This window comes from Tricharina praecox (genome assembly GCF_024521635.1).
Source record: "Tricharina praecox strain CBS 144465 chromosome Unknown BZA05scaffold_1, whole genome shotgun sequence".
NCBI lineage: Eukaryota > Fungi > Ascomycota > Pezizomycetes > Pezizales > Pyronemataceae > Tricharina > Tricharina praecox.
In genome coordinates, this window is record NW_026250403.1 from 1 (window position 1) to 56,356 (window position 56,356).

General features: G+C 55.7%; 17 protein-coding genes across 17 annotated transcripts; 9 read left to right on the forward strand and 8 right to left on the reverse strand.

Moving 5' to 3' along the window:
- Nucleotides 1-900: 900 nt before the first annotated feature.
- Nucleotides 901-2,823, reverse strand: BZA05DRAFT_345363 (exoglucanase-6A). Its single transcript, XM_051481172.1, has 4 exons — nt 2,471-2,823; nt 2,105-2,402; nt 1,512-2,042; nt 901-1,445 (listed from the first exon to the last, which is right to left on the reverse strand). Exons 1-4 carry the CDS (start codon nt 2,607-2,609, stop codon nt 1,046-1,048), a joined length of 1,368 nt encoding a protein of 455 aa, XP_051343909.1. The 5' UTR covers nt 2,610-2,823; the 3' UTR covers nt 901-1,045.
- A 1,826-nt stretch (nt 2,824-4,649) lies between these two features.
- On the reverse strand, nt 4,650-6,106 carry BZA05DRAFT_380791 (uncharacterized protein). Its single transcript, XM_051481923.1, has 4 exons — nt 5,833-6,106; nt 5,429-5,758; nt 5,011-5,367; nt 4,650-4,950 (listed from the first exon to the last, which is right to left on the reverse strand). The coding sequence occupies exons 1-4, from the start codon at nt 6,004-6,006 to the stop codon at nt 4,894-4,896; spliced, it is 918 nt and encodes a 305-aa protein (XP_051343910.1). The 5' UTR covers nt 6,007-6,106; the 3' UTR covers nt 4,650-4,893.
- Nucleotides 6,107-6,534: 428 nt separating this feature from the next.
- BZA05DRAFT_17 (uncharacterized protein) lies at nt 6,535-8,878 on the forward strand. The gene is made up of 3 exons (XM_051479195.1): nt 6,535-6,824; nt 6,960-7,295; nt 7,345-8,878. The coding sequence occupies exons 1-3, from the start codon at nt 6,759-6,761 to the stop codon at nt 8,716-8,718; spliced, it is 1,776 nt and encodes a 591-aa protein (XP_051343911.1). The 5' UTR covers nt 6,535-6,758; the 3' UTR covers nt 8,719-8,878.
- A 1-nt stretch (nt 8,879) lies between these two features.
- On the reverse strand, nt 8,880-11,389 carry BZA05DRAFT_33 (amidase signature domain-containing protein). The gene is made up of 3 exons (XM_051480514.1): nt 10,641-11,389; nt 9,319-10,588; nt 8,880-9,252 (listed from the first exon to the last, which is right to left on the reverse strand). Exons 1-3 carry the CDS (start codon nt 11,215-11,217, stop codon nt 8,901-8,903), a joined length of 2,199 nt encoding a protein of 732 aa, XP_051343912.1. The 5' UTR covers nt 11,218-11,389; the 3' UTR covers nt 8,880-8,900.
- Nucleotides 11,390-11,847: 458 nt separating this feature from the next.
- BZA05DRAFT_37 (permease for cytosine/purines, uracil, thiamine, allantoin-domain-containing protein) lies at nt 11,848-14,121 on the forward strand. Its single transcript, XM_051481641.1, has 7 exons — nt 11,848-12,135; nt 12,197-12,302; nt 12,353-12,446; nt 12,500-12,587; nt 12,644-12,920; nt 12,974-13,370; nt 13,432-14,121. The coding sequence occupies exons 1-7, from the start codon at nt 12,021-12,023 to the stop codon at nt 14,011-14,013; spliced, it is 1,659 nt and encodes a 552-aa protein (XP_051343913.1). The 5' UTR covers nt 11,848-12,020; the 3' UTR covers nt 14,014-14,121.
- Nucleotides 14,122-15,242: 1,121 nt separating this feature from the next.
- BZA05DRAFT_380813 (S-adenosyl-L-methionine-dependent methyltransferase) lies at nt 15,243-17,130 on the reverse strand. Its single transcript, XM_051481924.1, has 8 exons — nt 16,844-17,130; nt 16,719-16,768; nt 16,548-16,656; nt 16,463-16,476; nt 16,280-16,408; nt 16,008-16,205; nt 15,528-15,947; nt 15,243-15,446 (listed from the first exon to the last, which is right to left on the reverse strand). The coding sequence occupies exons 1-8, from the start codon at nt 16,874-16,876 to the stop codon at nt 15,365-15,367; spliced, it is 1,035 nt and encodes a 344-aa protein (XP_051343914.1). The 5' UTR covers nt 16,877-17,130; the 3' UTR covers nt 15,243-15,364.
- A 1,837-nt stretch (nt 17,131-18,967) lies between these two features.
- Nucleotides 18,968-20,204, reverse strand: BZA05DRAFT_380821 (uncharacterized protein). The gene has a single exon (XM_051481925.1). It carries the CDS (start codon nt 20,058-20,060, stop codon nt 19,422-19,424), a length of 639 nt encoding a protein of 212 aa, XP_051343915.1. The 5' UTR covers nt 20,061-20,204; the 3' UTR covers nt 18,968-19,421.
- A 2,402-nt stretch (nt 20,205-22,606) lies between these two features.
- On the reverse strand, nt 22,607-25,096 carry BZA05DRAFT_439982 (uncharacterized protein; the record flags this gene model as incomplete). The annotated part of the gene is made up of 4 exons (XM_051486565.1): nt 22,607-22,726; nt 22,792-23,013; nt 23,102-23,961; nt 24,949-25,096. The coding sequence occupies 4 exons, from the start codon at nt 25,094-25,096 to the stop codon at nt 22,607-22,609; spliced, it is 1,350 nt and encodes a 449-aa protein (XP_051343916.1).
- A 1,111-nt stretch (nt 25,097-26,207) lies between these two features.
- On the reverse strand, nt 26,208-26,673 carry BZA05DRAFT_380823 (uncharacterized protein). The gene has a single exon (XM_051481926.1). The coding sequence runs from the start codon at nt 26,611-26,613 to the stop codon at nt 26,386-26,388; it is 228 nt and encodes a 75-aa protein (XP_051343917.1). The 5' UTR covers nt 26,614-26,673; the 3' UTR covers nt 26,208-26,385.
- A 1,751-nt stretch (nt 26,674-28,424) lies between these two features.
- BZA05DRAFT_317179 (phosphatidic acid phosphatase type 2/haloperoxidase) lies at nt 28,425-29,469 on the forward strand (the record flags this gene model as incomplete). Its single annotated transcript, XM_051480398.1, has 4 exons — nt 28,425-28,450; nt 28,526-28,900; nt 28,973-29,100; nt 29,171-29,469. Coding segments are annotated over 4 exons (828 nt in total), but the record flags the coding sequence as incomplete, so codon positions are not given.
- Nucleotides 29,470-29,754: 285 nt separating this feature from the next.
- Nucleotides 29,755-30,469, forward strand: BZA05DRAFT_380830 (uncharacterized protein). Its single transcript, XM_051481927.1, has one exon. The coding sequence runs from the start codon at nt 30,059-30,061 to the stop codon at nt 30,362-30,364; it is 306 nt and encodes a 101-aa protein (XP_051343919.1). The 5' UTR covers nt 29,755-30,058; the 3' UTR covers nt 30,365-30,469.
- Nucleotides 30,470-30,885: 416 nt separating this feature from the next.
- On the forward strand, nt 30,886-36,876 carry BZA05DRAFT_380832 (uncharacterized protein). The gene is made up of 3 exons (XM_051481928.1): nt 30,886-31,870; nt 31,930-35,327; nt 35,383-36,876. The coding sequence occupies exons 1-3, from the start codon at nt 31,220-31,222 to the stop codon at nt 36,764-36,766; spliced, it is 5,433 nt and encodes a 1,810-aa protein (XP_051343920.1). The 5' UTR covers nt 30,886-31,219; the 3' UTR covers nt 36,767-36,876.
- A 1,177-nt stretch (nt 36,877-38,053) lies between these two features.
- BZA05DRAFT_215 (cytochrome P450 oxidoreductase) lies at nt 38,054-40,529 on the forward strand. Its single transcript, XM_051479644.1, has 5 exons — nt 38,054-38,213; nt 38,296-38,616; nt 38,688-39,637; nt 39,710-39,844; nt 39,894-40,529. Exons 2-5 carry the CDS (start codon nt 38,391-38,393, stop codon nt 40,095-40,097), a joined length of 1,515 nt encoding a protein of 504 aa, XP_051343921.1. The 5' UTR covers nt 38,054-38,213; nt 38,296-38,390; the 3' UTR covers nt 40,098-40,529.
- Nucleotides 40,530-41,787: 1,258 nt separating this feature from the next.
- On the forward strand, nt 41,788-42,726 carry BZA05DRAFT_380838 (uncharacterized protein). Its single transcript, XM_051481929.1, has 2 exons — nt 41,788-42,056; nt 42,123-42,726. Exons 1-2 carry the CDS (start codon nt 41,912-41,914, stop codon nt 42,488-42,490), a joined length of 513 nt encoding a protein of 170 aa, XP_051343922.1. The 5' UTR covers nt 41,788-41,911; the 3' UTR covers nt 42,491-42,726.
- Nucleotides 42,727-45,460: 2,734 nt separating this feature from the next.
- BZA05DRAFT_380842 (quinate permease) lies at nt 45,461-48,048 on the reverse strand. The gene is made up of 4 exons (XM_051481930.1): nt 47,102-48,048; nt 46,666-47,039; nt 45,770-46,583; nt 45,461-45,701 (listed from the first exon to the last, which is right to left on the reverse strand). Exons 1-3 carry the CDS (start codon nt 47,640-47,642, stop codon nt 45,873-45,875), a joined length of 1,626 nt encoding a protein of 541 aa, XP_051343923.1. The 5' UTR covers nt 47,643-48,048; the 3' UTR covers nt 45,461-45,701; nt 45,770-45,872.
- Nucleotides 48,049-49,588: 1,540 nt separating this feature from the next.
- BZA05DRAFT_423138 (uncharacterized protein) lies at nt 49,589-50,764 on the forward strand (the record flags this gene model as incomplete). Its single annotated transcript, XM_051485861.1, has 2 exons — nt 49,589-49,615; nt 49,682-50,764. 2 exons carry the CDS (start codon nt 49,589-49,591, stop codon nt 50,762-50,764), a joined length of 1,110 nt encoding a protein of 369 aa, XP_051343924.1.
- A 1,989-nt stretch (nt 50,765-52,753) lies between these two features.
- On the forward strand, nt 52,754-54,600 carry BZA05DRAFT_330493 (uncharacterized protein; the record flags this gene model as incomplete). Its single annotated transcript, XM_051480539.1, has 3 exons — nt 52,754-52,792; nt 52,951-53,253; nt 53,374-54,600. The coding sequence occupies 3 exons, from the start codon at nt 52,754-52,756 to the stop codon at nt 54,598-54,600; spliced, it is 1,569 nt and encodes a 522-aa protein (XP_051343925.1).
- Nucleotides 54,601-56,356: the final 1,756 nt, after the last annotated feature.

Consider the following 56,356-nt stretch of genomic DNA (forward strand, 5'->3'; position numbering starts at 1 on the left):
GGAGGGGCAGCAACTCGTGGCGTCATCTCCGCTGTAGAAATCCGATCCTGTAGTCCGTCTGAAGCTGGCGAAAGTTGACTCGGGGCGGGTTTCGAGGGTGGTGGCAGATGTGATACCTTCGGCTGTTTGGGCATGACCGTTTGCTGCTGCGGCTGGGACGCTATAGAGGCGGGAGGAAGAGAAGTCCCGGTGGCGCGGGCGTTGAGGTAGTCGTATGATACGCGGCTCAAACACAGTGTCTGGTGCGCAGTGAGAGCTGGCTTTGTCTGGAAGGCTTCGTCGCAGATGAGGCAAACATGGACCTTGGAAGTAGTGGGTCGGCGTGACATGTCGGATGTCTGTCAGTGCGAGGTGTTGAGGCTGGTAGGAAGAGATGGGAAAAGTGGTGGGTGAAGTAGGGAAGGAGGAGAGCGAGTGGGGGGAGAGAGCGAGAGGGAGGTGTGAGTTGAGCTGAAGAGGGAGTTGTGAGTTAAGCTGAAAGTGAGAGAGTTGAAATGAAGCTAGTGAGCTGTTACGGAGTGTTAACTCTGGTCAGCCGAGTGAGCTGTGGTGTTGGGGGAAGTTTAGTGTGCGTTGAGAAGGAACAACCACCGGGAATCATTCCAATGCGCATCACAGATAGCACTCGCAATCAAACGTGACGGTCTGGTCTTGGCACTCTGATCACACTCTATTCACATGCAGGCACCGTATGATTAAATAAGAAAAGAAAAATCTATCATAATCAGAGTTTGACAAGTTGACCCGGAGAGGTCGAATCCCATTTTAATTGGAGCTTAGGTGAATGCATCCAACTGGTTGCTATCGCCGATGTTGGGAACCACCACGGGCCCAACCTCACGTGGGTAGTTTCGAGGGTGAGTATTCGGCAGGAATCACACCGTCCAGATGGAGCACAATTCCAGTAGAAACAATAATACATTCCATTTTCATCCTCCATTTCTCCAAAAATACATCTAATAATACATGGGGCAATTTTCATAAACGAGTGTTATCCTATATCCATCTCCTCCTCCTCATCTTCCCCACATCAATCCGCACGCACTTAGAAGGCAGGGCTAGCGTTGGTCAACAGCTGCTCGAAGTAAGCCTGGAACCAAGTTCCAGCCTCAGGAGCGGGCTTCAGGGCGTCGCTGAGGCCACAGTGGGAGTCGTAACGGGTAGCGCTGGTGTCTGAAGTACCGTCGGACTCACCTCCGGGCTTGACCCAGACGAAGGCATCGACGGAAGCGTGTCCGGTGTCGCTGGTGGGCCTCATGCCGAAGCCGGTGCCGATGGCATTGCACCAGTCACCCTGCAGGAGCTGGCCGGTGGGCTGCTTTCCACTGCGGCCCTGGTCGACGATGTGGTGGGTGTCGGTCCAGCCCTGTCCGGCGAGCGCGGCGGTGACGGCCTCGACGTAGCGCTTCTCGTCGCAGTTGGGGTTGGGGGTGGTGTATGAGGGGCTGTGAGGACGACAAGATCAGTATAAATCTCTCGAGAGAAGCGCAGAGGGAGGAAGTGAAACATACCAGGTAGCGAGCGACCATCCGTTGTAGTTAGCGACGTTGGTAGCGAGACCACGGAGGTTTGCGGGGGAACCGGCATCCTTCCAGATCTGCGCGTACAGGGTCGCGGCACCGGGAAGGTTGGCGGGCCAACCTAGCCATCCTCCGTGACCACCGTCAATGTACATGGACACGTTGGGCAGGGCGAGCTGCTTGATGGCGTAAACTGTGAGAGTCTTGTACGTCTCGGCGGCGTTGGCACACTTGGTGACACCCATGTTGGTGACCATGTTGGCCAGGGAATCGGGCTCGATGACGAGGACGATGGGGATGTCGGAGAAGTCGAGGAGCGTCGCGCGGATCACATCGATGTACTCGGTCTTGTAGAGCGCGGCACCGCCGTTGGCGATCGAGAGTTCACCGTTGGATGCGGCGGCAGCGCAATCACGGTCGGGAAGATCGTAGACGACGAAGGGGACGATCACGTTCTTGGCGCCGGAGGCACGGACAGTCGTGAGGTAGGTGCGCATGCTCGGGACCTTGGCGCGGGTATCGCTGTACGAGTGAAGCGTTAGTTATTGCTACCATAGCTGGCGAGGGCTTTAATTTGAACTTACAGCCAAGTGAACGAGGGGACATTGGCAACCTTTGCGGCAGCCGTGGCGAGGGCAGTCTTTCCAGCGGCGACCAGCGACGGGACGGCGATGCTGGAGACTTCCGAGGCGTAGTAGGGGTTTGCCCACTGGGTCTTTCCGGCGAAGGGGTTTCCAGTGGCCGTGACCACGGGGGCAGAGGTAACTCCAGATGTGACAACCGTAGTCGAGGGTCCGGCAGAAGTCGGGGTGGTCGAAGAAGGAACGGCGGTGGTGGCTGGGGCGGTGGTGGCCGCAGTGCCGGGAATACACTGGTGGTAGTCTATTTCCATATATCAGAATACGGCCTATGGTCTCGGTGATCCGAAGGATTTTTGATCAGGTACTCACAGGAATTGATGACCGAACAGGTGTATCCAGTGACACAGGTCGTGACACCGGTGTAGTTGATACCTCCACACTGCTGGTACGCACCCTGCTGGGCAGAGGCGGCAGCGATCATGGCGGCGGCGAGGAGAATGCTCTTCATTTTGGAAAAAGTGACTGGACTGTTTGGTGGTCTGCGGTAGCCGGAGAGAATGAATGTATGGCTCAGTGAATGTAGTGGCTGCTGCGGATGAGGATTCAAAGTGGAACGGACGGTCCAATGATCTTATATACCGTGAAGCCTACGATATAGACAAAATCAAGCCATCGCGCTCGGAGTCCATCCTCATCCGCAGGCCTCGCGCAATTCCGGGGCGAAGATGGAGTTGATCCGTCTAAGTGACGTGAGTGAGAAGTCAATGGGACGAGGGTAGGAGTGCACGTCAATTTGGGGAGACAGGGAGCGTTGAGGTAGCAGATATATTGGACCGCTAGTGGAGTACTATGCCGGTGGGCTAAATCTGCAGGAAGAATGGGCAACACCATGCGCATCAATCTTCCGCACCTAGCATATGCGAGATTTCGGAAGAAGGAGGCTGTAGGGTAGGCGGGGTAGCGAGGCGTGAATCCGGGGACACCCTCACGTGGAGACAGGAACGCGGTGGGGGCTGAGGGCGGCGAGGGCGGGCGATTTTTCCGATTATGCCGTTCCTAGAAAGTATGTAGGTAGGAGAACACCGGGAAAGCTCCCAGAAAGCCTGGCTACTAGGTAGCACCGCTGGCCGCACGTTTGCCATTTCGACTGAGATTCGGACGAGAACTCGAAAACTTCCATGCGGCGATGATAGAGAAGCCCCTCCTACTAGTCGACCAAAACCATCAGATACTGTATGCCCGACTCCCGATCATTCAAGCCACCATTCCCCCCAAGTCTATGAGACGAAATAGTTAGCATGGTGTGGAATGCATCGCCATGGGTATACCTGGGAATATTTCCGAACACGACGGATAAACACATCGGGTGCCAGGGGCGACGGTATTACCGGGCCGTAGGATTTCCAAAAATGTGCAGCCAGAGTCGCCGCAAAGTTGCTCCGCAAAGATCCTGCAATGATCAATAGAGGCGTTTCGTCCGGGTGATGAACGTCGAATAGCATTCTCCGCCAAGTTTAACGAAGGAAACGAATGCAGTCGTCGGCAAGGACGGGATTGCGGGATCGCGAGATTGCGGGATTGCACAGTTAATCTGGCCGGGAAAAGAAAAGTAGTGGATTATCAACGTGAGTAGTGTTCGAAAGTCTTCCGAACGGAGGCAACGGCGTGTGAGGCCGCTAGGTATGGGATAATACGTAGGTGGCCCCACCGGAGGTGAAGAAAAGGTTTCCGTGCAAGGTTAAGCAGCCAGGCACCATGCAGGAACTTCGGGTTCACGCGAGAGCCCACCCCCGCAGTTTCCCTACACCTCTATGGCAAGACGTTCCGGTCACAAGTTCGAGGTTCTGCACCGCCCGTCTTACTTAAATCGCGTCCTATTCTTCAGAGTAAGTAAGCACAAAACTTAAACGAGGTTCTTCAGCGCCCGTCGTAACGCATCGTTCTTGGCATTGATTGCATAACCTGTCCAAAACCAAAAAAAGTCGGTCCGGTGGCGGGGCGAGGCGACCCATAACCAGCCAAAGCCACAACCAACAATCCAACGTGATGCCATGACACCTTCAATTTTATGGACTGCAGTCCGGACTGGACTGCGACGCCGCGACGCGCAACTCAACCGTTCACAAGAGAAAAAACCCCCATTTATAGCGACCGTAGGAAATTTGATTTGATGCGAACGAAATAGAGTCCATATTGAACTGAAGTCTTATAGTGATGGTTGTGGGAGTTCTCTCTCTGTACCTCCGCGCGCGCACCACAGGAGCCTCTGACATGAGTTGTGGCTGAATTCTCAATCAGGTAGTTTGTTTACGTCTTGGGAGCATAGGACGGACAGGAGTTACGCCCAAGTTTTCCTGTGCATACTTTGCCCGGCGTCGTCAGCCTCGTCCATAGCCTCGACGATGTGCTTGATTTTGATCCCTGCACCCACCCCTGCACCCACCCCTGCAACCCTCCGTTGCTGTGACGACCTATGTAAGACGGGCGGTGCAGAACCTCGATAGTGACATGTCAGTCTGTACCTTGCATGACATGCCAACAGCCTTGCCTTGCCTTGTTCCTTCTGAGGCTTTCCGGCGGAACGACGTCGGAGAGAGGGCTATATGTCAACCGTCACTTATATGATGTGCTCACGCGTAAAACGAAATCAAGCGCGCGCGCACGTTCCATTGACAAGTCTCTCGTTCTCGTTCAACCCCAGCTAACCAACATCAAGACGCTCCGCGTTTCGGGCCGTCCTTCCATAGTCCACCCGCTCATCGCCGTCCGTCGATCCACATAACATCTGACATCTACCACTGCTCACTCTCAAAGTACTCCTTCAGCGAACGTGGTGCCTCCTCCAGCAACTATCGACAGTCAGCGTTTATTCCTCATATTTTCACACAAAAAAAAACACGCTCTCTTACCTCGATCGCGCTCGTCAAATTCTGCTCAGCATTGGCCCCGAAATATTTATAATCACGAACCAACAAGAAATTCTCGAGCATCTCCTGCGCGATCTTCTCGTTTGGCAGGAAGCCCTTCCACACGTCCGCCGGCGGCTCAGCGTACTGCGCCTTCTTGCCCGTCACCTCCTTGAAGGTGTCGACGATCTCCTGTCCGCTCCACCAGCCACTGGCGGCGAGAACATTGGCGTTGAGGAGTTGCTCGCGGTGGAGCAGGATCGACGCCACGAATTTGCCCGTATCCGTGCCGGCCGAGAAGAGTGGGAACTTTGTGGACGCTGGAACCGGCCAGGCGAGTGTGTACGAACCATCCTCACCCTACGCATCATTGTCAGTACCTATATGCCCGAGTTGGTTTTGTTGAGATGGGGAGATTGACCTTCTGCATTGCGCTCTTGAGGTTGCTCATGTAGAAGCCGGGGACAAAACTGGTCATGGGGACGCCCAACTCGCGGATGTAGGCATCGATCTCGGCCTTGCCGTCGAAATGCTCGACATTCGGAAGTGCGCCGTTGCTGAGGGTAGTGACGTTTGGCAGTGAACTCCAGACCAAGTGTTCAACGTTGAGCTCGGCGGAAACTTCGGCGATGTTGCGTCCTTGTTTCACCTCGGTCTCCTTCGACATGGTTTCCCAGAAGTTGGTGACCGCAAAGACGGCATTCGAGCCCTTGATGGCGGTGGCCAGCGATGACTTGTCCATCAAGTCCGCCTAAAGTCAACTTGTTAGCAGTGCGCGGGATAACCGGTATGTAGGAACATAGTAGTTTTTGGGTGGGGATATACCTTGACGACCTCGACGCCCTGGTCTGCCAGAGCCTTACCGGAGGGTTTGGACGGGTCCCTAGTGATGGCGCGGATGCGGAATTGCTTCGAGAGCTGGGGGTGCCCGAGAACGGTCCTGATGACGGAACCACCCTGGTTTCCAGTCGCACCGAAGACAGTAAGAAGTTTGCTCATGGCTGCTGCTGTTATTGGTTTTGCTTGTTTGTTTGTTTCGTTGTTTGTTTGGTGTAGAGCGATCGGAATGGTATGGTATGGTATGGTATGGTATGGTATGTTACTGAAGCTATTCGGACGTTTACGGGGGTGACGAGCTCTTGTTCTTATGCGAAGTCGAGTCCACCGAGATTCCCACCGCTCGAGATCGACCGACGCCGCAGCAACGTAAGTGTCATCATGATATCGCCATTCAACATTTCTAAGCAGAACTTTCCGCATGTGCAGACGTGAGGAGAATCCAAACCGGCGCACGCGAAGCCACCCAACGCACGGTGGAGAAGAGTTTCACCGGCCAACCCATGCTGCCGCCTTTCCCCGCAAAGCCCCACCGCACGAGAGTTGCCGTAAACGGCCTAGCTAGCCGTACAAGGCCGACCCTTGCTCACCCATTTAAGGCCGGCTGTCGCTCACTAAGCGTCCGTGACACGTGCAGTGCGGTCGCCAGAATTGCCCGCCGTGGGCTCGGGAGCGACCACTGACCAGTGGCGACTCACGAGTCAGTTTCGACCCAGTCCTCAATCCTGAGTAACTGCTATAGACAGCCACGGCCTGCAGGCTTCCTACCTATCTTCGGCGTATATAGGAGTCCAGACGTCGTGGATCGTGTTCCGTAGCACTCGCCGCCTCGCCCCCTCGCACGCTCGAGAATGACTACATAAGGAAGCAGCCGTCAAACAGTCCCGTCCAGCTGCCAGCATCCAGTTGCCTCGATGTCTTCTTCCGCCTCTCCTCGCCCGAGGCCTACCACAAGCTGCCTAGTCTGCCGGAAGCGAAAGGCAAGTGCCGTCACACAGACTCATCCCCCACCTCGCCCGCCCACGCGCTCCTTCAACCTTCATACTTCCTGTATAGCACTGTAGTTACTATAGACTATCTATCTTCCGTTCCTAACACTCGCTTGCCGTGTCCAGGTGAAGTGCGATCGCGTCCATCCTACCTGCGGAAAATGTCTGCAGAACGGCCTGCGCTGCAAATATGCGGCCCCGGGCACCAAGATCCGCTTCGTCGACGGCGATCCGAGCAGGCTCGCTCACCGTCCGCTGTCGAACGGCCTCGAAGATGAGCGCGAAGAGTTACAGCTTTTTCCTCCTTCACCTCTTCCTCCCCCTCCTCCGCCTCCACCTCCGCCTCAACGCTCGGGGCCGGACCCGCAATCTCTCGACGCTACGCAACGGACAGATGCCATCTTCAGCGGTGGCCGCTACCTCGGCGGTGTCTTTTGGGGGCTTGCGAATGATGGCAATCCCGTTCGTCATGGACTCCTGCTGTCCCCACTCACGCACTGACGGTACGTAGGATGATGTGCAGCGTCTGATATACGCCACTTGTGACCCATCCTCCAGCTACCTCGCCATTGACCTTGTCTTTTCCTCGTTACCGCCGCGTCACGAATGCGACGCGTATTTTGACGCCTTTCTCACCAGCATCAATCCAATCTTTCCGCTTGTCGACAGCACATGGGTAACGCACTGCTACGCTTCGTTGTGGACGTGCACTACTGCCATCGAGTCTTCCGAGCTACTCCTCATCGTCGCAGTTCTCCACGCTGGCCACATATGCACCACACCGGTTTCCACTAGCCCTCTAGATAACCTGTTCAAAGGTCTTCTGTCGGGCAGCACGTTTGAAAGTGCGCCAAATCTACAGCTGCTACAGGCATTCACGCTCTACCACTCCTCGAACGTATGCGAAGCACTGCCTCTGAGTTCCTACACCTTCCTTCCGGTTGCTGTAAGGACGGCCCAGCAGCTGGGTTTACACACCGCCACCGCCTGCGACCTTCGCCGGCGTCTGTGGTACCACCTCTTGTACCTCGACGTCGAAGCCTCCATTGCCAATGGCCTTCCCCGGATAGTGCACGAGGGGGACTACGACTGTCCGCCGCCGGTCCTCCCCGACCTCCAACCCGCCATGGCCCTCGCGCTCCAAGCACGCTGGGAGTGGACCACCAACATGCAGCGCTGGCTCCGGCAATCGAACTACGACGCCGAGCTCGAAGCCTTCACCCTCCACTGCCGCGACCTTTCCCAGAAAGCGGCGGCGATCACCGGCGATACTTGGGCGCGCGACTTCATCCTTCTACACCCACCGCGCGCGCGCTGCGTCCTCTCCCACCGCCAGCTGCGAAAAGGCCCCTGGCGGCCGATGGCAAGCCACGAATCGCCCGTGCACGCAGCCTCGCGCGAGTTCCTGCGCACATACATCTCCCTCGCTACGGTCGATGGCTCGCCCTACCAATGGTACCTTCCGGGACTAGTGCATCCACTACACGCCGTCATCATCCTTCTCCTACGTATGGAGCAAGCGTCTCACATACTGCTTCCGGAGTGTCCGGACAAGGCCCTACTAGAGGAAGCGTTTGCGCTAGTCGGCAACCGTGTGCTGCGCGGGCGGCTGACGCCGCAGACGGCGGGGCGCCCAAACACCGACGGAACCGTCTGGATCTACTGTCTACTCGGGAAACTGAAGCGGCGCGTGTGGAAGAAATGTGGGTGGAAAGGTGGCTGCGAGAATAGTAGGTTCTGTCTGCTGGGGATGGACGAGGACGAGAATTTTATGGGGCATGCAGAGGATAAGATGAAAACGACAGAGGTCGTCGGTGATAGTGCTGATGGATTAGAGTTTAGCTGGGAGGAGTGGGATCAGATGGTTGAGAAGTTTTTTGTTTGATTGTGGTGGCTTTACGGACAAGAGTATCGATGATATACCAATGTATCCAGCGAAGATTTTTTGCGAAGTTGTTTCAGCTCTCCTTGAGTTCTCATTCGCACTCACACACACCTTGTGGAAAAATGAATGTAGTCACAAGGATACCATTCACGAGTTCATTTGAACTAGGTACATGATTCCCATCACAGCTTAGCCCTCACCTCCCCCTCCTTCTCCACCTCCACCCGCTTCCCCACCTCAGCCTCAAACCTCGCAGCCAAGCCCAAGACGACATCGTCCATCCTCTCACCCCCCACTATAGTGACCGAGAACGGCAGTTTTACGCCGGTGGCAGCGTCCACATAAGTTCCGGCAGGAACCGCAATCGCACAGAGATCCAGGACGTTTCCGAAGTGCGTAAACGTGCCCAGCAGGGAATTCTCGCCGATGGGATCGTTCGCTACCTCCCGCATCGTGGGGTGTGCCGGCGCCGTCGGGACGAGAAGCACGTCTATTCCCTGCGGGGAGAAGATGGCTTGTGATTTCCGCCGCAAACTATTATGTGTCGGGCGGGGTTACTCAACTATACCTATTGGTAGTGGGAGGGAGGAGGGGGCTCACCTCATCATGGAGTGTAAATCGCGGTAAACATCCTCCGCCGTTGACCCGCGTTTCTTGACCGCGGCAAAGATCTCGCGGATGACGGGGTGCAGCTCGTCCTGATGCTGGTCCGCCCATCCCCTCGGCAGCCCGGCCAACCGCTCTGTCACAAAAGTGCCATCGTACAGTAACTTCCCCGCGGCCTCGAACACGGGCCATATACTCTGATCGCTCACGAGTTCTCCGCCCATATCCCGCATGCACTGCACCGCGGCGGAAAACAGCTGGCGGTACACGCCCGAACACACGCTTAAGCTCTGCTCACTGGGCACAGCAAACCTAAACCCGCCCTCGATTTCAGGGAAGGCATTAACCCACCTCTTTACCGCGGGCGCATGCTTCGCCATCCTATCCCTTTTGTCAAACCCTTTTGTCAGGCGCCACAGCTTTCTCGTGCACGCCACAGTGCGCGCAGTGTACGCGATGCAGTCGAGCGACTCGCACGCCGTCACCACGCCGCGGAAGCTAATCGTGCCCTTTGTTGGCTTGAAGCCCACGACGCCGTTGAAGCCCGCCGGGACACGGCCGGAGCCTGCAGTGTCCGTTGAGACGGCGAAGGAGGCCAGGCCCGAGCTCACGGATACGGCAGAGCCGGATGAGGAGCCGCCCGGGATGTGCGTGGCTGAGAAGGGGTTCGGTGGGATGCCGTGGGGGGACCGACAGCCGGTTAGGCCGGTTGCTAGTTGGTCGAGGTTGGATTTGCCGAGGGGGATGGCGCCGAGGGAGAGCAGGGTTGAGACTACGGTGGAGGAGACGGTGGGGGTGTAGGCTAGTGGGGGGCATGCGGTGGTGGTGGGTACACCGGCGAGGTCGATCGAGTCTTTGATCGAGAATGGGATGCCGTAGAGAGGAGGACGGGCTGTAGGATCTGGGAACGTTTTTTCTAGGGTTCGACAGGTTTCCGTGAGCTGGGCGAGCGGGATCAGGTGGATGAAGATGGCCGAACGCTGGGGGTGGGCGGTGATCCGCGCGTAGATGGCCCTGACCATTGCGTCCGGCGTGGTTATCCCAGATCTGTACGCTGCTGCGAGGGTGTTTATATCGAGCGAGTTTGGCGAATCGATTGACCAGTTTTGTGCCGTGGGAAGTGGTAAAAACGATGTGAGAGCCGACTTGATGGAGGAGAGAGTGCAGACGTAGCCAAACAGGCCGTCAGACCAATGGAGCATATCAAGGCTGGGCTGCTTGAATGCGGCATCGTTGTATCCGGCAGTGCACTCCTCCACCACGCCTGCACCCCCGGTTAGTTTCCATCGGCGTTGCAAGAACGGAGAGTAACTGACAGCACTGGAATCCGCGGTCATTCGCTTCCCGTACAGTGGTGCTGACACAGCATTCCGTCGTCACGCCCATCACCACCAGATGGGTCACGCCCATAGCCTGCAGCTCCTCGAGGAGGCAAGTGTTCCAAAACGCGCCCTTGCCGGGTTTATCGATGACAAGCTCATCCGGGAATGGCGCAACGAGCTCGTGAAGATCGTGGCCATGTTCGCCTCTGATCAGCAGACGGCTTCCAGGTAAACCCTCTTCTCCAATGACCTTCACTTTCCCCGGGCTCGAAGACTGACCCACCCGCCACAGCTTGGAAGGAGGGCAGTCGCTCAGGTCTGGAGCATGGCCCTCGCGAGTATGGATGACGGGCAGTTGGAGATCGCGGAAGAGTTGAAGAAGCTGTTTGCAGGCGGGGAGGATGGCCTGGACGGCTTCTAGTTGCGTGTCTGACTGAATATCGCCAAACCCGCCTGGGAAGAGGAAGTCCCGCTGGAGGTCGATTGCGAGCAGTGCCGTTCGTGCCAGAGGAGCTTGGAAGGGAAAGGGCTTCGCCGGAATGCTGGCCGCTGCTGGAAGGTGAGGTGACATCGTGAGAAATGGAAGTTTGGACTGTTGTTGAAGAAAAGGACCTGATTTCTCGGAGTTTTCACCTCAAGACTGTCTCTCGGCGATTGATTCGTTCTCCCGGTGCGGTGATAATGATATGACGATCAAGTGTAGTTGCTTTTTTCCTGAAACTCCTATCGTGTACGGAATGCGATCCTCAATTCCCACCATGCGAGTTTTTCTCGATACTCTAGATCACCCGTCAGTCCGCGGCCGTCGCCCTGGACAATCTTCACATGCGGGTTCGAAAAAAGGAATATACGAACGATTACTGGTTGTCTTTCTCGAGTTCGTGCAACACAGCATGATCACGATGACGGTTGTCACGATAAGCCGAAGCCCTAACCCAACTCCCTTCCCCGAAGCGACTCTGCACATGAAACCTCGCCAATACCCCCCACACTCATGGCTTTCCGTGGGGTATCGGAGGCTTTTCTAGGCCGATGGCAGCCCTGCGGGGTGCGGCCGTCGGCCCCAGGGGCCGGGCGAAGGCCATTCCACCATTCGTGGTCCACAGGTCGGCTCCGTATCGAAGTTGGTTGATGTGCACTTCCGAGTTCAGCCGTTCGGTATCAGTGTGGCTTGCTGGGAGGGACAGTATCATGGAGCCGATTGATATCAGGCCCGTTCGGACTGGGCAGCGTGGCCGGTCGAACGTCGCGGGGATAACAAACGTGGGCATAAAACTAGGCCACAACCTCCTCGGAGCCTAACGTCCCATCTTGTGCGGTTCTCCGAAATCAGAAGACATTGCGAGCGATTATCACCGGGTTTTACCGCACACGATGAAGACGTTTCCCTCACTATCAAATCTGGCCCAGCGCGTTCGTCCCCACGTCCGTGCTAAGGTGCCGTTCAAGGTTGGCATCTACGGCACTGATCCCAGATGGAGCAATGAAGGTGCGTCTCTACCCATACATGTCTCCGACAGAATTTTACCTAATCTCCGGAATCAAAAAAGACCTGGACCCTGTCCCGGTCAAGGCTCAGACTTGGGGGGGCATAGACTACTGGGCCTATTGGACCAGTGACATGCTGGCACCCCCTCTTGCGGCTACCGTCAGCACGTATGCAACCCCTCAATCTGTTGTGGTCGTGGCTTACAGTGACTGCTTAGTGTTATGTCGCTGGGCTTTACGGCTCGGGAGACGATTCCGATCGTGTTTTTCGGCTTCATGATCTGCAGCATCGTTGTTACATTGACCGGAAAGGTTGGCGTGGAGGTTCCATTCCCGTGGTGGTCTACAGGCTGAGAATGGGCTAGATGGGCGCTCAATACCACGTTGCGTATCCCGTGATCATCCGTGCGTCATTCGGCATGTACGGGTCGTATCCGGCCATCATCATCCGTGGTATGTATCTCGTGTCTCCTACCTCAATGCAGTGTCTCACGATGTTCTACGCCTAGCATTCGTGGCGATGATGTGGACCGCAATCCTGTGCGTGCAAGCCGGAGGCTTCCTACAGAACTGCATCGAGGCGATCTGGCCAGGCTTCAAGACGTTTCCGAACCACCTGCCAGCCGATGCCGGTATCGACTCGGCGGGCTTGCTGTGCTTCTTCCTGTACTGGATCTTGCAGACGCTGCTATCCATCATGCCGATCCATAAACTCCGGCTGCTGTTCCTTGCCAAAGCCATCATCGTGCCTCCTACCTTCATGGCACTCTTCCTCTGGGCGGTTATGTAAGTCTTATCCCCCCTTCGCCATCCACGGGATTCATCTGACATCTCCCCAGCGTCACCAAGGGCGGCGGCGAGCTAGTAACCGGCAAGATGGCCCTCACGACGCCGATGGGGCCGGCGTACTCTGCGCTCACCGGACTCAACGTGATAATCGGGCTATTCTCCAGCATGGCAGTGAACATGCCCGACTTCGGCCGGTTCTCACGGAACCATCTCCGCGGTCCGCACCAATACTTTGCGCTGCCCATCATCGGCACCCTCGGCGCACTGACGCCGATCTTTGTCACGTCCGCTCACTCGCACATCTGGGGCGAGTTCGAATGGTACATGCCCGCGGTCATTGCGAAGTTTGATTCCCGCGCCGCGAAGTTCTTTGTCGGTGCGTCGTTCATCTTGGCTACAATTGGCAATCAGATCGCTGCTGGGTCGTTTCCGTTTTCGAATGATATCGTGAGTTGCTCCATCCACTACATTCTCCGGACGCTCCTAGCTAACCTACCTACCTCTGCAGTCCGGTCTAGCCCCGCAATACATCAACATCTTCCGAGGCACTCTGCTCATCAGCATCTTCTGCGTGATCTCCACGCCATGGAACATAATCCGAGCCGCGTCGGGGCTGTTATCGTTCCTATCAGGCTACAGCTGCCTTATGGGCCCCTTGGCCGGAATAATCGTGACCGACTACTACATCCTGCGCGGGGGGAAGCTCGACATCCACGAGCTGTACAACGGCACGCCGGCGGGTAAGTACTGGTACACTGGCGGGTTCAACCTACGCGCGTTTGTCGCGTTCGTGGTTGGTTTTGCGCCGACTATGCCGGGGTTTGCGCGCGCGATTGCGGGAGCGGGGAAGGTAAATGTCGGTGCAGCGTGGAAGGTTTATACCTTCGCTTGGTTGTTTGGGTTCATGGCGGCGTCGGGGGCGTATTGGGGGATTTGTACTTATATTAGCTCACTGGGTGGGAGCCTGTGTGAGGAGGCCGTGTTGCCGCCGCATGTGGAGGATGTGCTGGTCGGTGTGGATGATGATGGGAGTGCGGCGCAGGTGGATGTGGAGAAGGCGGTTAGGGTTGTGGAGAAGGAGGAGGGCTGAGGCGTGGTTGTGGCCGTGCGTGGCTGTGATGAGTGACGATTCTCCTTGTTCTGTGATGGGCTTATTTGTGCATCTGGTAGTTCGCGATTGATCTCTTTGGAAGGCGGGCAACGCTTAGAATACTTATTTGTTAGCAATAGCTGATTTTCCCAAATTCCCGTAAAGTCTGCTCTGCTCATGGACTACCGGAAAGGTTGAGCCTTGGAACTCGGTATCCAGATGTGTCAACGTAGCCTCGCTTCGACGGTTATTGTTGTATGTATCAGGTTCAATAGCTGCTACAGTGCTACGCCGGCGTTTGATCTTTGGTCGCCTTCTACTCTCGGGATAAAACCTCAACACACGTTCCAAGCAGGCAACAGACGGTCCTACATAGATACTTGGTAGAAACCCCATCCCGAACCGAACGACAAACTATGATAGTTAATTATAACTAACCAGGAATTCCCGCATAGTCACTCACCACTGTTCCAACCTTCCAACCTGGCGATACCTGCCTAGCTACTACCTACCACTCATAGGGCTGAGCCGAATGGTACTACTCCGTGTGCTCACGTTCTGCCCGTGACCGTAACTATACTACATAGCTGGTACTGTCTTCTCTTAATTATTGGAGACTACCTCTCGTACATAGCAGAAGTCAAATGACAGTCCAAGCCAGGGTTCGAGCTCACTGCCGTTAACGGTGGAAAGCACGTGGAGGCCAACATGGAGACTTATGTTGCGATAGAGCCTCGGCCGTTCTACTATTGCAACGGCTCCCTCGCTAGTTACGGCTACCTAGCCTTCAATTGCCATCCGCGTAAATACTACCTACTCTATTTAAGCGATAACCATCCAGCCAACCACGACTACGTGCACATCACTGTGGCTCACTCGCGGCACCGATAGTTCACTAGCGGTCTCCGCTGAAAGTTTACCGCGTGTGATTACCGCGTGACTACCGTTGTTTACTAGTACTCAATAGTACAGTAGATGATTTGGTAGCTGTCTCGGCTCCCAAGCGGTTTCGCTTCTTATCGTGGATAAAGTTCATTCATTGGCTAGGTACTCTTATCTACACCACCCCACTCCATTCTGAGTGTTGGAGTAGGGCCAGAAGAAAGGAAAAACATACCACGACCATCTAGGTACAGAAACGAATTTGCTGTCGTTCAGTACATACAATAATTATCACAATCATAGATATCACGACAGAAAACACTCTACAATTTCACGTAATACTTTATCGTCGGACCTCAGACTTTTTTTGATTTGACATCCCTATTTGTACAACGCAAACCGCGGTACCTCTCAAATTAACGCCCCACCATATCTATCGTACAGCAACTTTTGTGTTCAATATGGCACATTAGGCTTCGGCGCTGGTGGGAGGGGTCGGCAGGGCGGCCGAGGCAACCTTCTTCAACGGCTTCTGCGCATACATGACGTACCTGTTGAACTTTGGATTAGACAGTGATTTTGTAAGGCGGCTGGGGGGGGGGGGGGGGGGGGGGGGGGGGAGGTGCACGTACTGCGGGTTCCAAACGTGAATCCTACGCTCGGAGATCTCGCGCTTAGTCGCGTCGACCAAGGCTACAACCTCGTCCAGTTGCATGCCGAGGAAACGGGTGAGCAGCGCTAGAGCGTATGCCTCGAAGCCGCTCATGGCAACGTACCACATCCATTTTCCGAGCTCCTTCTGGCGCTTGTCGAGGGGCCACAGACCGATCGGAGTCTTGTAGCAGTTCTGGACCGTGTCGACGAAGCCGGCGCCCGAGAGGAGCTCGGGCAGCTTGTGCGCATCGTTGAGAGAACGACCGGAGCGCTCCGCTGCCTTGTTGACCAGCTGGTAGTAGCGGTAAATCGCGGTTTCGGGTGTGTAGGTACCGTCGTCGCTCTTAACGGCAAAGGCGTACTCGTACAGCTCAATGTAACCACCCGGCTTGAGATGGCTTTGGAGTGGGCTGTTGTCAGCGACGGATGCTCAGGTTACACTGGGAAGTGAAACATACTTGAACGCCTGCTTGAGCAACTTTGGCCAGTCCTGGATCCCACCGGCGAGACCACGGATGTGAATCAAGTCGAAGTGGTTCTTGGGAAAGATCCAATCCTCCTCGGCGTCCTCGACCAGGATCTGGAGGTTCTGGGGAAGCCATCCCGGCTGGATCGGCGACAGGTCCGTTCCCACGACCGTGGCATCGGGGTACATCCTGCAGGAATGTGTTCAGCGGGAATTACGCGAAAAGCCAGCTAGCAGCTAAGCTGCCAGTAGATCAACTCTTACTCGGCACAGTCGATGGCCCAGATACCAGTACCCGTTCCAACATCGAGGATGTTTTTGGGCTTGATGACTGGGGCGAGATGGAGAGCGCCGCGCATGTGCAGCAGACTCAGATGATGCGCCATATCCAGACTGACGGTCGGTTAGCAGAGCGAAAGATGATAGGTGAAGGGGAAGCTAGTTTACCGGTCCTGCTCAGTCTATTCGCATCATCGCCGTAGTCAATACCGGTTGAGCGCTCGGGTTAAGGGAACAAGCAGTGGGTTATCACCTCATCGTTCGGAAGCGCATACTTGCCGGAGCGGTAAGCATGGTACCTACGACCGTTCTCGTAGGTGTAGCTGTAGATAGACGAGGCCAGAGACGGCGTCGCAGCCTCACTACTGCGCGGTTAAGAAATCATGAAAGCAAATATGGGGGTGGGAATTTCAGCGCAGCATACTCTCCACTCTCAAAGGCAGAGTCGTAAGGATCAGAATCTTGTCCTTCGTGCTGCACGATGCAAGAGCCGCGTACGTCAGTTACAATTCGAATTATCTTGCTTGCGCAGCAAATGAAAACACTTACCCATTCGGTGTCGACCGCAATGGGAGTCTGCATCTTGAGGGAGAATTGGAGCAGGTCGTGGGGAATGGAGGCCGGGAATGGAGGAGGGGAGGGGATGGAGTGGGGGAGAAGGGAGAGGGGAGAGAGAGGGCGACGAGGAGAAGGAGTGGGGGGAGGGAGGGAGAGGGTTGGTAATTGTGGTGTGATGTCGGTGGAGCAGGTGTGGAGGTTAGGGGGTGTAAGGGGGACGGGCGAGTTGAAGCAAATGCGGGGCGGTAACTTGTAGTTGCGGTTGGCATTGTGTGTAGTTGCATTGTAGATGTAGCCGCAGCAGTTCGGTGGCATCCATTCACGTCAAGTTTCGACCCCTCCCATGTAGCTGTCAGTCAACCGCCTTAGCTTGCAGCAGCTTCTGCCCGCAGGGGGGTCCAGTTTACTACTAGTAACCGCTCCAGAGTACGCGGAGTGAGCCCCAACTAACCATCAAGCGCCCGAAAGTGACTTGTTCCCAGTACTAGGAAGTCACTACTGCTTAAGTACTCATGGGGGACCTCCAAGTGCGAGGTAAGTACTTGTAACTGCTATGTATAAGTACTTGTTACCCTTTTCCCCGCCAGTAGGATGGATCAGCTGGATGTGCGTCGACGCAATGTATCCGCGATCGAGAAACTCGGTAGCACACCCGCCAGATCGCACATACTGATAGGCGGGCGGAGTACTTTGGGTGGGTCCGGAGTTGTGTAGGTGACCGGGATCTAAACCTGATGGGAGCGCAGAATTGATAGGTATCTGACCTCCCGGAATGCTAGTGATGCCACGGTCGATATCGCACCGAGTGGGGAGAAGAAGGAAAAGTAAAAGAAGAAGCCGAAGGAGAGCCAGCGCCGAGGAGAAGCGCGACCGAAAATGATGGCGCAAATCGCCTCGATGGATCTTGAGACAGGTCCAATGACAGGTCCAATAGACAACTAATAGTACTCTGGTTACTACCAATAGTACCGTATTTACCATAAGCTCCCCGCCCGTAGCGCCACTTCAACTCTTGCAGATCTCCACCGTCTCCGCTCCGCCTCCGGTAGTTGAAGTCTCCTTTAGCTAAAACCATCTTCTTAGTGCCTACTCCACGCCAGCTGATGCGTGCTAGAGTAAAGTAGAGCGGGCTAACCCGGAAAACTCTCCAGGTTCAGCGGGACGGGACACGACACGACACGACGCGAGTGGCACGACATGACGGCAAGGGATCCCAAGATATAGTTAATCCGACTTTGCTCGAGGGGACTCTCCTCAGGGGAGCGCAACTCATGTATCCGGGGGCCTGGCGCTCGACCGGGCCTCCAGTTCCACTGGCCACCGCCGGAACGGGCTGAAGAGCCAGCGGATAACCCGATCAGTGGTGAACTGAGGCCCGGTAACGAACATACATACTTCCTTACCTATAGGTAAGTAATGTATGTAGGTAGGTGTGATACTACATACTCTGCATAGTTCCGAGAGTCGAGTACCTACATATTCACATACCTACTCCAGAAGAAGGAGAGCCACGGGAGGAAGCTGGCAGACGGAAGGACACACCCAGGCTCCAGAGCCCTTCCGAAGCACTTGTAGATGATACCTAGGTGCGATAATGGAGGCTGTACACTCTGACCTATGATCGGTCTCCGAATATTCCTTCTGCTCTGTAGAATCGTTGAAGTAGGTATGTATGTCCAACTGTGAGTAGGTAGGACTGAGCAAAGACCTCCTACCTATGCATAAGTACCTAGGCGGGTACATGGAGTAAGTGGAGGAGGTATGTACCGGTAGATAGTATGGTATATGCCGTAGGTCCGCGGCCCCACGTTCGCAGCCCTTCCCGGGTGACTGGCCGCAAGGCCGCGGCCGATCAGTGACCGAACGAGCAGTGCGCTTTGCGTATATACATAGGGCAAAGGATCGACAAGTCTGGCGCAGAAAATCAACGTGGGGGCATAATATTCATTCGCATTCTTGCACGGTATGTACCGTAATAGCCTGATCCTTCCCATCCAAGCGAAAACGATCAGCATCCTCCGCCGCATCCTACATATGTATCCGGCGCGGCGCCAACGGTTGGAAGCTCCGTAGTTCGGCGCAGGGAGCTGCCGCTACTCTATGTATTATGTAGGTAATAACTAGAACCTGAAGTCTTGAAGGGGATGTATTTGGAATGGAACCTGAAGTCGTGCAGTCCTGAAGTGGATGTACCCACGCGGTGCAGAGTAGGTATACCAACTATATCGTATCATCGCGAGACATCGACAGATTGACAGCCGAGTGGATGATTACTATGGACATGCGCCACAATTACCGTTAGATACCGTTGCCCCGGCCTTGGGAGCGGCCCGACGGCTGGCCCAACCACCAATCCATCCAGTTGTCCTTCCCGAACCCCATCAACCGGTTGGCCAGCTATGCTGGAATACATAGAGTGCATGCTATTACTCTAGCTACCCTAGCCCCGCAAAAATCATAACCAACCCCAGTACTCCACAGCCGTAACCCTTCAACCCCACCCCAAGAGAAAAAAAAAACTCCTACCAAAATAATTACAACTTTTTATCCCAGAACGTCCTCCACCCGACTAAAACAACATAGCCGGCCTAGCCAGCATCTTCATCTCGAGCGACGAATTCCACACGCCACAGATCCAGACCGCAATGAGTAGCTCTCGCATGCGTGCATCATCGCCGTAGCCCTCCGCCAGCTCGAGGGCCCTGACCTCCGCCTCGCCAGTTTTATACATGAACCCCCTAGCGAGGACCTCACCAGTGACCGCGTCCTCAATAGCGTCGTGCTTAACCTTCAGCGCGGGCCTGTCCTCGCCGGTACGGAGATTCCCGAGCGGCGTGTGCAGGAACACCAACCCGCGCTCCTTGGGCCGCGACTGGAACGCGCTGGCGACGAGGTGGTACTGCGCGCGCGTGCTGCCCGACGTCAGCTGGAAGCCGACGAACGGGAGGCGCATGATCTTGTAGACATCGCGGTAGCGCGGGAGGGAGGATGAGGAGGTGCTCGAGGTCGAGGGCACCGCGCCCGAGATGATGAGCTCTTGTAGCCGCGTCGTCAGCGGCGAGGGGATGTGGTAGCTCGGCTGCGACGACGACGTCGTGCACGTGATCAGTGTGTCGTGCGTCGACGGCGGGAGCGTGTACGTGACCTTGGTGGGCTCGTAGGGCGGCGGGTCGCGGGAGAAGATCGAAAGCGCTTTGTGGATGGACATGTGCGGTCGTTTGGTTTGGGTCGTTAGGTTCCTTGTTGGCTGGTGTTGTCTGCTGTTTGCGGGGGAAGCTCTAGGTGTGAATTGCAAAGTTGCGCAGACGATGGAGGCGGCCCTTTACATAACGCTGCCGTGATGTCACACGGGGCTGTGCAAACTTGGTTGTCCAGTGGCACAGTGGCACAATGGTCCTAGAAAAGTATTGCTTAGTCGTCTCGGCGTAGGAACACGGGCTCGGCTCCGAGACTGCACTGCCGATGTTCGCAAGAACTCCAATTCATCGCGGCAGTGGCTGGGTACCGTAATTTCTCACTCAAGAGGTATCTCAAAAGGTGTTCCGTATCAAGCATCGTGGTCTCTGATATGAGCGACAATTCTATGACAACTATATGTTCTTATTTACTTTGCTTCCCATTCAGGCAATAACGTGTCGGCACACCAAGCACAAAAGAAACAGAACTGAGATATTATTTCCTCTTAGTCGAGTGATAGCCAGCAGCCAGAAAGAACCGCTGTCGCCAACTACTCAGGTAGATCTTCGTGCACGCCCGTTCATTCAGTCTACTCCATGCGAGGGCGGAGGCTAGACCAGTATCCACATAGGTCCATACGACGGCCCATTCTTCGCACTCCACGGTACTATATCTACATCAAGTAGCTACTGGTATCTATTCAACTCCAACATGACACCAGGCACAACCTCACCGGTTCGGAGAACATGCAGATACATTTCCATTACCACAAAGCAGCAAAACAATATAAACCAACTACCAGCCAAAAGGAGTAATCAATAAAAGCGGCACAAAAGCGATGCAAATAACATCCAGAAACCTCGCCAGGAGTCATTCCATCAACCAGATACACTAAAAAAAACGAACACGCCAAAATGTTCACCAAAAATAAAACGCCACAAAACATCGAAAGGAACGACAGCATAGCGGAGTGCGATAGGAACCCATAATCTCACTCGCCCTGGTGGTCATCGTCATCACGTAGAGAGTGCGCCCACGAATTGGAACGTCCGCGGTTCCGCATTTCGACGGGAGCCCTCGCCCATTCGTCCCACGCGAATTCTGGATATTCTTCCTTCACTACCAGAGCTTCTGTCTGAGAGGCGTCTTGAGAAACTTGGGGCTTCAGTGAAGCAGCTTGATGGGCCATGGAGGTTGATGGCACCGTCGTTTGCGTTATGAATTGGCCCAGCACTGTTGAGTACACCACCTGTGGAGCTCTTGGATAGGTCCTCTACGGTACAGGCAACAGCTGCGAGACTGGCTTTGTACCAGCCACTGATGAAGGCGCGTCCCCACCAACGAGCTCTAGTGATTCTGACTGTGGGTACACGTTGCTAGAGGCCGCTCGATTCTGATTCCGAGACTCATCGGGATGGATAGGCGGCGGCGGTCGCAACTGTGGTTGGCCCTAGTACTGTTGAATCCGGTGATGTGGATACGGGGGATTTTGTTCATTGTGACCATATTGCACTTCCTGTTCCGATCCTCGACGAAACAGTTCCGGCTGGTACCCACCTCCCTGCGGTCCATATACCGGGTACGGGTGTGCATTTTGTTGCGCCTGGTATTGTTGCACGTTGTGATATTGATCTTGATGATGTTGGCCATGGAGGTGCTGGCTCTGTCCCTGCCAATGGTGGTTTTGGGTGTTAATCGGGCCGTTGGGGCGCATATTGCCTGAGTAATCCCAAGGAGAAATCCCGCTCTGCATGACTCCGAGTTGCATCATTGGTGCCGATGCATTGGGCTGTGAGTAATAGGGCAAATGACCCAGCCATGGAGACGGAACCGGCTGCGGATGTTGCGTCACTAGGGCTGGTGGATTTGACACCAGACCGTCTCAAACGGGCAACTGACGTATGGGAAGAGAAGGAAAGGGAGGAGCAGGCAGGAATTGGTCTCCCGGTACCCAGACGATACCACCTACTGCTGCCTGAGAATCGTCCACAAATTGCAGTATTGCTGGCCGCGGGCACCAAAGAGATTGATTATTGTCTGGGGGATAGGGGACAGGAATGTTTGGTACGTTTTGGTTATAGCCATAGCCTTTCTCCGATTGCTCTCGATGCCACTTCTTTGACTTTGCGTTCGTAGGTCGTCTAGCCCTCTTTCTGGGCGGTGTAAATGTTGGTATCTCTTTGTAGGGACCTGGCGTATGACCCTGTGGCGTCGTATCTGTGCGATTCTTCTTCGCACGGGGATCCCTCGAAAAACCGTCCTGAGGTGGTTGAACCGCTGATTTGCTTGTAGGTCGCAGGTTAGGCTGGGTCCCGGAGTGCGACTGGAGTAAGTCTGCGGGTTGGGATGCTCGCTGAGTATCCGAAACATCGTCAGGTTGTGCTACCGGCTTAATTGTCGTATCTGTGCGATTCTCCTCCGCACTGGGATCCCTCGGAGAAACGTCTTGAGGTAGTTGAACCGCAGATTCGCTTGTAGGTCGCAGGCGAGGCTGGGTCCCGGAGTGAGACTGGAGTACGTCTACGGGTTGAGGGGCTCGCTGAGTATCCGACTTAGCAATAGGTTGTGCTTATCGGCTTAGTTGTAGACAGAGGCGTGGTTCGGGGTGAAGGCTTCGCTGCGGGCCTCGTCCCTGACCGAGGCGGCATTTCCTATGCTGCTCTTCGGGTTGCCGGTTTGGCCAGTCCAATAGCGACCCTATTCGTCAACTCAGAAGCGGGCTTCGGAGCAGGCTGAGAAGGATGTTGAAATGCCGAATCGACCATGGGCCGGCGAGCAGGATGATTATTTGGTTTCGTTGGTGCCTGGGTTATCCGTGAAGGTGAAGGCTGTGGTGTGGCTTGCGACTTGAGCTGAGCAATGTCAGGCGCGCTTGACGATCCCATGCTCGTCCCAGGCAAACGCGGAGGCGCTTTAACCAATCCTACCAGATTCTCGATCGGAGCGTCTGTCGTTGATGTTTGTGCGCCATCAACAGGTGCAGCCTAAATACATCGTCAGTTCATACCTCTTACATTGTAATCTAGCTACTTACTCCAGAAGAAGGAATGGAGCCCTTTTTAAAAAGGTTACCGCCACGATATTCTCATTGCGCGTTCGACTCGAATCCGAAGGGCTTGCGGGTAATGGTAGTTTCGGGAGGTGCTCGGTTGAAGTTGATCCATTGGTTTCCAAACGCGATATCTGCGAAGGAGTGACATCCATATCTCCGTTGTTGGGCTTCACTACCATGTCCCTCTGTACTGTAGTCGGCGAATGCAAAGCATGTCCTTTTATCTGCAACAGCTGCTTCTTCGTACCCAAATTCTTAAAGTCAACGAACATTCCCGGTTGGTGCTTCGCCATCCTTTTCTTTGCTTTCGCGGCCTCCTTCTGTTTTTTCTTCTCCTCCCTCTCTTTGGCCAACAATGCCTTCTTCTGGATTTTCCTTGCCTTGTTGAGACGCCTTTGACGTTGTTTTTCCAACTCTTTCTCCATAACCTTCCGCCGCTGCTCGTCGTCATTTGCCGAGTCTTCCTTGGGCGTTCCTACAAGTCTTTCCGTATCTGAGTCCGGAAGAGAATCTCCTTCGGACGCTACACTTTCAGCCTTCCTTTGCGTCATCCATTTCTTGCGCCAGATCTGCCTCCCTACTATACGAGCCTTAAGCCAATATGCTATCAACTCCAGAGGAAAATATCCTCGGGACGCTTCACTCTCAGCCTTCTTTAGCGTCATCATTTTCTTGAGCTGGGCCATAAGACCCAATGCTAACTCCCCCGACCATTCATCTTCCTCCAGTTTCTCCTCCACCGGCCGAAAACCGGCGTGTATCCGACGAATTCCCGAAGTCACTCTATCTTCCGAGTGCGGGCCTAGCAGATCCACCTTTTCCGCTTCGCGAGCAGCCTCCTCCAATTGTCCGATCAATTCTGTCGCCTCACGTAACTTCTCTGCCACCGTATCATCACCAAGATATTTCGATACAAAGCGTTTCGAGCCATCTCCTGGACAACGCCGGCCGCCTCCTCCATCTCACGAACAGAATTTTCCAAGGCTTTTGCATATTTCATCTCACAATACCTCTGTGCTGGTTGAGGGCTATCCGCCGTCGCCTCCTCCATCTCGCGAACAGAATTTTCCAATGCTTGGGAAAATGTCTTCTTACGGGACCTCTCTGCTTGTTGAGTGCTGTTTGCCACCTGGGAGAGGGCCGTTTCTTTGGTCTTTTGCTGGCGCTGTAAAGCCTTCTCCGTTTTCCAGAGAGCAGCCTTTCCCCAGTTTTTGTCCTTGACCGCTGATAATGGCCTACCCCCACTGCAATTTACTGAGATTTTCCGGTTCGGAGGCCTGAATCCCCTGGGCTGGGACCCGCGTGATTGGGGATGGGTATTCAGTGGGTTGAGTCAGAACCGTGTCTCTGGATCCCACTTCCTGGCCGGGGAGTCGACTTGGTGTTGTGCCTGTAGATTCATCCACCGTAGGGTTCCTCTTCCCCTTCCTGTTCTTTTTCTTCGTGTTCTTCGTCTCTGTTGGTTTCATCTCCGCTCCGTCGGTCTTCTCGGGGGAAAAATTTCTGTCCGTCAGCCTAGGGATGGGGGAATATCCTGCCACCAGCTAACCCAAGAGGTTCAGAAGATTCCCGATCCCCGGGCGCTGGCTTCGTTGTCGCCTCGCTTCTTCGCCGTCAGTACAGTACTCGACTCCAATCCCAGCCCCGCCAGCACGCTTACCAACATCTGCCCTCAATTGTGCTAGATATCCACTGTATTTCGATTCAGCCCGCTTCTTTACCCCGCCGGCTTCTTCCAACCTTTTTCCGGTTTCCGGAAGCTGCTCACGCTTCGGAACGTGCAGAAGGTGTCTATGCGTCCCACGGGCACGATTGTTTACACCTAAGCGGTGTGTGGCCGGTACATGCGGTCTACCGGATGGAATACCCTCGGCGGTCGTAGGATTACTGTCAATCTCCGCCATGGTCGGTGTAGATGTTCCGGATTCCGGCAGGACCGCTTCCGTGGCCGCAACGTGAGAGCTTGGTGGTAGGTTTCCCGGTGTAGGAACCGCCGCTGCAACCGCATCGACCATTGCTGAGGGAGAGGGGGCTTCCATGTCCGGAGTGGAAAAGTCCGAGGAGTCGTCCGTCTCCCTCCTCCACGGGAGGAGGTGAAGTGGTTACTGACCGGATTTTTTCCATGTCTGCAGCTGGCGAATTCGGTGAAGAGTTCGTTTCCTGGATGGCTGGCGGGGTATAGGGTTATCGTACCGGCAACAGACAAAGAGATGAGCGCGGTATGGCCGTGGATGTGGCTTTAAACGTGCTTGTATTTGTGCAATAGGGCTGGATTGCGGAAATCCAGGGTGTGCGATTGTAGATTGAGGAAACGGATGAGGAACTAGAGATGGCAAAGGACAGATGGGCGAGAGCAGGCGAGAGCGGGCCAAAGTAAGGAAGAGTGTGAGGTTTATCGTTTGCCCGGTCCATTATGGTCGTGCATGGACGGCCCCACGATGGCCATGAACGGGAAACATTTCATTACAAGATACAAGAAATCAGATAGAGATAAAGTTTGCAGCCGTCCATACAAGCTATAAGTAAATCCTAAAGCCTCCGGAGAGGCCAAACCTGGCCTCTTTGGGTACTTTTGGATGGTCGACATCGTCGAAATCCCAAGGTTCGGATCTAAATCTAGCGAACAGTTGTCTCGGCCCTGGACTGCCTTCGGGCCCAGCCAGGTAGACCAATGGAACCTGGAGACGCTGATCTTGGCCCTGGCCTACGTTCGCAAACAATCAGACCCAACCGCTCTACATACTTCTCGGAGATATTGTCGAGATGCTACATACGCTCCGCCAGGGCATGCCTCGCCAGCATGGTGCCACAAACACGAAATGCCCGACCAACCCGTATTTCGGTACGGACGGCCCGGGAAGAAGTCGATTGTAGGTACGTAAGCTCTCAAAGCTTAGGTAGTCTCGAGATGGAGCATACGAAAGAAAACTTTGACGTTTGAATAAAGTTCTCTTGATAGAAATCCGGAGAAAGTGCGAGAGTATGTATGTTTGGGGGGGATCCGCAGTTTTTTTCTTTCTTTTGGTTGATCATGATTAAGTCCGACCTTGCGTAGATCACGGTGGATCCGTATCTGTTTTGTTTTGTTTTGTTAATTATTTGGGAGGATCCCGAGTCGAAAGTGGTGTCAAAACTGGCCACAAAGAGTGATATCTCATGCAGCTCTCCCATGCGAGTCGGGGCCACGTACTCTACTCTACATACACATGTGCAAGGTAGGGAAGTAACCATGTCCTACATGCTCTACACAGTCCACGATCCAGGCACAGGACCCCCGCAATCTCGCCTCAGATCTCCCGCCATTTCACCTCGGGCAGCGCCCAGCACAAAGTTTGAGCGGCGGTTCACAGCTTGATTTACTCACATACCCATCCAGAGAGCACACAAACTTCAACTTCAACGGGACGAGCGGCCTCGGCGAGAACATGGCGCTCGACTCAGCCCCGAGAAAAAGCAAAAGGATGAGGGGGATGTGCGGGGGCAGGCAGCACGACACGCGGTCCCGAGTTCGAGCTTGTACTACCCAGTACATGCTGTCCTCGATCTAAGATGTCAAGCGCCGTGTCCAGCGGGGATCCTCACCAGTGTGTCGCGACTCGCAAAGTTGGGACGGTGGTTCAAGGTTGTGTTGATGCGCGCAACATCATAGGTACTCTATCGACTTCGCTTGGCCTGCGGATTAGCTGTTTCAAGCAGTCCCGTCGAAACGTCCGTTGGAACTGGAGAAGATGGGCCTGGGGTTTCAGGTGACCAGCTGTGGCGGTGCTGGTGGTTCCGATCTTGCCGTGGCGCGTGCGTGAGACAATATTTGGTTCATCATCTGGCCAGGATGTCAAAGTTCCTCTGCCAACTAACTGCTATGGTAGGATCTGGTGGGGGCTTTCGGCGCGGGGGAGTCTCCGACACGCAAAGGCACGTGAAGTGATGATGATGAAGATTATATCTGTGCTTACGCGCACCGGTAGGCATATAGTACCTGCTATAGTGACTACCCGGTGCCTATAGTATGCCATTCTACTTGGTATCCTTCGAGGTCCACTCGCGGAGGAACCGTTGTTGAGGATGAAGCGAGGCGAAAGGGCAGCAAGACAGCGACGGTTCGGTCCGCCCCAAGACGACGGGTCCGGGCCCTTTCCAGAAAGCATCATACTTCTCTCGCTCTTCGCCGGCGTCGGTGCCGTGGCATGGGGTGCCTGTGCTGATCTATGGAAACAATATGGAACAATTTCCTTTCAAATCTCCACAGCCACACTCGACCACCTGCGTGTTAGTTAGCCGCTTCATGTGTGCTCTACATACCATGAGGATGGCGACCCACACAGCTGCGAATAATATGAATGCATGTCCGTGTGTGCTTTCTCATCGATCCACACACCCCTCGTACGGGACCCTTTCCAACATTACCATCCCTGTGAATGCCCCGTTTTACCAGCGGCGGCTCAAGAATACCAGTACCACTGTACATACCAGTCTTCACAGCGACCACTTATTTTCTATGTATACCTTGTACTTGCCTCCCCTGTGACTTCTAGATATCCATCACGCCGCTGTTCCGCTCGGTCACTCTCTGTGCGCTGTGTGCGTGCGTGCATCTCCCCACTACGCTCCATCTGACATCCTTCCCTTAGCGACAAGACTATGTTCTAATTCCATCCCAACCCACCACCTCCACCACCTCCACCACCACCACCACCACCACCACTCGACCACCACCACCACAAGTCTCACACACCACTACCAACATAACTCAACACACAACAAACTACCCTGCCAAGTGGTGCCCGCCGAGAAAACAGAAGACAAACGCGCTTCTCCGGAACATCTTCTTCTCACGCATCAACATTCTTCTTCTTCGACGACAGCATCGCCCGACAGACAGCCAAACCCCGACAGCAGAGTGACAACGCACAACACTCTTCTCGTTAGGACCCCAACCTCGAACACTCCGATCTTCGGTAACCACCGCCGCTGCAGTCACGCGGGCATCTATTCGCTGCCTTGCGACAACGTGCTGAACCCGAACCCGAACCCCCTACTTCGATCGCCTGTCTAGGCATCTCTTCCGAAGAACGAATCCGAGTCACAGATGGTTTCTCTACCGGCAACCATATATCGGGATAGGGGATGGAGACAGCGATGGGTGTTGTCGTGAGTTGGTCCCATCCTTATGCGGTGCTTCTGGCGAAGGACGGAAGCGAAGATCGAGCCTGAGAGAAGAGAAGAGCTGCATCGTCGTCTTGGCGATAACTCCCTCCATCTCCCCCTCCCCCTCGCTCTCACTCCCAGCTTCGGCTATTCATGCAGCAATGGCTTTACTAACTTGGGGTTCACGGGAACAATAGATACATCTTCGACTACGTGATAATAGTGTACGTTGACCTCGCTACACCTTGACCGGCACTTCCCCCCCGGTCGCTCGTCTGCGCTCTCGCTGACGGCTATAGACTCCTCGTTCTCGGCTTCTCGGCGCTAGATCTGGCAGAACCACACCACCAGCGTTTCTCGCTCAATAATGATTCCCTTCAATACCCTTACGCCGACCCCGAACGTATCTCGCCGCTCTGGGCCGGTGTGATATCAGTTCTCTTCCCGATCATTTGCATCGCCGTATGGAGCATGGTCATCGACGGAATGTACTCGCATCACAAGCCGCCGACCAACCGGTCTAGAATACTGAGCGGCCCTTGGCAGATGAGTGATAGGCTATGGGAGATGAATTGTGGTATTCTGGGATTGGGACTGAGCGTTGCTGGAACCATTTGCGTCACGGGCGCACTCAAGAATGCGACGGGCAAGCCGAGACCGGACATCATTTCGCGGTATGTCCCCCTGGGAAAGCGAGTGCTAGCAGCGCCAAGGCTAGAACACAACTGACGCTTGGGGAACGATAGATGCATTCCGCGTGAGGGTTCGAGAAATGCTGCCGTATGGGGTCTGGTCACATCGCAGATCTGCACCCAAACGAATCACCACGTCCTGAAAGATGGCTTCAAGTCCTGGCCTTCCGGACATGCCTCGAGTACACTCCCCCCCCCCCCCCCCCAAGAGGAAAAAAACCCCCACCTCGCATTAATACTGACAGAGCACAGCTGCATTTGCGGGTCTAGGTTACCTCTCCCTGTTCCTCGCCGGAAAGCTACACATCATGGACAACCGCGGTGAAGTCTGGAAGACGGTGATCGTCTTGATTCCGTACCTCGCCGCTTCGCTAGTCGCTGTTTCCCGTATCATGGACGCCCGTCACCACCCGTTCGATGTGCTCACGGGCGCTGCTCTCGGCCTCGGAACGGCCTGGATCTCGTACCGCCAGTACTTCCCGGCCATCTCCAATTCGCGTGCCAAGGGACGTGCATACTCCCGTCGTACTTGGGGTGCCGACACCCACGAAATGGGTGGTGGTGTCGAGCCCGTCTCCGCCGTTGAGTACACCAGTGCCTACAACCTGCGCAACATGGAGGAGGGACGCACCGCCTCTTCCGAGAGTCTGGAAAGCGAGGGAAAGACACGGAAACGGATGCCCGGTGGACAGCTTAGAGGGCCTCGACTGTTTACGGATGTGGGACAGGCACCGCAGGGACACCAGTCGGAGATCGAGTTGATTGCACCACAGCAGAGGCAAGGCAGCACTGCCGAGCTCTCGCCGAGCCGTGGGAATTGGCCGGCACAGGACAACAGCAACAACAGCAACAACAACAATATCAGAAACCATGATCATGACTACAGGGGTAGTGTGGATATGGGAGAGCGGGCTCGGAGGGCAGACGCCGAGAGTCCGGAGAGTGCAGGGCGGCCACTGAGACTAGGGGCGATTAGTCCACCGCCCGCTGGTCAGGGGTTGGATGGATAGGTCTAGATGAGTGGTTGTCCGAGGGGGTCTGGGGGAGGACGTGCGCGCTTTTTTTTCTTTTTTGTTTACATGTCTGGTGATTCGATCAGGGTGGCTGGTCCTCTTTACGAGCCTTCTTTTCGCATTTCAGATGGAGTCAATTCACGATGAAACGGCAGGCTATACCTCTCTCTCTCTCCGTTCTCCCTCACTCGCCATATCTTCAATCTTTCATGTCTCGCGTACTATACCACCTTCATCCTTGGGTTCTTTTCTGTCTGTTCTAGGGTTGTTCGAGGGGTCTGTTCTTTTTTTTTCCTCCCCAAGGATTCTGTGCATAGCAATATTTGGTGATTCGAGCAAAATGATGATACATTTTCTTTCCTTTCATCATTCCGTCCTTCCTTTCTTCTTCACTACCCAGCTATGCTGGAGTACTATATGTATGCTCTACTAGTATCAATAGGGCTGTCTCCATAGTAGAGTAAGTGTACTCTACTCCACTTCTCGACGTCTCCAATTCCTGTTTCGATCGTGATGAAATCTCTTCAGTAAAGCAAAGCGCCTGTATGTATGTAAGGCAGGCGGCGCACCCTCGCAAGTCCTCTTATCGTGCAGTTCGCTGCTCGCCAATGATAATGCTGCATCCCGGGCCGCCCCGCACTAAGAAAAGAAGACTCGACCGCCACCACCACCACCACCTCACGGCACCAGGCCAAACGCGGCCTGCGGGGCAAGAGCCCTGACAACTTCTTCTTCGAGAGAAAAAGAAAAAAAAGAGAGCGATTTAACAGAGCTCGCCCGCGAATTGCTCTGCTGGGTTTTATCGGTCCGAGGAAACTCAATTCAGTTCAATTCAATTCAATTGCTCCACGCGAGACAGTTATAGAAGTGAAAGTGAGAGCTCCAGAGCCTAGAGGTGTGTTTTTCTATACCTACATTGGGCTGGTTACCCCGCTCCCATCCATTCTATTTGGCTGTGCTTTGTGTGCTTTGTGTGCTTTGTGTGCTTTGTGTGCTTTGTGTGCTTGCTTTGTTGTGGGGTTGCTGCACGTTTCTTGGATTGAGCTCCAGTTCTTCCACCACCAGCAAGTCTGATCACCGCCCCCGCCCCGCAACCCTCATCTTCAACCTTCCCCGCATCAATCCCATCAACCGTCAAAGAGACGAAGAGAGTAGCAACTACTAACCTCCGCATCTTTCATCATCATCAGAACAACCCATCACACCACACCACATCATCAACGGGCCGGTCTTGCAGCAGCACATCAAGCAGCTACCTCACACGCATCGCGACCGACCGACCGCAATCATGGCCGCCGTCGCTGCCTTGGACGCCGCTGCCGCGAGCACCACCCCGCAAGAGCAACTACTGGACTGGTACAGCACGCGGCACCCGTTCCGCGTGAACCTGGTGGGCGAGTACGCGGGCTCCTCGCCGTTCATAATCGACGGCGACTCGCTGCTGCGGCACATCTTCTCGGACTCGCGGATCGACTTCTCGTCGGGCTTCCAGCTGCTGCACGCCGTCTACGCTGTCGAGCGCTTCCTCGACGACCTCACGAGGCGGAATTGTGTCTTCGATGTTGTCTTCTTCGAGCAGCATAGACGCGTGGCGGTCCCCGCGTGGAATAGGAGGGGTGCGTGGAAGTATGCGTTTGCTCGTGCGGTCGTCGTTAGGCATCTGCAGGCCCTGAAGCGGGAGGGCGATCGGTTCGTCTACAGGTTCAGGAGCGTGCGGGATGAGGAGTTTGTGGCGTGGCTGCAGGCGAGGCGGCCGTTGTTTGTGATGGCGCACGACGGAGAGGATATTCTCGAGGAGGGGATCCAGGAGGAGGTGGTGGCGGAGGGCAGCGAGTCGGCCGAGGAGTGGGAGGTCAAGGCTATGATCTATAGGTTTATGCATATGGGACGTGGGTATAATGTGGCGCAGATTAACAGTGTGATATTCTCCGACAGCAAGGTGTGTGCGCTCTGTGAGTGTGTTGTGGACGGGCTGCGGGAATGCTGACTTGTGTGTAGATCCTCGCCCTACTCCTCGAGGCTGGACTTCGACGTTCAGATGTCGAGTCGGGTGCCGATTCCATTGACACGGCGATCGTCGAGGGCGTCGAGTCGGCCGCGAAGGAGCCCTTGTCGCCACTAGAGTTTGAGAACGCCGACACATTCAACGCCCGCGAACGTCTGACGATCTACACACTCATCCGATTATTCAAAAACAACTCGGAGGATGTCGCCAAGTTTGCACCGATGGCGTCCGCATACCTCCTGCACACGGCGTTCCTGAACCACCTGTCGCTCGAGGAGCGGCACCTGTATGCGTCGGCCGAGGACTTGGACGACATCAATAAGACGGCAGATGTCGATGCGTTCCTAAAGTGGTTCTACGCCGAGGCTACGAGGGTTGTCGAGGACGACGAGGCTCTGCACATGCCCGAGACTGTGCCGCTGTGCGATTTCGTCGATGGACGGCTGCTACTGAAGCTCTTGGCGCAGAAGGTCGAGGTGCCGGAGGTGGTGGCCAAGGACTTCGAGAGGCTTGCCGAAGCCGTCAAGGCTGCTGTCGAGGACGATTGCACTCTCGAAATCGCTTCGCCTGTACTTGCTTCCGTCGAGAAGGAGCTGCCCCAGCCAGAGTCGCAGGCCCTCGTTCCCATCCTGCCCTTCAGCAACCCGCTATTCGACCAGCATCTCGAGAATATCAACATCGACGTCGATGTTCTCCCAGAGGACAACGAGTTCGACGCACAGGTCACCAAAGACCAGTACCGCCCGTTCAAGGCGAAGAAGCCGTTCAAGGAGGCCGAGAAGCCCGAGGCGCCCGTAAATGGTGGTTACCGGGTGGAACGGAAGCCGATGCTGAACAAGGGTGGTCGGTTCGCGATGGTGGATGTCCTCGAGAAGAAGCAACAGGGGAAGGTCCGCAAGAAGGATCAGATTAATATGGCTTCCATGCAACGGTACGCTGCTAGTTTGTCGGACTCGCTCGACGGAAGCTTGAACCAGAAGCTCATCATCTGTGATGACGCTGTCGGCCCTGCAAAGAAGGCGGTGCAGGGACGGCCGGTGAAGGGCAGTGCCAAGAAGGTGGAAAAGGCTGAGCCGGCGCCTGCCGCTACGGGTAAGCCGGGGAAACAGGTCAAGGCCGGCAAGAAGGAGGTGGTTGGAAAGAAAGAGGTGGTTGGAAAGAAGGAAGCGGCTGGAAAGAAGGCTCCCGTCCTGTCCAAGGCGGACAAGATTAAGGCCGAGAACGCGGAGAAGGCGGTGCTCAAGGAAGCGAAGTCGCTGCAGACATCGTGGAGGAACCTCTGCAACGAGATCAAGATCACCAAGGATCAGGATCTCGTCATCTCCCGTCTCGACGACCACCAGAAGAAACTTGCGAGTGTTGTTCCCAAGAAGGTGGCTGACGACCACGAGGGGCGTTTCATTGAGCTCGAGGTGCGGCTTTACAAGATCTGGACGCTGCAGAAACAGTGGATCGCGATGTGCAAGGCTGGCAAGAAGGAGGATGGATACAATACTGTTGCCGTGCTCTTCGACGAGGCCAGGAAGGCGCTGCAGAGTCCGGCTCTGTTCGCCGCTGCCAAAGCCATCATCCAGAATGTCTTCGCTGGACTGGGAATTGCGCTGCCACCTGCCAAGGACATTATCCCGGTGAAGAGGACCATCAACTTCACGACCACTTGGACCGGAAAGGTCGACACCGATGAGTCCAAGCTTGGTATGTCTTCGGAGGAGTTCCAGCTGATGTACTTTGGCCTGTACATGGATCGGAACATGGATTCGGCGCCGGATGACCGTGTTCCCTTCGAGCCCGATCTCTGGCAGAGACAGGTGCTGGACGAGATCGACGCAGACAACTCGGTGTTTGTCGTCGCTCCTACTTCCGCCGGTAAAACTTTCATCTCGTTCCACGCCATGGAGAAGGTCTTGAAGGCGGACGACACTAGCATTCTCGTCTACATCGCCCCGACCAAACCGCTAGTCAACCAGATCGCCGCAGAAGTCATCAGCCGATTTCGCAAGAATTACCGGCACGCTGGAAAGACCGTGTGGGCTATCCACAATGGAGATTACTTCACCAACAAGCCGACTGAGTGTCAGATTCTTATCACGATTCCGTCCGTGTTGTCGACCATGTTGATGTCCCCCATGAATGCCAAGAACTGGGCCCCCCGAGTCAAGCGCATCATTTTCGACGAAATCCACTCCATCGGTAACGCGGAGGACGGTGTCGTCTGGGAGCAGCTTTGTCTGTTGACTTCGTGTCCCATCATCGCGCTGTCGGCGACTGTCGGTAACGCGGATGAGTTCAGCGATTGGTTGTCGGCTACCCAGGGTTCGCTCGGTATCAAGTTGAACATGATCCAGCACAAACACCGGTACTCCGATCTGCGGAAGTTCGTCTACCACCCTCCGAAGGCTATCGGTGCCGAGAGGTTCACCGGACTTCAGAGGATGGCGAAGTACGGACAGATCGATGGAACGCCGGGCTTGAAGACTATCCACCCCGTTGCTGCACTTGTCGACCCTACCCATGGCATTCCTGACGATTTGGCGCTGGAGCCATCCGACTGCCTTAAGCTTTACCAGGCTATGAAGCAGGCGGCGACGCCGGAGTTCCCGATTTCTGCTGATATTGATTACAAGAAGGTTTTCGGTATCATTGGAAAAGTCATCAAGAAGGCCGACGTGGTCCTCTGGGAAGCACAGCTGAAGGCGGTTCTGAAGGACTGGATGTTGCAGGCTGACAAGTCGCCTTTCAACAAGGTTGTCGAGCTGCTGCAGACCAAGCAGCAGGCGACCGAGGATACGATCGATGTTTCCACAGCTTCGGAGCTCATCAAACACGAAAAGGCGCCGGAGGATCCTAGGCTCGCTAGGGAGGTGTACCAGGACTGCGATGTGGTCACACTTACACACCTGCGCGAGAAGACGCTTCCATTGCTGTCCAACCTCCATGCGGCCAACTCCCTACCTGCGCTCATGTTCTCGTACAGCCGTTCGCTGTGTGAATACATCTGCATCAACATCACCGAGCAGCTCAAGGAAGCCGAGGACCACTTCCGCCAGACGGATCCGAGATGGAAGGCCAAGATCCGCGAGTGGGAGCAGTACGTTGAGCGCCAGAAGAAGATGGGCAACAAGATGCGCAAGCCGAAGCCGGACGAGGGCATGACCAAGTCCGATATGGTTCGCGACCAGGCCGATACCGAGTCCAGCACGCTGGACAATTTCAACCCTGAAGACCCGCTGCCGGAGTTTTCGTTCGCCGACTTCAAGAGGTACAGTCAGTCTGAGTGGGATCAGGATCTGAAGAACTTGGAGAAGTGGGAGATGCCCTTGCAGCTGGTTGAGGCTTTCAAGCGCGGAATCGGTATTCACCACGGTGGTTTGAAGAGAGCGTACAGGCAAATGTGAGTGTACCTTCCTTATGGGAGTAGATGGATGGCATGGGCTAACTCTTGACAGCGTCGAGACTTTGTTCCGCAAGGGATACCTCCGCGTGATCATCGCTACTGGAGATTTGGCGATGGGTATCAACATGCCTTGTAAAACCGTCATCTTTGCTGGCGATCACACGCAGCTTACCGCTCTCAACTACCGCCAGGCTGCTGGTCGTGCTGGTCGTCGTGGTTTTGATCTCATCGGAAATGTCATCTTCCACGGTGTGCCACTGGACAGTGCGCTCCGCCTCATCAGCTCCAGGCTGCCGAAGCTGCGGGGTCACTTCCCTATGAGTACCTCGCTCGTTCTGCGGCTGTGCATCCTGCTCAGCAACTCGAAGGACTCGGAGCATGCTAAGACTACGATCAACACACTACTTCGCCAGCCTAGGCTTGTGATTGGCGCCGAGAGCAATCCCAAGCAGGTTCTGCACCATCTGAGGTTCTCGATCGAGTACCTGAGGCGGAAGAAGCTTCTTGGCGAAGGCGGCAGTCCCCTGAACTACGCGGCTATGGCAGGTCACCTCTATGCTTCCGAGAAGGGTGCCTTTGCGCTTCACACATTGCTCGTCGAGGGCTACCTGAGCACATTATGTAAGGACTTCGTGGGCGCAGACATCCGCGGCAAGGAGAAGATCTGCGAGGAGTTTATGCTGGTGCTGTCTCACCTGTTTGTTCGTCGCTACGTACAGCGTGGCCGCCACGGCGTGCGCCTACTCCCGCCGCTTCCCCAGGAGGCGCTCGACGTCATGAACGAGTGGAACGCTGAGACACTGGCTACATACACCACCTACGTCGAGACGTTTGCGAAGCAGTACTGTACCGACACCCCCGACGCCACTTTGCCGTTCTCGCAGAGCACCGTCGGTGGCAGTGGAGTGGACCCCGCCTCCGGACGCACCCGCGCTCGTTCCAACTTTGTAGCTCTCTCGGGCCACACCGATCGCTTCGCGTCGGTTAAGGACCTTTCCTCGTCGCTCCGCTCCGGCATCTTCTTTGAGGGTTCGGCAGTCCCCTCCCTCGGCTTTGGTGGGAACGCTCGCCTCAACTCGTTCCTCCTGGACTTTTACATCCACGGCGACACCAAAAAGCTCGCCGTCGAGAACCGCGTCACCCAGGGCGTCATCTGGTACGTGCTCAAGGACTTTTCCGACACGCTGGTGACCATCCGCAAGGGACTTATCGCGTGGATCCGCGACGGGCCCGGCGCGTACTTCGAGGTCATGTCGGGTGAGCGCGAGGGCGAGGAGGGCGTCGATGAGGTCAACGATGAGGAGATTGAGGACGAGATCGAGGAGAGCGAGATGGTTGAGGCTGAGGGTAGGCGTAAGGCTGTCACCGATGTGCTCCGCGTCCTGAAGGAGGTCCAGGGTAGGTTCGATGAGAAGTTCAGGCCGATTTATGCTTAGGATCGGATTGGGATCTTGTGCTTTCTGTGGGTTTGTGTTGTTTGTTTTTTGTGGTTGCCTTGTTACGTGCATGTTCTTTGATATGGGAAATCGAATTGTGTTGCTCGATATGTTTCTACAGTAAAGTTCTGATTGTGATGTTCTCCGTCAACTACCATCCCGCCATGGTCGAGGCCCTGTTACTAAACCGCTGTGCTCGTCTGGATCAATCTCACGTTCCTGGAATGCAAGCCCTCCTTGTATTTCGCACCTGTTTACACAGGCTCCCGGTAAAAAAAGGTTAGTTAGCCCTTTACGCCATGCAATATAATCTCCATTGATGATTGCACTCCCGGGATTCCGTGGCCACTGCCGATCTACTCTACTCGAGTAGGTAGTCTAGCAGGTAGGCAGTCCAGCAGCCTGCAGGTAGTTCCAGGTTCACCAACTGGTTACTGCAGAGCTGTGGCAACCGGCTACTCTACCGAAATGCAGCTCCTACCGTCGAGTCGTCGACGGATTAGGATTGGTGGGGTGGAAGCTTCAAAATTGGAGGAGGACTCGAGGAGTCGAGGGGGGATCTCTGAGTGATGTAGCTAGACGGCTGAGCTTTAAATGAGTCGCCGCCTAGCCCGGGGAAGCAGGGAATGTTGCGGAACTTGGAAGTGCACTTGGAATATGTAGGATCACACGCTCACTGAGTCCTGGCCCCAAGTTCCAACAAGCGGATTCCGACGGACTGATGGGTAGGTAAGTAGCGAATGCGAGTGTTCCTGATATTTGACACCTGACACATGTGCGCACTGCGGGGAATACTGGTAGATAATAGATTGCGTTTATCACGGATCGAACGGAAACTGCCACACTTCAAAGTCGAGAGATTTCGTGGAAGTGGTGCATGTGATATCACTCTTTCGAATACCCAAGTGACGAACGATGGGGGTATTTGCTCTTTTTACTGCCTCGGTATGCACTTTGGATAGTCAGTATGCGGAAATAAATTGATATTCTCTGAGCTCTGTCCGCCGTCCACCTCAGTGGCATCGTGGACATTGAGCGGACTGGGTCGAGAGCTCTTGCAAATACACACCTACCTGTTACCTACCTACATACGTACGATTCTCTTTCCGGAGTCCGAGCTGTTCTCCCGTACTCAGGTTATGCAGCTCTGATTGTCAACTTGCCCCACAATTTTTTTGCTTTTGTTTATTCTTGGCCGCATGCGGCTATCTTGATTCTCCCCATAATAACCAAGCGTGTGACCTCCAACGGTCCAAGTTCAACCCCAGAGCCAAGCGAGTAATGGGATATAACAACCACTTCACGACAGTCTCTCCACGACGGGAAATGCGATCGATATAGCCGTACTACTAGTTAGCGACGATCGCTCACTAGTACATCCGGAATTGTGGGGAAGTGGGGTAGTGGGGTACATTGCAGGCGGGTTGTGGGGACGCAGGAAGTTCCGGTAATTGTCCTTCGCCTGTAGACAGACATACAGTAGTTAGCACTCGTCTTGGTGGTATTAACAGCTCCTACTCCTACATAAGACACGAGATGATGCGGTACCCCATCTCGATTTCCCGAGTCCTCTGTAGACCGATTATCGATACCAGTACCCAGTCGGAGCATCCAAAAAATCAAGATGGCGCTCGAAGACCTACTCCGCTACCTCCTTGCACTGCCGCGCGGCCCTCTCCTCCTCCTGCTGCCACTGCTCATACCCATCTACAAGCTTATCCGCGCGCTCGCCGATCCGCTGCGGACCGTGCCGGGGCCTACTGTGGCGCGCTTCACTAGACTGTGGAAGCTCCGGGCGTTCTACAGGGGCGACTTTGAAAAGACCAATATCGCGCTGCACCGGAAGTATGGTGAGTAAATGATCCTGCGGTGATATTATGATGATTGGACGAGCGATTCCAATAGTGTGCACTGCGTCTAGGCAAGATCGTGCGCATCGCACCCGGAGAATACAGTATCGACGACCCATCGGCAGCCAAAGTGATCTACGGCCATGGCAACAACTTCGTCAAGGCTCCGTGGTACTACGCGTGGGGCTCTGTCGATCCTCACGCGGCCGACCTCTTCTCCGACCTCGACCCGGCACGGCACGCTATCCAGCGTCGCAAGTACGCGAGCGCCTTCTCGATGACCGCGCTGCTACAGATGGAGCAGTATGTGGACGGGTGCACGGAGCTACTGCGGCGGCGGTTCTCCGAGTTCGCGGCGTCGGGCGAGCGTGTGGATGTCGCGCATTGGCTGCAGTGCTATGCGTTCGATGTTGTTGGGGAGTTGACGGTGGGGAAGAGGTTTGGGTTTCTGGATAGCGGCGAGGATATTTCCGGGATCATCGAGGCGATCAACAGCTACCTGCGGTACGGCGCGCATGTCGGCATCTACCGGCGGCTGCACCCGCTGCTGAGCAGGGTCAATCAGTTCCTGGCGAAGGGGAAGGAGGGCGGTTTTGCCTTCATTGCCGTCTTCACGCAGAGGCAGATCGACGAGCGGCTGTATTCCGGGAAGGAGACGGGACGACAGGACTTTCTTACGCGGTTCCTCGGACTGCAGGCGCAGGACCCCGAGAAGTTTACCTGGGCCGATGTGATGGCGGGGTGTACCACGAACATTGGTGCTGGGAGTGATACCACGAGTATCTCGCTGTCCTCGGTGGTGTACAATCTCTGGCGCCATCCTGAGTGCCTGAAGAAGTTGAGGGAGGAGCTGGATGGAAAGGTTGACGGACCCGTGTCGTTCAGGGACGCCCAGGAGTTTCCGTATCTGCAGGCCGTACTGAAAGAGGCGCTGAGGGTGCATCCCGCGACTGGGCTGCCGCTCGTCAGGGTTGTGCCGAGGGGAGGCGCGATGTTGGCTGGGCGATTCTTCAAGGAAGGGGTGAGCTGCAATCATCCGTTGTCACTCTGGTTCGTGCATCGCTGACTGGGAAAACAAATGTATCTACTGCAGACAGTCGTCGGCATCAATTCGTGGGTTGCACATAATAACAAGGTTTCCTTCGGTGCAGACGCCGACGGGTTCCGACCGGAGCGGTGGTTGGAGAGCAAGGAGAAGTCGATGTTCATGGACCGAAATTTCTTCGCCGTAAGTTTCAACCTCTTTCGGCCCCTCGCAATTCGGCTGACCTAATAAGTTCGGCATGGGCTCTCGTACCTGCATCGGAAAGCACATCAGCCTGATGGAGATGTCGAAGGTGATGCCCATGATTGTGCAGAATTTTGATTTCGAGTTTGAGGGGCCGTGGACGACGAAGAACCATTGGTTCGTCGCTCAGAAGTTTCGGTGTAGAGTGCTACTGCGCCGTGCGCAGGATCCAAGCGGAACGCTTCTAGGCTGATTGTATTGTTCCATGATCCATATGGTTGACGGTCAGGTGGTCTTTTCATAGGTCAATATATCCGTAACAATTTAAGGAACCGAGCAGGAGCAAAGGGGGCGGCGAGGGGAGCGGCAATGAGCGGCAGAGCGCTGGAGTCGCTGGGATCACTCCACGAAACCGAGAATGACAAGCATGGATCTACATACTCGCATTCCGTCCCTCCTTCCCTCCGAGTCAGACGGTAGCCGAACCGCGTGCTGAAACCGGGAATAGTGTTTCGTTTCCGTCGTCCTCCAACTTCCCAGTGCGTTGTGAGACGCCACTTCCGGACATGGGAATGTACATTCCCATGAGAATGAGGAGATCCGTCCAGCTAGTAAAGGGCAATGTTACTGGCGCCTGGCAAACAGGTACCGCGCCTAGAAATTAAGACATGGGTGACCGGTCAAGACTCAATTGCGCTGGCCCACTGACCAGTAGTTGCAAGTTGGAACACTTTGCACCGGCTCGCCGCTCGACGGAGACCCTCCATATGCATCCGCCGGACATCCTCCGGTCCATGGTCACGAATGCTATCGCCGCTGCGGAAATCTTAGTCGCTCCACCGCTCCACCGGTGACCGGAGCCATTGGAGGTAGATACATACCGGTACTCTATGCGAGGCTGGGTGGTGCATGCATAAATATAGCCCTTTAACTACCACCCAGGTACCACCTAGCACCGGTAGTATGTAGATTCACCAGGCTCCAGCACTCTGGAGTCCAATCTCCGCCTAAGTAGAGTATGTAGGTGCGCGGGTGGGTGTGGCGCAAATAGGGCTGCAAGGATCCTAGCCACGCGCGATCTTCACCGGGCGCGCGCCTCCCAAGAAACCTCCGGGCTATCTATGTATCAGTACGTAGCCGATAGTTACTCACTGGAAGTAGCTATTCTCCTCACCACAGCACCCGCGCGGAGCTGGTACCTATGCTAGGAAAGGCTGGGTTTGTGGTCGCCATAGTCTACCAAGGCCGTATGCGACAATAGGTAAATCGATGTTCTCTCTCTCTCCCTTCACCGCGGCGATTCGGCCTCTTTCAGTGGCGCTGAATCCGAGACACCCAGGTATCGGTACATGGTAGGTATAGCACGCACTTCACGATTAGTTAGCGAGGAATATCCACTGACAGAGAAGAGATCAACCGAACTTATCTATGCACACTCTTTTGATTCGTCCAAGGAAGGCGCGAGACAAAAGCCGTGCCTCATCATCAAGCGCATGCGGCTGAGCCGTTGTTGTTCGGGTTCTCAGTCTCGATCGGTCGTGTGAGTGGCCCTTCGAAGTTCGTAGTCGATATTAGGTGTTGTCCGTGTTTGACTGCCCGCCCCGCTATTGGCGCAAGTATCGAGGAGGTGGCACGGTAGAGTCTGAATCAGTGACTCTGGACTTTGGACAGTGGGGCCTGGAGGGGCCAGGGCGGGATGGGATATTTTGGGCAGCTGAATGCGGGGGGCCTCGCGGATAGGGTCGCGCTGTCATACGTAGTGATACATCCACAACCAGCCAGCCAACCAACCAGCCCACCAACCACACCAGGAATCAGCAAAAGTGTCGAATCCAATCAGCTCACGGCATTCATGGTACCTGGACAGGTGCCTGTGTTCCGGTGAGCGGCAGGTGGCGGATGCACAAGTATAAAGCACCCCTCCACCCCCCTTTCCATCTCGTCGTCAGAAACCCGCAGCAGATCCGCACAGTAACCTCGCTCACCTCATCCATCCACGAAGCGAAAAAAAATACAAGAAAACAAAAAAAAAGAACCCGATATCAAGTCGATCACCAGAACGCAAATATGCAACTCTCCTTCACCGTCGCTACACTCGTCTTCTTCGGCACCACTGCGCTGGCAGCAACAGCCGACGTCATGGGCTGGACCGAGCGCGACTGCCGCGGCGAATCGATCGGCTGCATCGGACTGAACGAGAACCAATGCTGCAGTGCGTCGCATCCCACCCTCGCTCGTGCCGCTTATCGCGCAAATCACTAACACGCAGGACTCGTAGATTTCGGCAAAGCACTAAACGCGATCGCCTGGAACCTGCCGGCGGACACGCACGGCCGAGGATTCGCTGGCGAGGCCTGTGGCGGACAGCAGAGTGCGCCCGTTATGGGCGAGCAGTCGAATGCGTGCTACAACTATGCGGAACCGCTCAGGTCGGCGAGGTCAATAGCCGGCTCTCCGCTCAGTAAGCGGTGGGCTGGGAGGATCAAGAGGGACGGCGAGGATTGTGCCACGCCGAACCAGTACGCGTACTACGGCGACGATGGCAAACTGGTGACGAAGAAGATTACCCCGGAAAATGCGGTCGAGGTCTTTGGCTGGATAGAAAAGGGTCAGACGGACAAGCTGCACACGTTGGAAGCGTTCTAGGTGCTGGTTGGAGGTGTTCTTAGTTGGAATTGTTCCTGGTTTCAAGCGTTCTTTGGTTGGAAGCGTTCTAGGTGCTAGTCGGTCATGTATGTACGATGAGTTGGATGTGTAATGTGAATGAACTGCTATTCTGATACCCACTCTTCGCTCGTTCTCATTGCCAGTCACTCGGCCGAGAGCGATCTTTTTATGTGTTGAAACTTGAGACTGCTCCAGAAAGTTACAGCATTGACGGCAAATCATACTCTACTTTACTGGTATCGTTTGAAATTTCGTCCTATTCGTGCAACGCTCTCCCGTCTCTGACCACTCACTCGCCGATAAGATACGAATACGAAAAGTTCCGGGTCAACTGCGACGACAGTGATTCCGTGCCGACGATAAGATACCTAGACCGAGTACACATCAAGTAGCCGGCTTCCCAACCTCTATTCTCACTCGTCCCGAGGCCCGACTGGCCTGTGGATCGGTCCGCACATATCAAGATCGACGACCGTCCGCCATGGGGTTTTTCACGACGGGGATGCATTGCTAAGAGGCTCCGTGTACTCTACTATCTACCGGTGGTGGTCTGCCAACCCCCTCTCCTCCCAAAAGTCGCTCGTGAGTCGTATGATACGATTGCGAGGCCAATTGTGCTTGCTGTGTGAGTGTACTCTTGTCAACGGGTGCTACTCATCGTCCCGCAGTTCGTCTACTCTAGTGTAGTCGATTCGGTTCTGCTGGCGGAAGTCCGGTACTGACGGGAGCGAAGGAAGAGGCGGCTTGGCGTCATCGGTGAGCACCGGAGAGGGAAGACTTTGTTGAGACCTTGTTGGGACCCGGTAAGACCTGGTGGGACTTATGTGTTATGGGGGGCAGACCCGATGCAGACCGGATGCGGTCGTTCAATGTTTGTTTGTTTATACCATCACTATTTCTGTTCTTCCTGTTCGTCTTGCTTTTTTCTCATCATCATAGACCTTTCAAATTGATCGCGTTTTTTTGTCTCTCACCCGTTCTTGGGTCTCGCAACGGGTGCGCCAAACCCGGATTCCTGAGTCTGATTGACGAAAAAAGCACGCATACGGCGGAGAAGTACGCATACATCGGAGAAGCACGCATACGGCGGAGAAGTACGCATACGGCGGCGAAGCACGCATATATACGGCGGAGAAGGACACATGCGGCGAGAAGGACGCGGACGGCGGAAGAGACAGCGGACGGCATTCCGCCCCGACGAATCTCTGCTGCTACATACTGCTGCTGCTGCTGCTGTCGGTACACTGGCTCCGTGAGACAGCCAAACCTACGAACGCCATCTCCAGGACCTTCGCCGCTACGAATACGCTCGTCGACTCTTGATACAGAGACACCAACATCTATCAGGCAACGTTGATCCATCGTCATCTCCCGACGAGTCAACTTTTGACTCAAATCCGACTCCCGTAGAGTACAAGCCACCACGACGCCACAGTAAGCCCATCGGAGGGTGCGGTATTCAGCCCTGCCGCTCACCCCAGAAGATGAGATCCCCAGCTAGCCCAGACGACTAGATTTTGAGGAGGAGGAAGTCGATCTCAACCGACTCGCTCATATTATACGTGCAGCAGCACCCCCCCACAGGACTTCCTTAGTACTTACTTAGTACGGTCCATTGAACGCCGGACTATCGCCAAGACGCCCCGGCCGGCCGGCCACTCCCGCGCACTTTGCCGGAGGAAACCGACGTTCGCCGAGATGGCGCTTCGGCTCGGAGACACGGGTAGCTATGGCTCGGGCCGGGCGACAGCAGACGTGTATACTATAAAGCGCCGGTCCAACGGATGCTTGTCTTTGGGTAGACTACGGCAGGTACGGTATTACCCATCCGAAAGTACGGGACCTATTAATTGTAACTATAGGTTCAGTTCTCGCCACTAGCTAGGTGCGTCTCTAGTTACTCTATCTACTCTACACAAAAACCATCTTCGGCACTCCTTGCGAATCCGTCGGTTTACCTACCCACCCACCTACATGCACTCGAAACACGAAATATCACCCGCTGTTTCCGCGCTACTCCCCGTACGGACAGATACTCCACCCCAGAGTAATTACCAGTACGAGGTACTCTACACTCTGGGTAACCATTCGCCCCGGTCCGAAGCGCTTAGCCCCCACACATCTACTCTACTCTACCGCCCCACCACCAAAGCCGTGCGCAGCTCCGGCCGCGGTCGTCGTCGGTCGGGATCGGGCCGCCACCACCACCACCACCAGTCTCCCCAGTCCCCCCCAGTTTCCCCCAGCTTCCCCCAGTTTCCCCAGCCCCCGGAATGCTAACGGTAGTTATGCTCCCGGAATGCCCCCGGAACGCCAACGCGAACGCGAACGTGAAAACACGAGTGGCTGGTGGTGAGTCTGCGGACTCTGGGACTACCATACTCCGGAGTCTAGATAGAGGATCTGGGGATGCACCACGCGGCGCTGCTACATAACTACGGACTCGCAGGTGCAGTTGAACTACCGTATGTACCTAGGTGGTTGGCTGCCTCCCTCCGAAAAGAAGTTTCTTTTCCTCTTTCTCCCCTTCTTCCCTTCCCTTCATCCCTTCATCCCTTCACCGCGGCGCCGCCAAGGGCCTCGCTAGTCCCGTACGGCTTAGATAACCATTGGATCTTACATTTTCCGGCGAGTCACAGCGTTAGTTAGTTGGAACTTGGAACTTGGGGGAGTGGAGCGACGGAAGGGGCGACGATGCCTTGGACTGCTGCCGAGGCCGAGGTCGATGGGTGGACTCTGAACTCTGTTACTTGAGTGCTTGGCCACTGCACATTAGGTGGGTGGGTGGATGGTGGGTGTCAACGAATGCTTGTTGCTTTTTGCCCGTGGCGAATCTGGAAGGCGACTGTTGACGATGATCTCGACTTGACTCTGCCCGACATCCATCCTGTCCCCCTGCGAAGTTTTGATTAATAAAGTGCCGTTCTCTGTGGTGGTGGTGGTGGTGGTGGTGGTGGTGCCATGAGGGCAGGGCGGGGCAAGTACTCTACTTTACGTAGAAGTGAAAGCTTGAGGAAGGTGTGTTTTCCGGCTACCATCCCGCGTGTCACACTGTCACTTCATCGCATTGCCGAAGCGCAAACAAACGCAAACGATGTCTGTCCCGACGTCACGTCATGCCAGCCATGCACACAACAACAACCACCATGGTCCATGTATGGGAGGAATTCGCGATTCAGTTCATAAAAAGGTAGATAGATAGCACACTCATACATTAAAGTCGTCGCAGCAAACAAAAAATAACGCTTAAAACCGTAGTTTATCGCAACACCCACTACTCCACCCCGCATCCCCTCCCCTATGTACATACAAAAACACACACCCCCCCTCAGAAATCATCCAGCTCTATGGATAAACCCGTCTATTTGTTCTCAACGCGAACATCGCCCTTAACGTCCTCATCGCCGGAGTCGAAGCGACCAGTCTCGATATCACCACCGTCCATACCGTTCCTCGCACGGACCTCGGCCATGACGATGGCATGGGCGTTCCAGGGCTTGACGTCCTTGCCAAAGAGGCGGTCCATATCCTCGAGGGGCACACCCTTGGTCTCGGGGACAAGGAAGTATACGTAGGGCATGGACAGGAGCATGAGCGACGCAAAGAGCAGGTACACGCCGTAGCCCATGGCCGCAAACATCTGCGGCGTGAACCGCGAGATCATGAAGTTCCAGAACCAGTTGTTGGCTGCGCAGGAGGCCTGCGTCAGTGTGCGCACGTGCTGGTCGAAGATCTCGGCGTTGATCACCCAGGGAGTGCCGTTCCATGACGGCGTGTAGAAGGCGGTCCAGAGGTAGAAGAAGAACATCGCCACGATACCGCCGGAGCTGAGTTTGGTCGTGGGGTTCTCGGCCGGCTTGGCGATCGCGATGTACGCGCCGACCGCGTACATGCAGAGTCCACCACCGAGGGAACCGATCAGGAGCATCATCTTGCGTCCGGCGTTGTCGACAAGGACCAGAAGCCAGACCAGGGTGATCACGGTCTTGATGACACCGAAGATACCGGTGGTGAGGAGACCGGCGGAGGTGCCGACGACACCGATGGAGCGGAAGACAGTGGGGGAGTAGTACTAATCGCGCAGTTAGTTTCTGGTGCTACGGAGGTAAGGTATGGGATTATTTGGGGGGGGTGGGGGGGGGGGGGGTGCATACGTTGATGGCGTTGATTCCGGAACCGTTCTGCCAGATGAAGAGGGATCCTCCGAGAAGCAGACGCTTGATGAGCTGGGGGTTACCGAAGACGGCCTTGAAGGGGGCCCAGAAGCCGTCGCCGACGGTGGCGAGTTGCTCCTCGTGCTGGCGGTCCATGGCGGCAACCTCCTCGATCAGGTACTCGTGGTCGATGGGCAGGTTGCGGACCCACGACAGGTTCTGCAGCGCCTCCTCGCGCTTGCCCTTGCTAAAGAGCCAGCGGGGGGACTCGCGGATGAAGAAGCAGCCGACGGCCATGAGACCGCCGGGAATCAGCTGCACGGCGAAGGGGACGAGCCATTGGGTGCGGTCGGAAGGCATGCCCTGGTTGACACCTATTTTTCGGCAGAGTTAGCGGGATGAAGCAGCGGAGCGGGGGATATCAGAGGGAACAAACCGTAGTTGATCCAGAAACCGACGAGACCACCGATTTGCCATCCGAGTTCGTAGAGACCGACCAGACGACCACGGATTGCGGGGGGAGACAGCTCGGCGATGTAGATAGGCGTCAAGTTGGAAGCGCAACCGATTCCGAGACCGGCGATGACACGACCACCGTAGATGAGACCGAGACCGCGGGCGGAGTCGGCGCCCAACATCATTGCGGCGCCGATGACGAAGATGAGACCAGCGAACATGAGACCCTTCTTGCGGCCGTACAGCTGGCCGATGGGGTAACCCATCAGCGCACCGAAGAAACAACCGGCTTGGTACGTCGACACGATGTTGGCCGACAGGAAGTTGACCTCCGTCTGCGCCATCTTGTCGAGGCCGAACTCGCGGCGGAACGAGGGTAGCGCGATGGTGCCGCCGATGAAGGCGGAATCGTAGCCGATGGTGACGGCGGCGAACGCGGCTACCGCCGACGAAAAGTAGACTCGCCAGTTGTAGACATTCTGAGGCGTTGGCCGATCTTCGACTTTGGCGAGGATACCCATTGCTGCTTGCTGCTTGCTGCTGCTATGTTCTTCTTCTTCTTCTGTGATGCTCTGGGAGGGAGACCAGGTTGAGCTGCGAGGACACTGAGCGGAATGGAAAGAGGAGGGGAGCAGTCATCCTTATGTATGCGAGCGAGTGTGCTCGCGCATCCCATCCCCACTGGCAAAAAATCTTTCCATCTAGAGTAATTAGGTGCTGTAGCGCGGGTGAGGGTTGCAGGACTGGATGGATCCCAAAACCAGTGTGTGTCTCCCCCCAGAAGCTAGCAGCAGGGTTAGTTGGTTACCCCGGACCAACGGTGACATTCCCCACAACTTCGTCTGGATGAAGGTTTCTCCACATGGCTGGCCCACTCCGGGGGCGAGGGAGGAAGGCGGGTGGGGGGGAGGGGGTGGAATTACTCTGGTCGTCTAGCCCCCCCTCCCCCGCCCCCCAGTCGACAATTTCGCGACCGTGGGCTCGCCGTAGCGGAAGAGCGGAGGCTCGCTTGTTGCTGTTTTTCCTTTTTCCCCCATCCCTTTCCTTGGTCCCGTCAGCAGGGTTGGGGGAGGATCTGGATTACAACTGACCGCGCAGCATGAGCGTTTCGGAGGATGGTGGTTTCCACCACTCAGGTGCGAGATAGATCGATAGCTCCGACCGAGTGGCGGATCAACAAAACGCCGCTGACCACTGTACTCTAGAGCAGCTAGCGCTGGAGGCTGGAGGATATGGAGCCCCACAGTCCGTCGACTGCCCGGGGGGAGGGTTCTGGCCACCACCAAGCCTTTCCGCCCGCCATCTCTTATCCGGACTCGGTACATCCCGTACGTAACGAGAACTCGACTCTTCGACTCCTCGACTTAGGGTTCCTCCCTCTGGAAAAATCCCGACGGACTGCTTGTGCCGAAAGCAGTGGCCGGACCCACGATGATCGTCCTAGGTGTGTAAGTGGTTAGTCACCAAGTGACGACTCGTACTACTGCTACTGGCATCGCTCGATTCGATTCATCTGCGCAGCGATTCGCCCTTTGAAGCAAAACATATGTAGGGCCAGACCTCGCCCTTCCAGCCGTCTGGATACGGAACCGGCGAGGTGGGTTTGAGCGTACATAACTGCGGGCAACGGGCTTCTGCGCTGCGGCGCGTTTGATGGCTGTGTAAGTACCCACTCTACATACTTCCACATCTACGTTGGACGCATGGCACGCATGGAGAACGCATGGCGCCGCCGCGCCAGGCCTTTCTGTGGCTTTTCTGTGGCCTTTCTCTGGCTGGGCGTCTGGAGGCAGCCGAACGGGGGGCAACCGGGTAAGTCTTTTTCCGCAGTGCCACAAAGTCTCGCGGCTGTTCCATGTACGGTTACTGGGTATTGGCTGGTTAGTACCATTTTGGTAAGGTAGCAGCAGCTATGCACCGCCTGGAGGCTTGGCCGTGTAACTTCGCGCCCCAGATCTGATCCGCGTCCACCCTCCCTCATCCATGATGCATCTCACACGAGCACAAGCACGAGCACAAGCAACATTCTGCTCGAAACCACCCCACGGTTCCCCGGATTCCAGGAACACGCACCCCCGTGAATGCGGGGCCTGGAGAACCGTGTCCGCGGCGCGCCCCTGGTTCCCCCGCATTCATCAAGTCGTCGGACATACGCGAACCCCCGGATTCTTTATCCCTATCTACGGTATTCCTCGTAATTGGTGGAATCCATGGGAGGGGGCTGTTACGGCTTTCCAGTTTCCAGTGGCGTGTTCGTGATGCCCAGCCTTGAAGTATGATACGACACCTATAGCAAGAGTATGCTTGGTTGGTTGGATACGTGGAAGAGCACTGCCCGTGAGGTGATGGGAGTTTCCATATCACATTGCCCCCGCACACGCATCCTCCTCCTCGTCCACTAGATCACTGTGCGATTGTACGGATAATCCCGATCACGATCTTCATCTTCATCATTACCATCGTCATCATGTCTTCGCAAGCCACCATAAACATCGTAGGTTCACAGTCTCACGATTGGCCCGTACCAAGCGCATTCTCGTGAACTGACGATACCCCGCAGACCGTGATCGGAGGCGCCGGTCTGATCGGCCGACGGCACGTAACGCACGTCCTCGACGAGCCGATGACGACGCTGTGCTGCATCGTCGATCCGACGCCCGCGGGCGCCGCCCTCGCGGCCGAGCTCCAAATCCCCAATTACCCCTCAGTGGAAGCACTGGTCGCCGCGCGCAACGCCGGCTCCCTCACCGTCGATGCCGCGATCGTCGCCACGCCCAACACCACGCACGTGCCGCTGGGCCTGCTCTGCATCGACAACGACATCTCGGCGCTAGTCGAGAAGCCGATTTCCATTGACGGGGCGTCGGCGATCTCCTTGCTGCGCGCGGCGGAGCGCGCGCAAGCCCGCGGCTCCACCGCTCGCGTCCTCGTCGGACACCATCGAAGACATAACCCGTATATACGCGCGACGAAGAAGGCGCTCGACGCCGGGGTGCTGGGCAGGCCCGTCGCGTTCTCGGGCGCCTGGACGCTGCTGAAGGATGCGAAGTACTTTGATGTCGAGTGGCGCAGGAAGAACGGCTCTGGCGGCCCGATCCTGATCAATATGATCCACGAGATCGATAACCTCCGATACCTCTTTGGCGACGTCGAGCGGGTCTATGTCGAGCGCGGCAAGGAGACGCGTGGCTACGAGGTCGAGGAGACGATTGTCATGACCCTGAGGTTCGTGTGCGGCTTGGTCGGCACGTTTGTCCTCTCGGACGCGGTCGCGTCGCCGTATAATTGGGAGTCCGCGTCCGGCGAGAACCCGTTGATCCCGAAGACCGGGCAGGCCGTGTACACGATCATGGGCACGCGCGGGTCGATGACCGTGCCTGAGCTAAGGAGGTGGCACTACGACGGGCAGGGGGCTGAGGGCTCGTGGTTGACGCCCATGGCGATAGACGATAGCCTCAAGAGCGAGATCGACGATGTGCCGCCGTTTACGCTGCAGCTTAGGGATCTGGTCGCTGTGCAGAGGGGCGAGAAGGAGCCCACGTGCTCGGGTGTCGAGGGTTGTAAGAGTCTCTTTGTCGTCGAGGCTATCACGAAGAGCATGGAGACGGGTGTGCCGGTCATGGTGGAGAAGCCACAGTTGTAGATGGGGTGTACCTAGATGTCAGAGCGGAGATACCCAAGTATGTAGAGTGTGTTGTGAAGAGAAAGACACGATGCATGGACATCGGCACGCGTAGATCCCGACGCGCCTCCGTAAAGCACTCTGCCTGCTGCCCAGTGACCAGTGCCCACCGCCCAATGCCCACGCCTACCACCCACTGCTCACTGCTCACCACCCACTGCCCATTGCTGACTGCCCACTGCCCACCGCGCTCCCATCGGCAACTAATTCCTCACGAGGACAACAGCCTGATATGTATACCGTAGTCAGTACTCCCTGTAGAGGACTGGTACGTACCGCCCACAACGCCTGTTGCAGTAACACATTCCAGTACCCATCCATCACCATCCGCACATCATCCGCACATCCGGCGGCCTGTTTACAGTTTGAGGTTCGCGCCACCAGCGACCACATGGCACACACGTGGCATGTGCATAAGTACTCTACTCCACACAAGCATCAATTTCCGTGCACGCATAAGTCGTCACGGTCGGTGAGACGTTGGGCCCTGCGGTGACCGGTCCCTGCGGAGTCGCGAGTTCGCGAGCCCTAGAATTCCGCGATTTGTCGGCCGTGTGTGCACTGTGTGGTGTGGTCACTCTGGTGTGAGTGCCCGTAATCGTATCGCCAAGAAAACGTGGATGCGACGTGCGTGCGTGCTCCCTCCCATTCTCAGCCGCCCCACGCGAGTAACCATGTTCCGATCGCCGAGATCAGAGACAAGACAGAGTCCGTTCTGCGAGCACTGGCTGGCTGGCACATGGCGCGCGCCCTGCCTCTGCCTCTACCTCCTCCTCCTCCTCCTCCTCCTCCTCCTCATCGTCAGGGATGTGGGGACGAAGACAACGACCACGACCACGACCACGACCACGACAACGACCATCGGACAACAACGGACAACCGACAACGACCAACCGGCAACCGACAACGAACAACGAACAGCGAAGTCCGAGCCCGCCTCTCCCCTCCTCCTCCTCACTGGTCCAGAGGCAGTACTTCTCTATAGAGGATCAACCAAGCTCGACAACGACGACGACCAAACAGCTCAACTCGGCATAGCATGAGCAAACCCGTTCCCGGAATTCTTCACAACGACAACCTCCACCACCGTCCCACAATAGCGACCCGATAGATTCACCCGCCCCCGAACCGTCTGTATGTAGTGCCCCGTACCCCCGCCCCACCCGCCCCCCCCCCCCCCCCCCGTATCGCACGCGCATCACGACGGACTGACACCATACCTACAGACCACACACACACAAACACGCATATCGGTATACCTACCTGCAGACAGAGAGAGACATCGCGAGATCTACCATAGCTCTACTTCCCCTCCCCCACGAAAAGCGCTGCGTCTCGACTCTGTTTCTTCTTTTCGTCCTCTCCTCCTCCTTCTTCTTCTCCTCCTCTCTATCGTGCTTCCGCTTTAGCTTCTTCTCCTCCTCCTTCTTCTTCTCTTCTTCTTCCCTTCGCTCCCACGCGACAACTCATCGCAAGCATCTCTTCGCTTCGACTTCTCCTTTTCGTCAGCCAACCGAATCGAACCACCACTACTATCCCCACTTATATGATCTCCAATATCATTTTCGTTTCGGATATAGCCCACCAGCAGCGATTGACCCTTAGGCACAGTTAATAGCTGCTTACTTTCCACCGAGACCCTTCGCCGCCATGCGCTTTCGTCGGCACCTCTTACTATAGGTATAGATCGACAGCCCGCAGCGAACCCACCCACGTTTTTGTTGTTTCGGCGCCTTTCTTTTCTGTCGGTCTCCCGGAACACCTCTGCTATACTAGTACCACTCTACCAGCACCGCACAGCAAGCAAGCATCATCGTCAGGAAAACCCTCGTCCATAGTTACTTCTTACCTTCCTCCTTTCACTCTTTGCATCTGCAAACCCAACATCTCCCTCCCCCAGTGCGTTTATCCGCCAGCAACCCAGCCGATCGCATCCCAACCACCACCACTATGGCCACATCTGTGATCGAAAAAGAGCTAACATGTTCTGTGAGTACCTACATACATATTTGCTTGCTTGCTTACCCAAGTACTTACCACATACCCAAAAAAACACCCCTCCCTCCCTCCCCACCCCTCTTCCATTTGCGTGCTTCCCGCCCATACCCCTCGCAGCTTGCTAACCGACGGGCCCGAGATCAAAACAGATTTGCACAGAACTGCTCTTCGATCCAGTCACATTTCTCAATTGCTTACATCACAACTGTGGTGCTTGCGCGAAGCGCTGGTTTGGCTCACAGGCACACAATCCGCCGACATGTCCGGTATGCCGCCGGTTAGTCAAGAGCGCGGGTGTGTCACCCATCGTGGTCAGCATCCTTGCCGACTTTCTGGAGCGCTTTCCGGACCGCGGCCGGACGCCGGAGGAGATGGACGAGATGCGCGGCGTGTGGAAGCCCGGGGAAGAGCTATTGCCGCCGTCAGCGCGCGCGGCCGGCGGTGAGGGAATTGTGGAAAGGAGGATGGTCCTCAGGAATAGCGGGAATGTGGGAATGCAGAGGGTGCGGCCGCCGCCGCGGAGTAACAGCGATTATCCGCCAAACTCGATGCCGCTGCAGTACGGTGGCGAGAGGGGGATGAATCTGATGCCGCCGAGTCCGAGGCTACTGACAAGGCTGCTCTCACCGCCTCCCGAGGAGGTGCTGCCGATACAAATATATCACAATCCGCCACGACACCGTCCGAGGTCACCCGTACGCGCGGCACTACCGTTGGCCGCACGACGTCCCTCCATACCACCGTCCGCACTACCGTCGACGGTTTTGGAGATCCTCCACCGGGGCATCTCGCCTATCATCATCACTTGCGACCACTGCACCCGGCGCCTCGACACCGCCGTACACCTGGAGTGCTCAACATGCCCGCTCTTCCACCTCTGTCTACGATGTTTCCGCGCTGGACGTACATGTCCCTCTCCCAACCACTGCCTGACACGGCAGAAACTCATCTCGTCCTGGCCACGGCGATACCTTCAAGTCGGCATATTCTGCGACGTCTGCGATGGCTGGCTCGACGAAGACCGCAACGGCGGCGCACGGGTTGATGCTATGTTCTGGCGCTGCAACTCGTGTAACGACAGTCGGGGATGGTCCTACTGCACACGGTGCGTCCAGCGCGGGTGGAACTGCACACACGAGCTCGAAATGTGGAGCAACAACCGCACCACCTCCTCGGGCACCCTCATCCGGGGCAGCCCACGGCTCCCGACGCCCTCGCTCGACCCCATCGGCGCCGCTTCCGGCCTCCTCGGCAGCGGTTACACACCCTTCCTCTTCCTTACCGCCGTAGCCTGCACGCTGTGCAAACTCGCGATCGGCGAGCAAAACTCACAGTGGCTCCACTGCTTCGGCTGCCCCGAACCGCACGGCGACCTGTGCACGACCTGCTTCTACAATCTCCACCGCACGTTCCCCTCGCCCACGCGCAGCCTCCACAGCTTCTACACGTGTCCGCGGGGGCACGCGATGGGCGTGCTCGCACAGCACGGAAAACGCGTGCTCCACCGCGGCGTATTCGCACACGCACCGCGGCCGCGGGCGCCCGAGTGGATTCGCGGTGGAGGCGGTGGAAAAGCGGTTGCGGTGCGCGGGCACTGGCCCGAAGAGGAGGATGCGTCGTGCGATGGCGATGACGCGCGCAAGTGGGGGAGAGGCCAGTGGCTGTGTTTCCCCGCCGGGGCGGAGGTGTTGGACGTGGCGAGCGCGTTTGTGAGCGAGGATAGGCGTGTCGAGTGGTTCTGGGGGAGTTACTCGGGGGTCGGGGGGTTGTTTCCTGGGGAGTATGTGGCGCACGTGTAGACGTGGTTACGTGGGTTGGCGTTGGTGGGAGGTGCGTGGTCGAGGTGCGTGGTCACGGGTGTGTCGTGTCGTGTATGTAAAATAGTATAGGTAGTGGCTTGTGGTGCGGTAACTTGAGCGGTTGTCATCCTGTGTTGTCGTGCTTTTGTGACGTTAGTCCTCTCTACTCTATCGACCTAGAACCAGAGTAGAATAGAGTAGTGAGCGCCCACTCATCCCCGGATTCGGTGCGATGAACTGATTGGTGGGAGAAATCTCCACCACCTATGGTAGGTATCTACGCCAACACCAACAACCAGACGCATCTTGACGACAGTGCTGGCGGGGATGAGATTGAAAGTGACGTACTGGCAGCAGGTTGTGAGAGGGGGAGATATCAGATTCCAGTTGTAATCGATCTGAGCGGTGGGGGTTCCCCACACGGGGTCTTGCTATGTACTATACATACCAGGTATATAGAGCACAGAATTTGTTTTTAATGCTTGATTCTTGCCGTAGACCCGGAGCTAGGGCCGGGGCCGGGGCCGGGGCCGGGGCCGGAGAACTACACTTCCGTGAAGCCTGAGAACCCCACGGCGACGGTGGATGGGCGGGTATGTGCATACCAGTACATAGCAACACCGGTACATAGCAATACTTGTGCATAGCAGTATCGGGACATAGCAATACCGGTACATAGCAACACCGGTGCATAGCAATACCGTGCCGTATGTACCGTACCGTATATACTGCAGAGATATCTGATACGGTACTGCAGACCGCAGACCGCAGATCTAGAGATACCATGATGGCCTACCTATAGTGCTCTACGGCAGTCGACAGAATTGATCCGTCGAACGGGAAATTCAACGTCTTGTCCGTCTGTGGATCCGCGATCGGGCCCTCTGCAGGCGTCGAGTTTGCAGGTGTCGAGTTTGCAGGTATCGGGTCTGCAGGTACCGGAGGGGGAGGGTGATGTATTCGGAGGTATTTAGATGTGTAGGTAGGTGGGGGCGTAGGCACTTAGGTGGGTGTGTAGATCTTCAGTCCGCGGGTTACGTACGGATATCGGCATCGATTGGGGGGTGGAGGTGGTGGTTGAGTGCCGAAGGTCGGTCCGTAGGTACCCAAGTAAATGCAGTATCTACAGTATGTTTTACAGTATCTACGTACATCGTGCATTGTACATGATAGCAATAGCAGCAGCATCAGTGGCGGAGGAGAAGAAACGGGAAATTCAACGCCTTGTCCGTTTGTGGGTCTGCATGTACCGGGGCTTACAGGCACCGGCGGAAGATGGTGATGTAGGTATCCGGAGGTAGTTACTTGAGTACTTGGGTATGTGAGTACATACCTGGTAGGATTGCAGGTAGGTTTCTAAGTAGGTGTGTAGATAGTAGGTGTGAAGATCTTCAACCCGCAGGGTACGGTTATCGGCAGTGATGTAGGCTAGGTAGAGTATCATAGGTCTGTACTGGGTATCCAAGCAAGTACAGTATACAGTATCTACATTATCTACGTACGTTGTGCATTATACATGATATCAACAGCAGCAGCAGCAATGGCGGAGGAGGATGAAAAACGGGAAGGGAAGGGAAGGGATCCCATGCGGTATGTAGGGCCGCAGGGATACGGGCTGCCGGGGCTAACTTGTGGGGGTGAATCGGCATCCGATCGCTGGTGACGGAGGATTCAAGCGGGGCACGATGGTTAGTTCATCGTTGCGTTGCGTTGCGTTGCGGGAGAGGATGTGGGGCCGCTGCGGCCACTGGGGACG

Excerpts from the sequence above, each read along its gene's own strand:
- BZA05DRAFT_345363 (XM_051481172.1), bottom strand. The coding sequence starts at position 2,609 with ATGAAGAGCATTCTCCTCGCCGCCGCCATGATCGCTGCCGCCTCTGCC. Across the intron at positions 2,043-2,104 it reads GTCCCCTCGTTCACTTGGCT|CGATACCCGCGCCAAGGTCC; the intron begins GTAAGTTCAAAT and ends TCACTCGTACAG. Across the intron at positions 1,446-1,511 it reads GGATGGTCGCTCGCTACCTG|CCCCTCATACACCACCCCCA; the intron begins GTATGTTTCACT and ends TCGTCCTCACAG.
- BZA05DRAFT_380791 (XM_051481923.1), bottom strand. The coding sequence starts at position 6,006 with ATGAGCAAACTTCTTACTGTCTTCGGTGCGACTGGAAACCAGGGTGGT. Across the intron at positions 5,759-5,832 it reads AGGGCGTCGAGGTCGTCAAG|GCGGACTTGATGGACAAGTC; the intron begins GTATATCCCCAC and ends AGTTGACTTTAG. Across the intron at positions 5,368-5,428 it reads TCAAGAGCGCAATGCAGAAG|GGTGAGGATGGTTCGTACAC; the intron begins GTCAATCTCCCC and ends AATGATGCGTAG.
- BZA05DRAFT_17 (XM_051479195.1), top strand. The coding sequence starts at position 6,759 with ATGTCTTCTTCCGCCTCTCCTCGCCCGAGGCCTACCACAAGCTGCCTA. Across the intron at positions 6,825-6,959 it reads TAGTCTGCCGGAAGCGAAAG|GTGAAGTGCGATCGCGTCCA; the intron begins GCAAGTGCCGTC and ends TGCCGTGTCCAG. Across the intron at positions 7,296-7,344 it reads TTGCGAATGATGGCAATCCC|GATGATGTGCAGCGTCTGAT; the intron begins GTTCGTCATGGA and ends GACGGTACGTAG.
- BZA05DRAFT_33 (XM_051480514.1), bottom strand. The coding sequence starts at position 11,217 with ATGTCACCTCACCTTCCAGCAGCGGCCAGCATTCCGGCGAAGCCCTTT. Across the intron at positions 10,589-10,640 it reads TGACCGCGGATTCCAGTGCT|GCGTGGTGGAGGAGTGCACT; the intron begins GTCAGTTACTCT and ends CCGGGGGTGCAG. Across the intron at positions 9,253-9,318 it reads GATTTACACTCCATGATGAG|TTTGCGGCGGAAATCACAAG; the intron begins GTGAGCCCCCTC and ends GACACATAATAG.
- BZA05DRAFT_37 (XM_051481641.1), top strand. The coding sequence starts at position 12,021 with ATGAAGACGTTTCCCTCACTATCAAATCTGGCCCAGCGCGTTCGTCCC. Across the intron at positions 12,447-12,499 it reads TTGTTACATTGACCGGAAAG|ATGGGCGCTCAATACCACGT; the intron begins GTTGGCGTGGAG and ends AGAATGGGCTAG. Across the intron at positions 12,921-12,973 it reads CTCTTCCTCTGGGCGGTTAT|CGTCACCAAGGGCGGCGGCG; the intron begins GTAAGTCTTATC and ends ACATCTCCCCAG.
- BZA05DRAFT_380813 (XM_051481924.1), bottom strand. The coding sequence starts at position 16,876 with ATGCAGACTCCCATTGCGGTCGACACCGAATGG. Across the intron at positions 16,769-16,843 it reads TTGCGGTCGACACCGAATGG|CACGAAGGACAAGATTCTGA; the intron begins GTAAGTGTTTTC and ends TGCATCGTGCAG. Across the intron at positions 16,657-16,718 it reads TCTGCCTTTGAGAGTGGAGA|TGAGGCTGCGACGCCGTCTC; the intron begins GTATGCTGCGCT and ends ACCGCGCAGTAG.
- BZA05DRAFT_380821 (XM_051481925.1), bottom strand. The coding sequence starts at position 20,060 with ATGTCCATCCACAAAGCGCTTTCGATCTTCTCCCGCGACCCGCCGCCC.
- BZA05DRAFT_380823 (XM_051481926.1), bottom strand. The coding sequence starts at position 26,613 with ATGTACTGGGTAGTACAAGCTCGAACTCGGGACCGCGTGTCGTGCTGC.
- BZA05DRAFT_380830 (XM_051481927.1), top strand. The coding sequence starts at position 30,059 with ATGGAGTCAATTCACGATGAAACGGCAGGCTATACCTCTCTCTCTCTC.
- BZA05DRAFT_380832 (XM_051481928.1), top strand. The coding sequence starts at position 31,220 with ATGGCCGCCGTCGCTGCCTTGGACGCCGCTGCCGCGAGCACCACCCCG. Across the intron at positions 31,871-31,929 it reads TGATATTCTCCGACAGCAAG|ATCCTCGCCCTACTCCTCGA; the intron begins GTGTGTGCGCTC and ends ACTTGTGTGTAG. Across the intron at positions 35,328-35,382 it reads AAGAGAGCGTACAGGCAAAT|CGTCGAGACTTTGTTCCGCA; the intron begins GTGAGTGTACCT and ends AACTCTTGACAG.
- BZA05DRAFT_215 (XM_051479644.1), top strand. The coding sequence starts at position 38,391 with ATGGCGCTCGAAGACCTACTCCGCTACCTCCTTGCACTGCCGCGCGGC. Across the intron at positions 39,638-39,709 it reads GGCGATTCTTCAAGGAAGGG|ACAGTCGTCGGCATCAATTC; the intron begins GTGAGCTGCAAT and ends TATCTACTGCAG. Across the intron at positions 39,845-39,893 it reads TGGACCGAAATTTCTTCGCC|TTCGGCATGGGCTCTCGTAC; the intron begins GTAAGTTTCAAC and ends TGACCTAATAAG.
- BZA05DRAFT_380838 (XM_051481929.1), top strand. The coding sequence starts at position 41,912 with ATGCAACTCTCCTTCACCGTCGCTACACTCGTCTTCTTCGGCACCACT. Across the intron at positions 42,057-42,122 it reads GAACGAGAACCAATGCTGCA|ATTTCGGCAAAGCACTAAAC; the intron begins GTGCGTCGCATC and ends CAGGACTCGTAG.
- BZA05DRAFT_380842 (XM_051481930.1), bottom strand. The coding sequence starts at position 47,642 with ATGGGTATCCTCGCCAAAGTCGAAGATCGGCCAACGCCTCAGAATGTC. Across the intron at positions 47,040-47,101 it reads CGGTTTCTGGATCAACTACG|GTGTCAACCAGGGCATGCCT; the intron begins GTTTGTTCCCTC and ends GCCGAAAAATAG. Across the intron at positions 46,584-46,665 it reads CCGGAATCAACGCCATCAAC|TACTACTCCCCCACTGTCTT; the intron begins GTATGCACCCCC and ends CTGCGCGATTAG.